The sequence below is a fragment of the Alosa sapidissima genome, chromosome 6 (assembly GCF_018492685.1).
Source record: "Alosa sapidissima isolate fAloSap1 chromosome 6, fAloSap1.pri, whole genome shotgun sequence".
Classification (NCBI taxonomy): domain Eukaryota; kingdom Metazoa; phylum Chordata; class Actinopteri; order Clupeiformes; family Clupeidae; genus Alosa; species Alosa sapidissima.
In genome coordinates, this window is record NC_055962.1 from 36,636,519 (window position 1) to 36,707,728 (window position 71,210).

The 71,210-nt window shown below is 41.2% G+C and overlaps 4 protein-coding genes, 1 long non-coding RNA gene and 1 other non-coding gene across 12 annotated transcripts in view; 1 reads left to right on the forward strand and 5 right to left on the reverse strand.

Moving 5' to 3' along the window:
• Nucleotides 1-7,402: 7,402 nt before the first annotated feature.
• LOC121712389 lies at nucleotides 7,403-7,509 on the reverse strand. The gene has a single exon (XR_006032606.1). It is a non-coding gene; the product is annotated as a U6 spliceosomal RNA (small nuclear RNA).
• A 932-nt stretch (nucleotides 7,510-8,441) lies between these two features.
• Nucleotides 8,442-30,378, reverse strand: LOC121711976. The gene is made up of 6 exons (XR_006032491.1): nucleotides 30,142-30,378; nucleotides 29,640-29,706; nucleotides 27,148-27,236; nucleotides 16,902-17,030; nucleotides 10,903-10,960; nucleotides 8,442-9,311 (listed from the first exon to the last, which is right to left on the reverse strand). It is a non-coding gene; the product is annotated as an uncharacterized LOC121711976 (long non-coding RNA).
• A 2,537-nt stretch (nucleotides 30,379-32,915) lies between these two features.
• LOC121711074 lies at nucleotides 32,916-41,672 on the reverse strand. 4 transcript variants are annotated; one of them, XM_042094369.1, is made up of 8 exons: nucleotides 41,565-41,672; nucleotides 39,506-39,574; nucleotides 38,053-38,513; nucleotides 37,205-37,632; nucleotides 34,606-34,683; nucleotides 34,177-34,251; nucleotides 33,829-33,896; nucleotides 32,916-33,223 (listed from the first exon to the last, which is right to left on the reverse strand). In XM_042094369.1, exons 3-5 carry the CDS (start codon nucleotides 38,466-38,468, stop codon nucleotides 34,610-34,612), a joined length of 918 nt encoding a protein of 305 aa, XP_041950303.1. In that variant the 5' UTR covers nucleotides 38,469-38,513; nucleotides 39,506-39,574; nucleotides 41,565-41,672; the 3' UTR covers nucleotides 32,916-33,223; nucleotides 33,829-33,896; nucleotides 34,177-34,251; nucleotides 34,606-34,609. The 4 variants fall into 4 exon arrangements, with proteins under 4 accessions (XP_041950303.1, XP_041950306.1, XP_041950305.1 ...); XM_042094372.1 differs by lacking the exon at nucleotides 34,177-34,251; XM_042094371.1 differs by lacking the exons at nucleotides 39,506-39,574; nucleotides 41,565-41,672 and adding an exon at nucleotides 39,222-39,293.
• A 10,634-nt stretch (nucleotides 41,673-52,306) lies between these two features.
• Nucleotides 52,307-56,499, reverse strand: armc1l (armadillo repeat containing 1, like). The gene is made up of 7 exons (XM_042094373.1): nucleotides 56,405-56,499; nucleotides 55,521-55,691; nucleotides 55,273-55,364; nucleotides 54,852-55,041; nucleotides 54,407-54,523; nucleotides 53,835-53,909; nucleotides 52,307-53,146 (listed from the first exon to the last, which is right to left on the reverse strand). The coding sequence occupies exons 2-7, from the start codon at nucleotides 55,671-55,673 to the stop codon at nucleotides 52,955-52,957; spliced, it is 819 nt and encodes a 272-aa protein (XP_041950307.1). The 5' UTR covers nucleotides 55,674-55,691; nucleotides 56,405-56,499; the 3' UTR covers nucleotides 52,307-52,954.
• Nucleotides 56,500-56,564: 65 nt separating this feature from the next.
• mtfr2 (mitochondrial fission regulator 2) lies at nucleotides 56,565-65,127 on the forward strand. 2 transcript variants are annotated; one of them, XM_042094368.1, is made up of 9 exons: nucleotides 56,565-56,708; nucleotides 57,132-57,225; nucleotides 57,379-57,483; nucleotides 57,601-57,725; nucleotides 57,945-58,165; nucleotides 58,711-58,990; nucleotides 59,371-59,554; nucleotides 63,112-63,193; nucleotides 63,225-65,127. In XM_042094368.1, exons 2-8 carry the CDS (start codon nucleotides 57,154-57,156, stop codon nucleotides 63,154-63,156), a joined length of 1,032 nt encoding a protein of 343 aa, XP_041950302.1. In that variant the 5' UTR covers nucleotides 56,565-56,708; nucleotides 57,132-57,153; the 3' UTR covers nucleotides 63,157-63,193; nucleotides 63,225-65,127. The 2 variants fall into 2 exon arrangements, with proteins under 2 accessions (XP_041950302.1, XP_041950301.1); XM_042094367.1 differs by having other exon boundaries at nucleotides 63,112-65,127.
• A 109-nt stretch (nucleotides 65,128-65,236) lies between these two features.
• LOC121711072 (cAMP-specific 3',5'-cyclic phosphodiesterase 7B-like) overlaps nucleotides 65,237-71,210 on the reverse strand; it is a 43,223-nt gene continuing 37,249 nt past the window's right edge. For 2 of the 3 annotated variants that reach the window (XM_042094365.1, XM_042094364.1), the window contains 2 exons: nucleotides 69,189-69,269; nucleotides 65,237-68,556 (listed from right to left, as the gene is read on the reverse strand). In XM_042094365.1, the coding sequence (XP_041950299.1) occupies nucleotides 68,363-68,556; nucleotides 69,189-69,269 (275 nt within the window). In that variant the 3' untranslated portion in view covers nucleotides 65,237-68,362. Of the gene's footprint in view, nucleotides 68,557-69,188; nucleotides 69,270-71,118 lie in introns of those variants that run through there. The other variant, XM_042094366.1, reaches the window with a different exon arrangement.

Here is a 71,210-nt window from a genome sequence, read left to right on the forward strand (position 1 = left end):
TGCGCACAATTTATAGGAGTCATCGCAGACACATTGGGGAAAAAAGACGTCTGAGGACATTGGAAACGGTGCACATACGTCTTTCCTGATCGACGGAGACGCCGATATCGCCACAAAGGAATACGTCATTGTTTATGGTCGTATCTTGCCGGGAAGAAGACCGGTACATATTAATTGGACACATCGAGGTGGAGCATGCCCAAGGTAAGCATGTTGCCTGTGTCAATAATAAGTCTCCAGTTGATCTTTTGAAAATAAGAATAAATATGACATAAAAATTAAATATAGATTGCATTACAAACTCTTTATCTGAGAAGTAAATAATATTATCTTTTATTTGTTTTAGGAATTTATGCTGCCAGCATTTGCTGCTCTTGGGGACCAGTGTAGTAACTGGCTGGAGAAAACAATTACTACTCTGGGTGCTGATGGTGCTGCTGTTAATTTGGGCAGCAAAGGTGGAGTGATAGCCCTTCTGCAGCAAGAGGCAGGTGACCACATTGTGCCTTGCCACTCTATGCCTCACAGGTAAGACTAGACGATAAGGTATGATTGACACCCTAAACTCTATGCCTCACAGGTAAGACTAGACGATAAGGTATGATTGACACCCTAAACTCTATGCCTCACAGGTAAGACTAGACGATAAGGTATGATTGACACCCTAAACTCTATACCTCACAGGTAAGACTAGACGATAAGGTATGATTGACACCCTAAACTCTATACCTCACAGGTAAGACTAGACGATAAGGTATGATTGACACCCTAAACTCTATACCTCACAGGTAAGACTAGACGATAAGGTACCTCACAGGTAAGACTAGACGATAAGGTATGATTGACACCCTAAACTCTATACCTCACAGGTAAGACTAGACGATAAGGTATGATTGACACCCTAAACTCTATGCCTCACAGGTAAGACTAGACGATAAGGTATGATTGACACCCTAAACTCTATGCCTCACAGGTAAGACTAGACGATAAGGTATGATTGACACCCTAAACTCTATGCCTCACAGGTGAGACTAGACGATAAGGTATGATTGACACCCTAAACTCTATGCCTCACAGGTGAGACTAGACGATAAGGTATGATTGACACCCTAAACTCTATACCTCACAGGTAAGACTAGACGATAAGGTATGATTGACACCCTAAACTCTATGCCTCACAGGTAAGACTAGACGATAAGGTATGATTGACACCCTAAACTCTATGCCTCACAGGTAAGACTAGACGATAAGGTATGATTGACACCCTAAACTCTATGCCTCACAGGTAAGACTAGACGATAAGGTATGATTGACACCCTAAACTCTATGCCTCACAGGTAAGACTAGACGATAAGGTATGATTGACACCCTAAACTCTATGCCTCACAGGTAAGACTAGACGATAAGGTATGATTGACACCCTAAACTCTATACCTCACAGGTAAGACTAGACGATAAGGTATGATTGACACCCTAAACTCTATACCTCACAGGTAAGACTAGACGATAAGGTATGATTGACACCCTAAAGTCACTGTGAGTGATTTTCTTTCATACAGCATAGGTATATGGAATTAACAATGTTGTCAGTGCAGAGGGACAATCCAATGATGGGGCTAATTGTACAACCTTCTACATTTAATTGGGAAGACGTACCATTTCAGCCCAAAATCGCCAAGCTACAAAGGCCAGTGCAATTCTATCAGAATATTCCTTTCATGAAAGCACTTGTCATTGATTTTTAGGAATTTAGTTCATCGATGTTCTATGTGACTCATTTTTATTGTTGAATGGTACAGGTTAAGAAATCAATGGAAGACGCCACTTTTGTGGCCTTTTGCCATATTATTGCAGATGTGATCAGTGGCATTAGCAGTGGTGGAGGAAGTACTGAAACTCCGTACTTAAGTAAAAGTACAAATAAGCAGAGAAATATTTACTTAGTAAAAGTACCACAATGCCAACCCTACTTAAGTAAAAGTAAAAAGTACCTGATTTTAAATGTACTTTAAGTATTAAAAGTAAAAGTATGTGCATAATGATTTATTATGTTAATATATATAGGCCTATTCTAATAATAATAAAAAAAAATCAGTAGCCTATGAGCTGTGGCATTTTAATAAAGCTAGTTTTAGGTTATACTAGGCTAGATAGTTTTAAGCTGATGTAATTGTGCTTACCATCCGTGGCCCAGTTTACATTCTGACTTAAAATTCTGGGGACTAATTCTGGTTATCTAGTGTGATCTGCTGAGTTAAGTATCATTCAGTAAAACACGAGAGCCTGAAGTTTATCGGGGTAGACAAGGGAAATGTCCGCTGGATCATAATGACAATTCTGCAGGTCCAGATTGAACAGAGAAGTTGTTGAGAAGGTGTCTTTATGATAAGGTTCAGTTTCACTTGCGAGGACACGCATAAACATTGAATGAGCGCTCACTTTACTACCCCCCCCCCCCCCCCAATGTAGGCTATGCCTCTTAATTTGATTACACAATTAAGAAATATTTTAATCTGGAACAATTTTTTACGGACAGCGGTTCTATAGTCTACCATTCATTTGTGCCGCAAATGATCAGACGTGTGACAGACGCATGGGCATAGCCTGTAACTTTGCTGCTCCACGGACTCGCAATCTCATCAGAGAGGAGGCCCTAACGCTGCAGATAATAGACAGAGAAATCATATGCTCAGGCCACAGAACACAGTTGCATGTCCAGTATAGCCATGGGTCTGGTGAATATAGCCTACCGAATGCAGATGGCTACAAGCTTACGCTTTGCCTGGTCCAGACTAGTTTAAAAGATTTAGAAGCGGGGCACCTAGCGCTCTTTCTTTGGTAGCAACCCAGCCCCCTGGTGAAACAAACGTGTTTGTTTCTTTGGTGTTGTAGAAATGTAGCGGAGTAAAAGTACAGATAATTGCTGCAAAGTGTAACGAAGTAAAAGTCAAAAGTATGCACTATAGATTCTACTCAAGTAAGGTACAAATACGTGGAAAAATTTACTTAAGTACAGTAACGAAGTATTTGTACTTCGTTACATTCCACCACTGGGCATTAGTATATTTAGCCTCCTGCTTCAGAGGAATGACATCATCCTACCACAGGTAAGGGAGATGAAGTGGGATGTGTAAATATGAATTGTGTTTGTGGTCATCTTCTGCTGTGTTAATAATAATGCACGGTTATATCTAAACAGGCAGTTTGTGGCCTTGAAATACTGCTGGTGACCACAGCCAAGCCTGGATGAAACGGTAGTCTACAAATTCCAGGTATGGAATGGTTGCCTCCCATTTAAACAGAGAACAGTATTTGTACAAATATTCCTAATAGCTCTATCTATCTCTACGATTTATACCACACACAGACAGTAACACTCAAAGGACAGGCATCAAAGCTGGCAGGAGATTGTGTTGCTGGCTCTAAACTTGACAATAAAATCCACTGCAAAACACCTGAAAGCAAGATTCAGTAGTCACCTGTCTTATAAGCACATGTAGATGAGAAATATAAATATTATTACAAGATTATAAAATAGTGTAATATTATAAATATTTATAAAATGTTACTCATTTACTAAAATGTATTTGTTATCACAATAACGGAGAGTGTTTCTGAGTCTGACACACAAGGCTGTCAAATGTATCAAGACAATCAAGACAATGAGCCATGTCATTTTTAGTATGAAGTTCACTTGCACATTTAATTTAGATTTTAAAATGTCATTTATCTTGATATTTTAAGTTTTACATTTAAAGAAGCCCTATGCAACAATTTTAGCAAAAAATACCTTAATTATGCAGGTTGAGAGTCGTTCTGATGGTTCTACAACACTTTTTGGGTCATTTGGTGGGTGCTTCATCTTCCCCTAGTGCTTCTCCGCGGAAAAACTGAATAACTTCCTGGTCGCTGTCCGAACACATCTGGATGTAACTCAGCGGAAGTATCCAATCGCGCCTCGAAATTGTAGTTAGATTGTAGTTTCTAAAAAGACTGCAAAACGGACTCCGTCTTGGCTTTGTTGCTGCTGAAATTGTGAGTAGCCTACCCTTGGGTAAACTTAGTTTTTGTAATGTGATTTGATAGTCTCTTGAACAATGTGTTTGCTCGACCGTTTTATTGAGAGCCCTGTATGTGTTTAGCTTGGTTGCTTGATGGCTAGCTAGTGGGGTTTAGCGTAGCAGTCACTTGCTACCGAAGCTGCAGGGGGATAACCTGACCCTCGCCAGATGAATTTCGTTCTGCTTAGCTCTGCCTAGCTTCACTCACATCCATCTGGGACCTCTTCCATTGAGAGTGATTTCTGCAACCGACTTTATGGTTCAGCCAATCAGGACGCAGGGCGAGAGTTTCATAGATATGACGTAGTGGAGAAGCGACCGTGAGACTGTTATCAGCATCATGGGTTGGCTTCAATGCGAGTGGTTGAAGTAGCACGTTAGATGACGAACAAGTGGCTTATTCAATCATATGCAAGCATTTTTTGATTAGGCCCAGCCTTCTGAAGCAACACTCCAATGGATCGGTTCCAGATGGATGAGTGGAGCTAGGCGGAGCGAAATTCATCTGGCTAGGGTCAGGTTAGCAGGGGGAGCTATGTCGTGAAAAATGCGAGCCCAAATCAAGCGAAAACCCAGAAACAGCGAAGGAATAACCAGACCTGCATAGGGCTTCTTTAAAGTGAAGTACTTTAAGCACCAGCACGTTTTCAATAAGTTACCTGTGTTCTGAAATTTTGCTTCAAATAAAGAACTATGTTAAACATATTGTTATCCAATCATTTACCAGTCAATATAGACAGGCAGCATTTTTTTTTTTAAGAAATCCTGTAAAACTGCAATTGAATGGGGTCAGAAATTTGGGTGAACCTAACTTTTGTGCTGGTGCACCCAAGAAAAAAGTTGGTCTAGAGCCCTGCTTGTAGTTATGACATTATAATGTTATAACATTATTATTATGTAAGGGATAATGTATAGTACGCCGGTCATTATTGGGAAAATAAGTCCCGACAGGGCGAACCGGACCCCAACGCGCAGCTGTTTGGTGACCTAAAAGGGGAGCTGCGACGGCTGGAGGACAGCAGAGGCCATCTCCGGGGCACGATGGAAGCGATGGGTTGGATGGTGTTAAAAGCACTTGAGAAATCAAAGACCATGATTCTAACAGCACTTTTCCCCTTGTCCAGGTGGGAATGTGTCCTGTGTAGAAGATAAGTGATGGCATCGTCCACACCCACTTTCTCCTGGTATGCAAACTGTAACGGGTCTAGTGCAGGGGTCTGAGCATACCTAAGACCAGTCGCTCCAATGTCTTCATCATGTGATGTTAGAGCGACAGGCCTGTAGTCATTAAGCTCACTAGGGTGTGGCTTCTTAGGGAGGGGGGTGTGATTGTATGCCTTTGTGCTATTAGGATTCTACGCACTGAGGGCCAGATGTACGTACATTTGCGAACGTAGCGTTATCAGCGTCATGGACACACCGCAGATTGTGAACGCTGTCAGACCCAAGTTTCCGTCGTATTTATCAATCGTTCAATCCTTAATGTTTAACTGCGCCTTTCTCCGCCCATAAACGCAATTTACGAACGTCCACAACTGAATGGCAGCGCCTACATACAAGCGCAGTTGAATGAAGTGATGACAACATTAAAAAGAATCAAATGTTTAGCGATCATGTAATAATACCATATATGATAAGATGTAAACAAGCAGAGAGATAATGAAGATCAGTAGTTCTACTCAAACTACTTGTGCATATTTTCCATGAAATAGTCAAAATTATCATTTTTAACATTTGATATGTTGCCTGTGTCCTTTGCAGATTATTACATTCTGGTTTTAAATGTCCCAACTTGTTCTGTTTCGGGGTTGTACATTAAAACCATGAATAAGTTATTTCATCCACAAGTACTTACCTTTGTATTGTGACACCTCGAGGGGGATTCGAACCTACGCTTTTGGCTTCTCTTTCATTACGCATGTGCAGAGCGCGTTTTCTTCAGTATTTTCATCATCCTCATATCAGAGAAGATGACATTCTTGAAATTTCAAGTGTATAAATGTTGACATTGAAGTTGGCATGCTATTTCAACTGTATTCAAGCTTCACCTCATCATGGCAGAAATAGGTTTTGTTCATTTGTGGGCCTAATATTCCATCGTACACCACTGATGTCATGCTAACTGTACATTGCTTTCACTTGAATCACAGTCCATTTTAAAGTCTGGGTAGGTTGAGATTCTTCAGGATAAACTGGTTTAATGTCTTACTTTTTTTTAAAGCCTCAATTAACGTTGTGTCAGTCTGTTTTTTTTAATCAGATAAATATAGTTATTTTCTGACAGGGCAAACAGGCTTGATTACCATGGCAAAAGAGGCCATCTAGTGGTATTTTGATGTACTGCAATGACTACGTGGTCAATTGCGCCCTCTGGTAGTTTGGTGTATTTCTACAGAGAAGAATGATTTCACTGCAGTTTGGTGTATTTCTACAGAGAAGAATGTGATTTTACTGTGGTGTTTTGGTGTACTGCAATGACTAGTAAATGAAATGACGTGGTAAAGTGTGCCCTCTGGCGGCTGTTTGGTGTATTTCTACAGAGAAGAATGTGATTTCTCTGCAATTTGATGTATTCCTACAGAGAAGAATGTGATTTTGCTGCACTACAATGTCTAGTAATGAAATGACGTGGTCAAGTGCGCCCTCTGGCGGTTGTTTGGTGTATTTCTACAGAGAAGAATGATTTTACTGTGGTATTTTGGTGTACTGCATGACTAGTAATGAAATGTCAAGTGCGCCCTCTGGCGGTTGTTTGATGTATTTCTACAGAGAAGAATGTGATTTCTCTGCAATTTGATGTATTCCTACAGAGAAGAATGTGATTTTGCTGCTGTATTTTGGTGTACTACAATGTCTAGTAATGAAATGACGTGGTCAAGTGCGCCCTCTGGCGGTTGTTTGGTGTATTTCTACAGAGAAGAATGATTTTACTGTGGTATTTTGGTGTACTGCATGACTAGTAATGAAATGTCAAGTGCGCCCTCTGGCGGTTGTTTGATGTATTTTTACAGAGAAGAATGTGATTTCACTGCAGTTTGATGTATTTCTACAGAGAAGAATGTGATTTCACTGTGGTATTTTGGTGTAATGAAATGTCAAGTGCGCCCTCTGGCGGTTGTTTGATGTATTTTTACAGAGAAGAATGTGATTTCACTGCAGTTTGATGTATTTCTACAGAGAAGAATGTGATTTCACTGTGGTATTTTGGTGTACTGCAATGACTAGTAATAAAATGATGTGGTCAAGTGTGCCCTCTGGTGGTTGTTTGGTGTATTGGAAAAATGTGATATCACTAAAATTTCGTTTTTTGCTAATTCTATTGTTCATAACAGTTAAAATATCAAAATATGGAACGCTTCACGAATTTGCGTGTCATCCTTGCGCAGGGGCCATGCTAATCTTCTCTGTATCGTTCCAATTTTAGTATATGTGCTGCCGAAGCGAGCACAAACTAAGAACATGTTCGGGATGTTTTTAAACCCGAAATGGCGAACGTCTCGTGCATGACGGTGTTCTTTTACGTTCCGGCGCAAGCACACTAAATGCGCGCATCCACGACCCCAGCAAATGCAACTCTAACCGTGACTATTTCTTGCTAATCTACATGTTTATCTAATCTAATCTAATTTGTTTAAAATGTTTTAGCTAACTCTTATCATTTTTATACACGCTGTAAATATCCACTTGGGACTTCCACCGCATTGCATTGTGGGTAACACCCGAGGTCCATCGTCGGAGTCCAACCATTGGTCCATGTGCAAATACTATTATCCTGTTCTTTCTCTCGTTTTACCTTTCCTATTCATGTCGATCCATTCCATATGTAGAATCCAACGATGTGTAGTCCTCAATGCCGACGTTCCTTACCTTCGGCCAGATATTTTTTGTGAAGGTCGTCGCTCCTCCTTCAGCTCGGCAGGCGACCGCCAGATGGCGTTGTTATTCCAACTTATCCACGGCCGTTTACCTCTTGAACCTCATACGTGGTTGCCAAACTAAACATGCTCAAAACTCTCCACCTTACTGCACAAGTCACTCAACTAATCTCACACAAAACTACTCGCAACTTTACTCATTTCGTTAACTAAGTACATCGTCACTTTATATATTCATTCACACTAACATTGTCACTGCCATTACTCACATTCTCCACAAGATGGCGCATGTGTATACCATGCAAATCATACCTACATAGACCACTTGGCATTTGTAGTCACACAAACTGTACTTACATGCTAGTCTATACATTTTTTTCATACTTAAGTTTATGTCTCTACTAAAATAAATTACATTTAACAAACCATTGTTATAAATGACATCTAATCTAATCATACGACTTACTTCTGAAAAAAGCATTTGTGCACTGGGCATTTTAACTACAGATACACTACATTTAACAATTTTCAGAGTTATTGCCTAAATATATAAGCATGCAGCTACTACTGTTGTGCCACTGAGTGTACAGCTACAAAGGTTTGGCAACACAATTCAAAATAGCATGTTTACAAAATAAGCTAATGTGTATCACAGGAATTTCACTGCCAGTTAACAAAAAATGAAGACACACACCACATTATTTATTAGCACACATGCACAAATATCAGTCATGGTACAAACAAGAATAACAATACATTCATGCAAGAAAAACAAATGTTTCAGTAAATGAATTCTCACAAAAAAATACCAATGTAAAATATACAATAGTGTTCATTGGACAAAATGCAATGACTTAACCAAATACAATTAAATAAAAACTTGTTTGAATTTTCTTAATGTCATTTCTAACTGATGAGGGAGCATAGTGTAATTTGTGATGACAGCTAAATAACCAGGCTGGGGGTGGATCTGCCTAACACATTTACAAACCAACACAGTGCTACAGTATCAAAGACAGGACTGGGGGACTGTGTGTAGCTTCTCGGAGGGACCATGTCTCGTCAACGGCATCGATTCAACTCCATCTGGAAAGTCTGCCTGTCCCAGTGTCTTCACACGGCTTGGAGGTGAATCCATGACGAGGGTCTGCGCCAACGTCTCCTTTTGGCGAGGCGCCGAAGTGTTTCGTCATGACCTCATTCACTCATCTGTGTGAAGAACAAAACACACACACACAAAACATTCCCAGTCTTTGTTGTCTGGCCGTCTTCACAAGGCCTTGAGGGGCAGCCATGACTGAGCAACTTGTCTTGTCTCCCTTTTCTCCTCATGAAATTATGAAGAATGCACTTCATCTTAACCTCCTGCACGCCACTGTGAACACACACACAAAACATTGCCACCATCACATTAACATATCAGAGCCTAATTAAGGTCTCCCAGCCACTGCCATTGATCCAACTCAAAATGTCCCCCTCACGCACACACTTCCACCTTAACAACATATCTGGGCCTATTTCAGGTCTCCCTCCCAGTGATTGACAACAAAACAAAACCACATACACACTAAAAAACATACTTCCACCATAACATTAACATATCTAGGCCTACTATAGTATCATCCAGTCATTGACTCCATGGCTCCATGACATGTCGAACACTGTTAATGCAATTTATGACATTTCACATCATGCAACTCATGACTCCACCAGGACTGACAAACAGAAATTGTAAGCCTCATGCAGGAGCCTAACAATAATAATAATAATAATAATAATAATAATAATAATAATAAAAAACATGTCATCATGTTTAAGTGTTAAGTAGTTAAGATTACACCCATTTCCCAGGAAGTACTTGATCGTTGTGCCTCCTGCTGTGTACTGCAAGCCTACTTACCAACTCTACATGCTCCTGCTGTGTACTGGAGGCCTACATGCTACAGCTTTGGAAACAGCTTACACTTACATGCGGCACAAAGACGAGAAGAACTAAGAGAAAGCTATACGTGTGCCCACCATAGTGATGCGCAATTACATTTTAATTTTACTTAAAGCAACACCAAAGAGTTTTTTTATACCTTAAAATAATGTTTCCAAAATTGTTTCAGTGGTTCATCAACTTGTAACATAACAGCACTTCTGCATTCGCTTCGCAGCCCTCTATCGGCTATAATCGCGCTATGTAAGTTTGTCAGATCGGGTAGCGGATCTGTAGTTCAATGGAATGAGACATAAGAAACTACAAATTTGACTTGCGTTTGATGTCGCAATACATCGTACTATCATAAATCATGCAACATATTCTATCTTTACTGTGGACATTGCCATTTGCAAAGCCGGTGCTGGATAAAAATATAGCGTGCGTGCGACAGAGGGAAAGTTCTTTGGTGTTGCTTTAGCTTAATTATGCATACACAAAAGAACAGTTAACCTTAACACATTCTAACACAGAACTTTAGCTGCTAGCCCAGAACAGTTAACCTTAAAGGCAGGTGTTTTAGCTTAATATGCAAGTTCATTAGCTTAATTTGCCTTCATTTAACAACTTCAGAATCATTGGAATTGTTATATGACTTTTTTCGGGTTGAATGGTGGCCGTCTCGCTTCCCCCTAGCGCCTGTGAGCGGAAAAGCCACCCCTGCAACTGTGCTCTGATCAGTGTCAGGCAGTATAACAAATTGCTTTACTGCATTCAAAAATACACATACACGCCAGGCACAGGCTAGAAAAAGGTAGCGATGGAGTTTCTCAGACATTCGTCATGACAGAGCCAGCGAAAAAGAAGCAAAAACCGAGAAAACAGTAAGGAAATTGCCAATACTGCATAGTTTACCTTTAACACATTCTAACACAGAACTTTAGTGGTAATGGAGTTCTAGCAGCTAGAGTTGAGTGCTGGGTTGCATACCATCACCGGCCTTAGCTAGTGAAACCAGCTTAATTGATTACAGACCATTACTTACTTTCCTTCTCATGTAGCGTTCTCCTGTTGGGACATGCAACATCGGCTTTTGGCAAGCACTACAGGAACATAAATCAACAATGGATTAACACAACCATTGTTGCACAGCACAAACACTACTAATTTGTTCAATTATGTATACAGACATGCATTGAGACCCAAAACAGACCACCTAGATCAGTGGTCCCCAAACTTTTGCCTGGCTCTAAGAGAGGGCCAGAGACTGGGAGTATATTAGTAACCATAAATAGCTTAGTGCTGTGAACAACAGCAGTCTACCTTAGTTGAATATTCCATTACATTTAAATCATAGGCTACTGCAATTTAATATCATTGTTAGCTGTGTTTATATTGCAATCATGCCATATCAGTGTAAAATGTAGCTCAAATGAAATAATACTAATAAAAAATGGCATTCCCAAAAGTATTAGCAGGGAGTCCCAAAAGTGTATTTTATTCAAAATGTGTGAACTCTGAGTCTTTGCATACACAGCTCAAGTTGTGAACAAGCAATATCCTACAAATAATTTGAAGTTCTCAAACTATGAGAGTTCTATGAAGTGCTGGCAAAAACATCTGAAATGACCACTTTCATTCACCTGATGAGAACTTTGAATTTGTATGAACATTTGAACGAGTGAATAAAATATAGAAAAAAATATCCCAGCAAGTTCCAGAAATATGACTTGAATAGAAGTTAGTTAGTTTTTAACAATTAATTGATAAACTTGTAAAATACTTTGAGCACTGATGCAGTCAGCATAGGCCTCTTACATTGTTTGCAGGTAGGTCTACATTTCATTCCGTTTTCGATGGCAAACGCGAAACAGCGCCAAAACAACCACCAGTGGACAAAAAGAGTATTACACATGTACTGTTAAGACTCGCCATAGAGAATGAATGGGGGAAATTACGGAGGTTATAGTTTGACGATGTCTTACTCCCATGCGGGCCAGATGCTATATACCACGGACATGTTTTGGGGGGCCACCCAAAATGAAGTGGCGGGCCGTAGTTTGGGGACCACTGACCTAGATGGACCACATGACTATTCCAGAACTCCACCGTTACCATAGCAGGCTTTGTTTTGGGTAGCAAAACATTGCATCTGCCTGAGAAACAATCAACAATGGATTAACATGCACAACACCAACAGCACTCATCCCCAACATGCACAAAGGTCCTCCATCATGCACATATTTTGTATCTATTGCCAATCTGTTTTTTATATTTGCAAACAATCATACATTGGAATTTTTATTCTTGCACTGGTATTGCATGGTTATCTTTTATGGTAATCCCCATTGCATAAAACTAGCTCCATTAACTAATACATTTCCCATAGCATACCATTGCACTGTCTTTACTGGTACCTACTGCACTGTAACAGCTCTACTGGATAGAATATCACTATACTATTGTATTTTAATTATTGTACTCACTTTTGTTTGAATATGAGTTACTGGGCCTAAATAAGGAGGCAATACATATAAAGAAAGGCATGCTTAAAGTGCTAACACCACAAAAACAACTCACCGTTGATATTTGCTTGAGAGTGATGGCGCAGGATAACCTTCACGAGCTGCGCGTCTCAGGAATTGCTAAGGCTGCAACCACGAGTAAGCTAGAGCTACAGCAAGAGCGATACGCGGTTCAAATTTGATGTGGAGGTATGCGGTAGAACATACGTTGCTACCCCGTAATCTCACTTCACAGTACACCCCCCCTCCCCCCACCCCCCTCCGGTTTGCATCAGGTTCTCAAACAGACACAACCTTCAGTGATCGAAGGCAAGTACTGCGGGATCAGTAATAGAAAGCAGTTGTACGTTAATTTTAAAGGAACCGTATGTAAGAAATGTAATTCAAGTAATCATAAAATGGCCCTGATTTGTCACTAGACATTAGGAAATCACGCTAATTTCAAATACTTATATCACTGACAACCGTAGTCCAGCCAGGATATCGTCATTTAAAAAAGTGAAGTTGCAGCCCTCAACTGATGTTGATGTTTACATATTTGTGTTTTAGCCTGATCTGCCACCCTCCACCTATCTAGTAATCACTAAGTCAGTAGTGTTTCGGCATCTGGGTTGCCAGCTCTGCTCTAGTTACCACATCTGCGGTGTACACTGCTCTACAGTATTTTGAAAGTGATTGTAGTACCAGTTTTGGCCAAAATCCTACATACGGTTCCTTTAAATAAATAAAATGCTCATCAGATAGACTCGTAACCCTTCAATCCTGCTCTTCCTCCTCTCTTCTAATCAGTTCAACTAATTGGGAAAAAGAGGAGCAAAAGGAGACTAGTGGGGATGCGGAGCAGGGGCTTATGGGAAATAGGCCAAGTGGGGTGCCAGTAACAGGACTAAAAACAGTGCGACGCAAAACACAAAGGGGGCGAATTTCACAGCGTATTTTGCCAACAGTGCATGCGCACTGTGGCCAGAGCTAAGTTAGACGAGCAAAGTGGGCAGTCAGGCCGAATTAATAAAAGATAGATAACTATCAGAATTGAACACTGGCTGCATGAGATTGGTTTATTCAATTTCACTTCACCGGAGAGGTCTTGCCCATTTCAGTGTCCCCACCTTGACGTTGCGTCCCGCTACCTACATCACCGCCGAACTCGGGCCCACAGAGGGGTATGGGCATGTAGGTGCAGCGCTAACACCACCATAAGACAATCGGATGGCCCAAGTTCAAATCACTGAACCCACCGCTGTGAGAGTCAGTGTTGCTTTGGATAAAAGACTCAAATGAATACCGGTCACCAGGGCTCAAAATGAACACCAACGAGGAACAACAGATGATAAAAGTTTGAATTGACCTGAGCGTACCGGTGGCAGAGCTAGACATCGTTCATCTGAGGAGCGCAACGGTCGGGAAGTAGCATATGCCTGTATGAGGGCATTCAAGTAGGTGGGAGCAAAACCGTTTTGATCACGTCTGATAGCTGACGTGATGGTTGGGCTGATTAACTGAAGTAGGCTCGTAGGTATAGGGTCCAACAAGCATGTGGTAGGACGGCTACAAGTCAGCAGTCTAAATACATCACTCTCGGAGAGAGGTGCGAATTCAGAAAAAGATGTGCCAGCTTCAGTTCCACTTTGTAAAAAATGAGGCAAGGGTATCGGCAGTAAGGCTGGACGGAGGAGGCGGCAGCTGAGGGTTGAGTGGCGATTTGAAGGTTGAGAAAAGTTGAGTGTTTGTGACACTTTTGATTTCGTCATTGTAGAAGGCCGTCTTAGCAGCAGTGATGCTGGCCGAGAAGGAGGATGAGTGTCTGGTAGTTTGTGAGGTCATCAGTTATTTCTCTCTGCGGCTCTGAGGTTGGTGCACTGCGATCCGAGAGCATCATTTAGCCATTGATGAGTGTTTTGATCGGGCTGGCCTTGTAGTAAGAGGGCACAGTTCGTCCAGACACAAGCTCAGTGTGGAGCAGAGGTAAGACTGAAAGTGCCGAGTGGAGGTAGACCGGAGGCGACCACAGAGAAGTGAGTTGGAGACAGGTGATGTTGAGGTGGAACGTGACCATTGGCTGAGGAGGTTGTTCTGTCAGGCTGACGTTTAAACGGATGAAGAAGTTGTCGGAAAGATGGAGGCGTCACCATGAGGGTGTTTGTGGTGCTCTTTGCCAGCTTTGTGAGTAGGTGGGCTGCGAACCAGTTCGAGGCCAAGAGAGTGGATCAGGGTGATTGAAGCCCCAGGTTCAGTGGACTTTAAGTGGATGTTCATATCGCCAAGGACGAATAGCGCGGACAGTCATGCTCAGGGACTGAGGACAGCAGTGTCCAGCTCATCCAGAAAGCCGCCTAGTTGGCCTGGTGGGTGGTAAATGAACAGCACAGAGTTTCGCCAGGCGGTCACTGATAGCATGGTATTCGAATGAGACATATTATTAAGGTATAGGCCTATGGCTACTTGCCAAAACGAGAAGAGGGAACTTCACAAGTCTTACCTTTATTTGGTTACCCTTGCATGCATCTGCTGGGAAAACAAACATATCGCCACAAAAGTCAGAACTTAAAAACTTTCAGATGCTGCATAGAAACATAGCCTATTTGTTGCTTACTTTCAATGAAAGCGAATGAACTCACAGAATATGAAAGATGTGATTCATAGCTCAAAATCCATTGCCACTGATATTTTTTGCAGCTGTCATTATAGCGAAGATCCTTGATTCAACCCGGTCACATAGGCTACAACAAAATGATCGAACCTCCGAACATTGGGCCCCTTCATTTGAATGGAATTTGCAGCGGAACTTGAAATCTTCTGCAGCGTTCTGGAAAGCTGTATAATAGGCTACTTCCAAAATAGTTATGAAAAGCATCGTTTCAGCCTAGTTCTGTAGGCTACACAATCATGGGGAAGACTACTGACTTGACAGTTGTCCAAAAGACGACCATTGACATCTTGCACAAGGAGGGCAAGACACAAAAGGTCATTGCTAAGGAGGCTGGCTGTTCACAGAGCTCTGTGTCCAAGCACATTAATAGAGAGGTTAAGGGAAGGAAGATGTGGTAGAAAAAAAAAAAAAAAGTGTACAAGCAAGAGAGATAACCGCACCCTGGAGAGGATTGTGAAACAAAACCCATTCAAAAATGTGGGGCAGATTCACAAAGTCGACTGCAGCTGGAGTCGGTGCTTCAAGAACCACCACGCAGACGTATGCAAGACATGGGTTTCAGCTATCGCATTTCTTTGTGATAAGCTACTCTTGAACAAGAAACAGCATTAGAAGTGTCTTGCCTGGGTTAAAGACAAAAAGTACTGGACTGCTGCTGAGCGGTCCAAAGTTATGTTCTCTGATGAAAGTAAGTTTTGCATTTCCTTTGTAAATCAAGGTCCCAGAGTCTGGAGGAAGAGAGGAGAGGCATAGCATCCACATTGCTTCAAGTCCAGTGTGAAGTTTCCACAGTCAGTGATGGTTTGGGGTGCCATGTCATCTGCTGGTGTTTACATCATCTGTAAACTGTTTTCTGAGGTCCAGGGTCAACACAGCCATCTACCAGGAAGTTTTAGAGCACTTCATGCTTCCTGCTGCTGACCAACTTTATGGAGATGCAGATTTCATTTTCCAACAGGACTTGGCACCTGCACACAGTGCCAAAGCTACCAGTACCTGGTTTAAGGAGCATGGTATCCCCGTTCTTAATTGGCCAGCAAACTCGCCTGACCTTAACCTCAAAGAAAATCTATGGGAGTATTGTGAAGAGGAAGATGCAATACGCCAGAACCAACAATGCAGAAGAGCTGAAGGCCATTAGCAACCTGGGCTCTCATAACACCTGAGCAGTGCCAGACTGATCAACTCCATGCCACGTCGCATTGCTGCAATAATTCAGGCAAAAGGAGCCCCAATTAAGCATAGAGTGCTGTACATGCTCATATTTTTCATGTTCATACTTTTCAGTTGGCCAACATTTCTAAAAAAAAACATTTTTTCTATCTTAAGTAATATTCGAATTTTCTGATACTGATTTTGGGATTTTCATTAGTTGTCAGTTATAATAATCAAATGAAATCATAATCAAAATGAAAAGAAATAAACATTTGAAATATATCAGTCTGTGTGTTATGAATTAATATAATATACATATTTCACTTTTTGATATTCTAGCACCTGTATATAATTTTAAACAAAAAAAGGAGATTTAATATAAATACTCTTCAAACTAACCACAACAATCACTTGAAACTAATGGTGTGTTAAGACAACATGGAGCAGAACCCACCTGAAAAAATTGAGGGACCATCTTCCAATTGGATTTTCTTCATGGACCATCTTCTTCGTAAAAGGAAAAGGACAGGCACCTACCTCCGAACACCTACCAGAGGGATGCCATCTGGCTCGAAGCCACGCTCGTCACGTTCACTGTATTGTTCCAAAGGCGGTTCCACTTGCGGAGTTGCCACTGCACACTGAACTGAAGCATGACCTGCTACACCACCATGTTTACTGGTGTATGCATGCTCAACCACTTACTGTGCTTACCTGTACCACTGGCTTGCCTTCAGTCTAAAGCCCAGGCCGGATTTGAGAAGCTGCAAATGACCATGTTGTATTGCCTCCCACAGCCACTCACACCAGAATCCATTTCCTCCGTCATTAGTTCATCAAAACCTACAAGGAAGAGATCAATGATGTGGTCACATGACGAACCTTATGTCTTGGCAACAAGTACATGATCAAATTAAACTAATTCACCTCCACACCAGTCTGAGCGCTGTGCGCGCCCCTGCTGGTTAATGTGCTTTCCTCAATCTGTACCCTCCCCCCACCTTCACCGCTTTGATATGAAAAATGTCGGAGGCAGGTGAGTCCTCCGAATCAAGTCCGAGAATTAGCACTAGACCAAAAGCATCCAAAGTATGGTAGTGTAGTATTTCAGGCCAACTGGTAACAAACTACACTTTACTTTCACTATGCACTATACTTTCTTGCGCTCTTACATGCTTGCACTTAGATCAGTTATAGAACTTTGAATTTCAGTTGGAGGTGCATTGTTAAATAAACCCATTCATTCAGTCACCCTTTTATTTTGTCATTCTGCTTGTCATTTTGGTAGAGTTGCAAGTTTAAGACACAGTTAAGTTTATTCTAAAACAGTCAGACAAGACTTATTTTCATGGATGTCAACACCAAACATGTTGGAATATAATGGAAAATTACACTTTGGACAGTGTAATGAGTTTACTTGAGTTTTCTTTTTTTGCCATCTTGGCTGTAATGGACTCTTCAGTTAAGCCTACAAACGTCTGTTACTAATGACATGGAGCAGCTTTAAAGGGGAACTTGGCAACTATTTCAACGTAATAAACCCGTTTAGAAATCATTTGGATGGTTAAATGACCTGTTCCAGTGAAAATGGTGACTTTCCCCGCTGCGCCTAGCGTCCCCAGACGGAAAACCAACCTTGCAACATTGAGACTATCGTCCCAGAAAGAGAAGTGAGAAACAAGAAACTCGTTTTAAATCGTGTGTCTTACCTTGTAACATCCACATAGTTCTGCCAAACTTATGCTAACCGTTCGCTAGCTTGTAAACAAATCCATGTGCTTTATCGTTACCTTTTCCCACAGTTTGAAATATCATAATGCACAATTTCTCCAGCAGAGGGGGAAATCCTGCCAAGTTTCCCTTTAAACTGGGTTCTTGAAAACTGAAAACGGTTAAGACACTGACAAACAAACAAAACAAAAGACTGATACAAAAGAAAAACAAACACCGGGACAATGCCCACTAGTTTCTATGCCTACCTCAGAGGTCTTTCAGCAGGACCCCACACAACCGAGGAGGAATCTTAACTCCTAACTGCGCTACGCAGACACAATTTAAAACACTGGTCTAAACCATACATAGCAACAAATCAATTAATTTAAATGCACCACATTTTGGTTAACACGACATGGGCAATACACATTACTAACAATCGTTCATGTTCTTTCCATACAATGCCATAATATACCTCACTAAGCAACAAATATATTACCACTCTAAACACCCCTGCGCCAATAAGCGCTCCCACGTCTGGGCGCAAAAGATATGCAGAAAAGTGTCTCTTGCCCAATACCCCAGTTTGCTGCCCTGTACCCAAAAGGCTACTGAAGCACCGAGAACTGGCAAGTACATACACACAATCATACTTCCATTTCCCACAAGCATTTCCATTTCCCAGCTAGTAAGCATTTGTGTCATCATGCACGCTTTTAGAGAACGCTTACATTACCGATAACAGATTACACTTCAACCTCTATACCGCGGCTTTGATTCCCTGTATGCTTTCTATGTAGTTAGTTAAAATAATTTACATCAGGATTTCGAAAACATTCAGTGTCAGAGTTAATAAAATAAAGCCCCGCACAAGTAAGAACACTTCAGTATTCTAACATTAGCTTAGAGATCCGGCTTGATTGCATAACTTACTTAGTTTAGTCTCCCCAATGTACTATGTTGCGATAAGCCTTTAGCAGAGTTAACTTGAATGCACCAGTTTTAACAAATAACTAACGTTTTGTTAAACGTATGCAGAGGAGGGGCAGCGGGCTACAAGAGAGAGCGGGGGGGGGGCAAGGAAAGGCTGCATTTGTAAAAAGTGCAGCTTAATGACAGGATTTTATCTCATTTAAATAGTACAACATAGAACATTATTGTGTGGTAGCCAGTTTTGATTTTGTGGCGCCCCACATTCTGAATTGCATCCACATATTGTCACACACACACACACACAATAAGATCCTCATTTATCACCAACTTCATTTACCACCAGCTGAACGCCATAACATCATGTTAACATGGGATCTGTACAATAAGCAGTAAAATAAACTTTCTTCTCATCTATCAAATAAGCTACAATCAGCAAAAAAGGTAACAATCGATATTATAGCTATGACTCTGTGCTTTCACACACACCATGAGACACTGGGCGAAATAAGCTTAGACAGGAATCAAGGGGATATACTGACCATTTTTTTATCACACACAGCTTGTCAGGAGCATCTTTGATCATGTCCTGAGTTTAAGAATCAGTGAGAATATTGATAACTTATTTTGACTCCTGACTTGCTGATCAGATATCAGGGGTATGTATACCCAAATCACAAGTCACACACACAGTTTCTGGATATCTTGGGGTAGGCCCATCACCTTTGAATAGGCCATCATATTAGATATCCGCCTAGGCCCAGGATCTGCCTAATTAACAGTCACGCATGCCCTACCACTATGTACCATAAAACATCACTGATCGGCTACTTGCCGTTTGATTTCTATGACATTTCTATGAAATTTCAAGACATTCAAAAAAAGACTATTTAAAGACTCCTTTGTTTAGGCCTAGGCTAGCCTACTTATCTTATTATTTTGGTTATTGTCAAATTTCATTGATATAATTTAGATTTTACAGCTATTGTAGGCCTAGCCTACTAGACGTATGTATATGTGTGTGGTCTGTTGGAGGAATAAAGTCCACATTTTAAATTCTCTACTTTCATCTTCCCCAATGCTGTCCGCCAAAACTAATTCGGTTCATCTGGAGTTCCATGTTAAACATCTATAATTTCATAGTTTTAGCATTACAAGCAATGGCTTTCTTGTGGCCCAACAAGGGATCAATCTTACATGTTTTCACCGGTCCAAAACTTGGGTCAATATAACTGATAAACCAATGATGATTTGATGGGGAAAAAAGGCGTCAGATTCACTATGAAATCAATAAAGACATGCTCCGCAAGTTTTCTCAAATATAATCAGTAGAAGTACAAATAACTCTCGCATACTATTTTCAACTGTGGAGAAGTTAACAACCCCCCACCCTCACAATTGACCATTCGCAAAAGCCACGCCCCCTAGTTATTGTTACTACGCCAGTCAAACTCAGACCGGAGTTGTCTAGAAATTCAATGGTACAGTAGCTGTTAAGATTTTGCAAGATTTTTGTATGCAAATTAGCTATACTTAAATACATTATGCCCTGTTTGCCCATGTTAACAAACAATTTCAAAAAACTTAATACATTTTTTGTTTGTCTTGATGCAAGTAATCAACTCAGTAATTTTCATGGTAATATGTGAAGGTTATTCTTTTCCCCCCTATTCGCGTGAGAAAAATACTGTATAGGCACATGAATAGGTTCTTCTGTTTCAAATTTGACATCAGTCTTAGAAAGAGCTCAAATGACTGACCCCATTTTGGCAGAGGGTATACCTATGCTATATACTTTATACCAAGAAACAACCCCCCAACAACATGCCCAGAACCAATTTGAACATCAGAAGTCACCAAAGTTTTCCATCAAACTCTGTCCACTCCAGCACACATGCAATATGAATTCAATGTTACCAAATGTTCTTTCTCTTACATTACATAGATGGTGACACCATAAGGAACAGTAATAAACCATGAACCCAACTTCCCTCCATAAACATAATCATAAACATAAACCATAAACCCAACTCCCCTCCATCCACAACAGATACCATAAATGCTGTACAAACAAAGCCAAATGTCAAGGATGCCACCCACCCAATCCATGGTCTTTTCAGTCTACTCCCATCTGGCAGGCGATACAGGAGTCTGCGCTCCCACATCAGCAGGCTCAGGTACAGCTTATTTCCAGAGGCTGTAACACTTCTGAACAAAACTACACCTCCAGTCTAGCATTTGCACTTTATCTGTTGCTAGCTACCCGTTTACTTTTTACTACTGCACTGTTTACCGGTTTACATTGATTGCATTGCACTGTTTACCCGTTTACATTTACTACACTGTTTCACCTATGCCCTTGCTTAGTAATATAGAATGTCTATTTATACTCTACAAATACATATATATACACTCTACTTATCTCTGTAGACATGTCATCTGGAAAACTTCTATTTATCCAGCTATACACTGTGCAACAACCTCTTAGTTCATATTCTCAGCTGGCATAGCAGCTGCAGGGGACAATTATTTGATGACCGTTGTATGATATTCGCAGGGTCCCTGCAATAGAAATGGTACTGCCAGTAAGCCTATGTGATTCTCTATTCCTGTATTGACAAGTAATAGAAGACAAGTGCATCGAGCTTACAGGGTAAACCAGTCAAATCTCCTACCCGTACCACAAGCACTTCAGATTTCCCCCGTGGATAATATTTCCCCAACACTTACAGCAACACTAGCACTCCTAAACACCAGATCTCTTTCAAATAAATAATTCTTACACAACCTTAATTACTCTTACTTTTAACTGAGACATGGTTAGATCAAGCAAACAGTGCTGCTACTCATTGAATCAGCTCCCCCAAACTTCAGTCTCTTGAGTGCTACCAGAGCGAATAAGAGGTGGGGGGGATGGCCACAATTTTCAAGACGTCTTTTCAGTGCAATCAGTCGTCATTCGGTGACTTCACTTCATTTGAATATCTGTGTGCACGCATTAAGTCTTCTCCTCAGATTTTATTACTGACAATTTACAGGGCTCCAAAACATTCAGCTAAAGTCTTTCTTGAAGAGTTAGGTGAACTGCTATCAGTCATTTGCATAGAGTTTGAATGTCTTATTATATCAGGGGATGTAAACTTGCATGTGGATAATCCTAAAAAACAATTATGCCAAGGAATTAATTGCACTAATCGATACTTTCTCCCTAACAGCATGTACAGGTGCCAACACACACTCTCGGCCATACCCTCGACTTTGTTATCACAAAGGGTCTCGATGTCTCTACAGCTGTTAAAGACCTGGCCTTATCTGATGATTTCCGCGTGTTCTTTGATGTGTCTGTCCCCACACACTCAGAACAGATCTATGATGGTAAAAAGAAGGATCATAAATGATCAGACAAGTGCGCTCTTTGAGCAAGCACTTTCACAGACGTCAAGTCAACTGTCAGACTCGGTAGAAGACTTATTTGATCACTTTAATGCAAAAATGGCAAACATTATGGATGACATTGCTCCATTACATTTCAAGAAAGTTAAGGACAAACAGAAAGCACCATGGAAGCAAAATCCAGCAGTTAAACTCCTAAAAAGAGTGTAGGAAGACCAAAAGAAAACGGCGTAAATACAAATTACAGATCCACTATGAAATCCATAAAGAGATGCTACGCACATATAACTCCGAAATACGCAAAGAAAGACAGCCTTTCTTTTCTAACATCGGTAGAAGTTCAAATAACTCAAATAACACAATAACACTACGTTAACAAATCCCCCCTCACAATTAGCGCCTGAACTTCTCTCAACTAATAAATGCAATGCGTTCATCTTTTTTCAAAGGTAAAATTGACAAAATCAGACTCAACATATCTGCTCAATTACTAATTCAACATCCGGAACTTCCAGCTGCAAATAGAATGGATCTTAACTTAATGTCAGAATTCAGCTTGATAGACCACGACACACTTGAAAAAACGGTACAGAATCTCAGCTCTTCCTCATGTGGCTTAGACATTTTGCAAGACAATTTCTTTAAAACTGTTTTTCACCTTATATCAGCAGATGTCCTTTGCATGGTAAATTCATCACTGCTGTCTGGCATTTTTCCTAAGTCACTTAAAACAGCTGTTGTAAAGCCACCTTCTCCTCTCGGGGAGATGCTAGTCTGGTACAGCATAGTTCATTTTCTATAATAAAAAAAAAAAAAAAAAGTCAAGCCAATCAACAACGAGAGGGGATGACAGTCAAAACTGACTGTGGTAAATGGTGGAAGCAATGCCTGCAAGACTACAAACATCAAAAATTGTAGTTGGAAAAATGCAGAAATGTATTTACAGCAAAAGCAGGCTCGCATACAATGTTTCCTGACTACCTATTCTGTTCATAGTTTTAGTCAGGTAGAACTTTGTGGAATTTGGGCATAAGTGTGACATAAGGTACTAATGCAATTTTGTGTCTTCCTACAACAAGAGAATAATGCAGCGGAACACATCAAGCGTGCACGGCTGCAAGTCCTTCTGTGGAGAGCTGCTGACAAAAAAACACCTCCAGTGTGTACTGATGATGTATCTGTTTGGTTTGGAAAATAGAGGATGGAATTCCTGTGCCTGTTCATGGCAACACTGACATTGCTACCAAAACAGGTCTACAGCTTATTGCTTGTGAATGCAAGGCAGTGCCAGCATGCTCCAGGGCCTCTTGCAGCTGTCAGTCAGATGGACTACCATGCACCACCTACTGCCATTGCAAAGGTGGTGAACAGTGTGCAAATAAAAATTCGAAGATGGCTACACTTTCAGTAAAGGATACTGATGACAGCGAGGGAGAAATGTCTGATTGAATGAATGTTTTTTGGAGGAGACATTTGATGTTTGTGATGTGTACAAGGCCAGCCTGGCAACATGTTCTGTATATAGTTGCTTTCAGAATCTGTGAGAAAGTTCTACTTTTTTCCTTATAACTTTGTCTATTTGATTAATTGTTGAGGGTTGATACAATTTGTTGCTCAGCCTACCATTTCAGCGGTGTGACCTTACCAGGCTTTACAGTTATTATGTTCTCTGGAGGGACTTGAAATCATTTTAGCATGTTTTTATTGACAACATTGATTTCTGTTTGAGAAGAGCTTTCATTTGATACCATACATGATGGGTTTAAACAGTAATGTGGATCTAGTTATTTTTTTATGGTCAAAAAAGAGGGCGTGGCAAATTATGTCATTTAAAAAAAAAAAATGCTCAAGGATGCCATAAACTATCAATTTATGCAAAAAAATTGCATTAGTACCTTATGGCACACCTATCCTGTGGTTCTACCTGACTATTTGCAAAGTTTAGGCGACTCTGATCAATGTAATTGACCAATGATTTCAAAATTGATATTTCTACACCCGTCACCATGTTTACGTTGTAAAGGACTCCCAATCATGAATGAGTTTGGCTTACCAGGCAAGCTATATACCCCTTAAAAGATGAAATAAACAAGTCATGTTTTCATATCATAAGACCCTTACAATGGTGCCACCTTATATTTAAGTCATTTGTTCATATTTGGAGGGATTTCTCTTCTTTAAATTCCGCACATGCACTCATTTTGAGCCCACTGTTATCTTGGAGCACAAGGCCATCATTGGTGGCTTCAAGCGCATTTACAAATAATGATTTTAGACCTGTGGCCATGAGATCGATAATAATGAAAGTTGGAGCGTATAATGGTGGGCATTTTAAAGCATGAAGCAAAACATCTCCAAGATCCTTACCAATTGGCCAATCAGAACAGCAGGGGCACTGATGATGCTCATCTTAGACTATTAGGCTAAAACATACTGAAAACCCCAAGGCTTATGCCAGACTATTGATCATGGATTTTAGTTCAGCTTTTAACATGATTCTCTCCCAGATTATTTTTAAAAAGCTCAAACGAATAGAGGTGAACGCCTTTGTTATTAAGTGGTACTTTGCTTTCCTTACTGGAAGGCAGCAACAGTAGCCTGGCGAGCCAGACCCACATTAAAATGTAGGGTCTGGGCACTCACCGTTCGCAGTGCTCAGTCCGAGGGGCGGGATAATCAGTAGTCTTTCAAATTCCCTCTGCACGCAATAGGACGCAATAGGATATTTGTTTTCAAGTAGCAGGGAATTCAAGCCAAACCGTTGCAACTCTGCCATCAATCATTATGTTAAGCCCACCAAACGACTCTATACACGATTTCAATGCCTGATTAAGTTTCGATTTCTGGAGCTCACAAACCAACGGAGAGTTGCTAGACTAGCCCTGGCAGCAAATGTAATTTGCTGCCGCTAGGGGCGCGTCTAGATTTCTAGGCTACAGCAACAGGTGAGAGTCAATTACACTCTCTCTAGTATAAAGGCTATAAACATAGGAGCCCCACAGAGTTGTGCAAGTTCTGTTCTTTTTACGTTATATACTAAATGTTGTAGAAATAAGCACAGTGAGCATTATGTAATCATGTTCTCTGATTATACAGCTCTATTGAGCCTTCTATGCGCTCAGACAGACATAACCATCATACAGAGGTACATCGCATAGTGGCATGGTGTGAAGGTCACAACCTTATTTTAAATGTGACAAAGACAAAAGAGATGGTCTTTGATCCCAGGGGCATGAGTGATCATAAGCCTGTGTCCATTAACCCTTGTAAGGTGTTTGGGTCTGTGGGACCCATTTTTAATGTTTGCTATAAGAAAAATGATGCCACTTATTATTTCTTCTAACTAAAACTCATTGGCCCATTTTCTGTGAAGAACATAAAAATTAACTTATGTTCAATGACTGCACACGGTACACCCCCCCCCCCCCCCCTTTCACATAACTATTACATATGAGGTGTTCGGATCTACTGGACCCGAGTGTAATAATTGTAGGTACTATGTACCTTAACTTAAAGGTTGTATCAGCGATTGCAGGCCCAAAAAGGGGCCAAACATAAATAATCACATTCATCTAATCTTTCCTAAAGATCCGCAAGCTTTTCCAACACTTTACTGCAGTGGAAAATTACATATTATACGAATACACTCAAAACGATTTTTACTTTCATCACATTAAGATATGGTTTTAACAAACAAAATTGTGTTTCAAAGGCTCGTCCTTTCATGACAGTCAAGACTTTTGTCTCTTTCTTGTCTACAACAGCATGCAGACAGGCCTACATCTGTTATCATGAGCTACCAACCAGTAGGCTAGCAATGCGGAGATGTGACGTTGGGTGACGCGAGTTGTCATTTTGATAAATTTAACTTCTTGGCAAACGGCACAATATGCACATGCATGGCATTTTAATGCTCTTTCCACTTATAGGGCCTATAATTAAATGGCTAGCATTAAACCATAAAACAGAGCTGAAGTTTGAGACACGACCAAGGCCGTAGCCAGGATTCAAATACCGAGGTCAGGGGTCATTGACATCGTAAAAAGATTTTTTGGGCATGCATGTTTAGAGAAACTGATTGCATAATCACTTGTATTAAACTAGGATATTCAGTGAATTTTGGTAGTTTAAAAAAAAAAAAATACACTTTAGGTAAACAAAATGCATTAATTGCGTTATTATTTTTCAAAATTAATCACAACGATTAACATGTTAATTTTGACAGCAGCAGTGATTTTGTCCACAGCCAAATTCCGTCTAAGGACCTAGCTGATCCAAACAGCAGAACGGTCTGCCTACACCCCTGAATGTGCAAAATCCTACCTAGTGGCTACCAGAGTGGTAGAGAAAAAGGTTTTTTTGGAACTTTTGATCGCGTGGCAGCGACATCAAAGTGTGTCACAACTCTCTTCTATGGCTGTGGTCTCTACACTACACAAATTAATCCTACCTAGTGTCTACAACCCTGAGTGTGCAAATCCTACCTAGTGTCTACAACCCTGAGTGTGCAAATCCTGCCTAGTGTCTACAACCCTGAGTGTGCAAATCCTGCATAGAGTCTACTCCACACACACAAATCTCACTTGAAATACAAGTAATACATTGAAATACATTTTCCCCAACAAGAAGGCACCAGTGTGTACCCAGTGTAGGCAACTTCCCATATACACCCTCACAGCAACTAGTGTACAAGCTCACAGCAACTAGCGTACACACTCACAGCAACTAGCGTACACCCTCACAGCAAATGCTTCTTATAGCAACAAATACTCCAAAATGTCTCGAGCCTGAGCAGCAGAAATATTGACTGACTCGTACTAACTTGCTGAAAAAAAAAAAAAACAGTTTACAAAATGAAACTCTTTGAAGTCCAACTTCAATCTCATTAGTTTCTAAAACAAAAATAATAAACACATAGGCCTACCAGTCAGTTGAGTTCTCTGTTCCACTTGCAAGGCAGGTCATGTAGATGATCCCAAGGCTGAGACGTCTGAAGTTTGGACTCCTCACAACCTATTTATGAAGACGGATTGAGTATGGCCTGGCCAGATAGACATTGGCATGATGGACATTAAAAAAGCATACATTTTAAATTGATGACTAACAAATAGGGATGTGACGCTCAAAACTGACGTCTCAAATCTGTGTTGAGCTTTTGAAGCGCTAAGTTGACATCAAAAATGCTGTTTCTGAGGCAAAACCCAGAAATGCAGAGGAATTGTGGAATGTAGTTCACGCGTCCTGGGCTGGAATACCTGTACACAGGTGCCAGTAGTTGGTCGACTCCATGCAACACAGATGTGAAGCAATTCTCAGAAATAACGGTAATGCAACTAGATATTAGTGCAGTGATTTAAAGTAAAGCAAAATCTTGAGACATTTTTCAGTTTATACAGTAAATGTTTTGAGTTTGTAAAGAAAAATGCAAACACTTTCTGTAAAGGTATAAAACAAACTTTATCAATTTTGGTCATGTTTTGATTTGAAATCGAATGTGCAGTGTTCCCAATGCATTGATATTATGGAATTGACAGCTATTTTAATAATTTTGAGCTTTATTCATTTTTTTAAAACACACTGCTATTATTCTCCACAAACAGGGGAACATTATGACAATGCAAAAATGGCATTTTCCCCAGATTACATTGCACGACTGCAACATAAAAAAAAAATTAAAGATTAGCGCAAAGAGCTGAGAGAAAAGAGCATCAAAAATGCTGTTTCTGAGGCAAGTTTCTCTCATTGACACATTTAACCGGAATTTGGATTACACCTGCTTTTAACAGGCGGAAGTTTTTCACTGCTAGACAGACGTGCACTGTTTTCATACATATGGCCAGAGTCATTCTTAGATATAGCGAAGTACCTAATCAATCACTATTGGCACTTCTCCCCTGTGTTTGCGCTATATTCCCTGGGTACGATAACTGGGTAGCATTATTAGTTTGACTAGTTAGACTAGAAGAATAATCTGTCTTCATCTGTTCCATATTTTGTGTTCAGGCATGTATGTCAAGGCATTCTTGAGATATCGCACTCGGAGTGTTCATTGACTTGACCTCCAACATCAACTCACTTCATCTTTGAGTCCATACAAACACTTGTACCAAATTTGAAGCATATACGTCAAACCGTTCTGGAGATATAATGCGCAAAGCATGAGATATGGCTGTGACTTATTTTGACACACAGGAAACACTTAAACAGGATGTGTAGTTTTAGGGAGCATCAGATTGTATGCATTAGAAGCTGAGACAGTTGAATTCACAGGTGACACCTGTGCCAGTGTTCTAATTAGCCCGGGAACTACTCTGGGAGCTTAACAAGCGCAGCTGGCTTTAGGCCATTATGACATCACAGCCATTCAAGTCTATGGGGGAAGAAATTAGCTTTTTACCATTTTTAATCCCCTATTTCTCAAAAAGTATAAACTTTTAAGAAAATCTGAAAAAGTTACTGTTGTCCAACTCCAGACCTACAAAACGGTTATTTCAACATGTCTGTATGTTAAGCGGTTAGAGTCGCATTAATTCTTGAAAAGGTAAAAAGAAAAAAAAAAAATAATAATAATAATAATAATAATAATAATAAGAAGAAGAAGAAGAAGAAGAAGAAGAAGAAGAAGAAGAAGAAGCCAGGAGATTTCAAGAAAGTGGATTCCATCCACTATAATAAGGTGACAGGCTGATTTTTTTTGTACACTACAGCCCTATTTGCCACACAAAGATATCAAGCATGGCCATGACCAAGCTACGGTTCAAAATTAGGCTGTCATCTTTGTCCAACATGCAAACACCTCCAAAGCCATCACAAATAACTGGTTTGCTAATTCACTGTAGTGATGGTATAAAGTTGACATGAGAATACATCGCCAATCATGTGGTATACTGTACATCGTGCCAAACATGTACATTGCGATCTTGCTGGAGCAAGGTCAGTGTCATGAAGCATTACACACGCGCATGGCGGGGTTTAAAACATTACCTGCAAAGTCCAAGTAGCCTGTTTAACATCCAAAGACAGTAATTGTACTTCAAGAGTTAATAACATTACAGTGACCGGTTTGAGACGGAAACCAAAAATAAATAGGCGGTCAATAGCTAACATTATAGCCTGGAAGTGGGCTATGACCACGGTCCGGTAAACAAGTTCCACTCAACCTAAATTATATCCGTTTCAATTCCCCTTTAAAGCCTCACCCTAACTCACCAACTTTTTAAGTTCACGGCATTAACCATTTCCATCATTTAGACTTACAAAACACGCGAAATATCAGCCGAAGGCAACGTGTTGTCGTCTGGTCCCGAACGTGCCAAACCCCTAACTTTGCAAACACGAATGACTTGTAACTTGTAAGTTAATCAAACTTCAGTTAACACTTTAATCTCTCGGTAAACAATAAACAAAATTACTTACAGTACTCCGTATTCGTTTGCAGGTTCCAGGTCGTGTTGAAAACCAGGGAGTTTCGGCTGGTCGTGACCTTGAATATGGAGATTAACGTTAACGTTAGCCCAAATCCTACGCGTCATCCATTTGCTAAACGCTAGCATTTATTGGCTTGAATAACGACAACACAAACATACTCAGTTATCTTTGATTGCATTCGTTTCTTTACCACATTAATAACAAAATAATTAGAGGGAGTAGCCTACTCCTTTCCATACTAAAATGACAAGTGCGTCATGTGGATGATGCTAGCAAAGATTGCTAGCTCTGCTTCAACCCTATCGGATGTTAGGTTAGCACGAGGACTACCTTAAGTTTGAACTCGTGACCTAATGTTATGTTTTTTTAAAAACAAAAAACTTTTCTCGGATGGACGATACAACAATACATTACTACGACTACTGAATACATTTACAGTACGAGTTAGGTTGCAGGTTGTGAGTCAAGAATTTACAGTAAATTAACTTACCTCCGCTCACACGAAGCAGTCGTTATGGTCGAACTGAACTTTTCCGCTAGCAGGTGAAATAAATGTCCACGTTGACGCCAACCACACAAAGGTTGTTGCTGCTAGGTAGTACTGCTTTAAAATTAAATTGGTTCTCAAGTGTAAGACAACTACCCTATTTAATACTGACATATTAAATACAACGCCCTTGCTCCACATGGCTTTCGCCAGACATCCCTCCTTCTGCAGCAGCTCTCACGTCACGCGTGATGGCCACATGGTCCAAAACCATGCATGATAGTAACCTTCCGCGCCCATGTTTTGCACATTGGTTGTTTTGATATCATTAACTTAATGGTTAGTTAAAGTTAAAAATATGTTTTCAAACGCCAATACCTCGCGTATTCTCTGCTTTCACCAAGATGTCGACGACTTCACTAACCATCATGAAATAAATCTTTCAATGTGCCATTACCATAGATTGAAAAAAAATAGCGCCATTACGTTGTGGTTTCAGCGGATGAATTAAAACTTCACAGTTGAGGTAAAGCAGCAGAGCCTACGTCTCAAATTACAAAGTTTACAAGCTAAACTGCATTGTCATAGATGCAAACAGTGAGAGAGCCAGTTAAAGTTGGCATCCTAATCACCGTTGCCTGACATATGCATAGGCCCTATAATAATAATAATAATAATAATAATAATAATCTATAACCTATTGCAGGGATGGGCAACTTTGATGATAGAGGGCCACACATATTTTATCATCACAGGACCAGATGTGACCATGCGCTTCCACTAATGGGATTTTGGATAATTAGAGCTAGTCTACCATTTTATAGAACAAAATATATGAACAATGCCTGTAATGTTTATTAAACCAACCTGCATTTCCATAGTCAATTGCATTGTTATGCTTCTATGCATAATGAACTTTTAACATAAACAACAAAAAACACATTACTGAGACACTTCTTTATTCAGTGCAATGGGCTCTCAAAAACTGAAAAGTGAGAAGGAGATGGTCTGCACACTGTATATGGGCTCCAAGAAATACTTTATTTACTTAAAAAAGGCAACGTTTCGATCTCAAAAGATCTTCATCAGACGAATTAGACATGGAAGAGATGGCCTATATGACCATTGACCATAGGCCTATTAACCAGGCAGGGTGCACCCATAGGTGGCAAACAGCACAAACATGCAAGGCACTAGGCCCAAATCTCTAATTACATTGAAAGCTGTGCATTTTTACAGAAACAACATTACGCAAAATACATGGAATAGCAATACATATAAAAACAGTTAATTGTATACAACTTGCAATTAGCTATGCCATATCAGGAAAACTGGTTTTACTGGTAACATGGTGGAAAAATCACAAGAAAAGTTTAAGATCAACCGGAGGGAGTTTTCTTTTTCTTTATAATATTGTCAGGTTGCCAATCGGCCTGATCCAATCTGTTTGATTGACGTGTTCCTGACAACCTTCAACTGCTATTTCTGCATATGTGAATGGAATTATTTTTACAATACGAATAATCTTCATTTTTAAAAATACCCGACTACATGTGAATATGGCCTGAATGTCCAAGTTTGTGCACCCAATCTGTATTAGCAGAATATCATCACTGATCCTGTTTGTTCTGGGAGTTGTTGGCTTTAATCCGCATGAACCAAAAATAATTTTTTGGCCTTTTCTCGGTCAAGAAGGCACTGACTTCAATGATGACTCCACATTTCTAATATATAAATTACTTCATTTAATTACACATTCATCTTCCCAACGGTGAAATGCTCCTTTAGGAACCAATAGAGCAATGGGGCAGGGGCGGCTCACCAGTTCCATCCACTTGAAACCAATAGGACGTACTGTAACTAGTGTCTTTTAGTTTAAATGGATATTGGTCTCAAGTGGTTATACAACTGGTCTCAATTGTTCAGCAAACCTGATCCATTATGCAAAACCACATTGTTTTAATACATTGATTTTTATTTGTCAAATACATAGAAATAGCCTACTACTGTAAAGCATATAGTGAAATGGTCTTTTGGATTTTCAACTTTTTCTGTGCAGGGGTAAAAGACAGAAAGATCAAGAAATAATAATACAGAAATAGCATGAGGAGTAAAAAGTGCAGTGTTTCCACAGTAGGATGCCATTTTTGATACATACACACAAGTTCTTCAATCATTCTCAGACCATTAGAACATGGCTATTTCAGCTGCTGGAATCAGGCAAGCGATTCAGGAGCATCATGTCTAACACAGAAAGACTCAGGAGGAGTTTTTATCCACAAGCTGTTCCTTCCTGTTCCTGGCCCCTGAATGAAATATGACATGCACCTCCCTCATGAACTGCACAATGCACCTTGCACTTTAAGCCCTGGATCTACTTTTAGTGAGCACAAGTACTTAGTACAAGGTTTTATTATTAGGGGTAGGAGGGGGCGGGGGTATATCTTTTATCTTCAGCTTCTTATTTATTCATATTTTAAACGTAACTTTTTTTTCCCATAACTTATTATTATATTATTGTGATAGCACAGTTGGAGTGGAGTCAGGAGTTTATTTCACTGCTTGTTGTAAGTCTAGGACTATGCATGTGACAAATAAAGAAACTTGAACTTAGATTCAGAATAGAAATCCATATAAAATCTGTTGGAACTAATCATCCACCTCCTCCTCCATCCATCAACCTTTGTTCTCCAAAAGAAATGCCACAGAACAATTAGCACAATTTACTTGTTTTTATTACAATAACAAACATATTTTATATTTTTAACATCACACTCGCTAATGTTCTAAATGTCATAAATAGATACAATTCAATGTAAAATGTTTTTCAACACAACATGCATGGAACACCAGAAACAACAACAACAACAAAAAAAACACCCAGGTGCGTTTCCCAAAACCATAGTTGCTAACTTAGTTAGCAACTTTATTGGTTGCAATGCAATTTCCCATTGCCAACCAACTAAGTTGCTAACAGGTTAGCAACTATAGTTTTGGGAAACGTACCCCAGAATGTGGCCACTATGAACAGAGTGACCAATCAAGTCGCCTGGGGAACGGCCATGAGCCATTGGCCGACCTGCACCTGAAGAGAGGGGGAAAGAGAGGAGAATGAGAACAGGGATGCGCGGACATGGAGCTGAGGAAGGAACACAAGTTGAGTGTGAGTGTGTGTTGCATGTCTAGGTAGCTCTCTGAACAGCACCTGAAAGTATTAGTAGGAGCAGTGTATTGTTGAGTAGCAGTGTATTGTTGTGTAGCAGTGTATTATTAGTAGGAACAGTGTATTGTTGTTGTGGATGTGGTTGCTGATGCCAGCTGAGCTAAACTGCGTCTGAAGACACTAGCCACGTTTACATGGACAGTTTTTTTTGGTCATTCCGATTGAATAGTCAAAAAAATAGTCAGTTGAAATAGTAAAAATTGTCATTTTCAACATTTGATATGTTGTCTATGTCCTTTTGCCGCTAAATATGGGTTTACAAGACTTGTATATTATCACATTCTGTTTTTATTTGCATTTTACACAACATCGCAACGTTTTCTGATTTGGGGTTGTAACCAGCAGAATCCTTCAGCTAGGTAGAGTTGAACTAATTAGTGACGTCAAATGTGTTAAGTGCACGAGTAGAACAAACCTGTGAAATGGTAAGCAAGTATTGTGTGTGTGTGTGTGTTGTTGATGGCAACCTGCCACTGAAGAGTGTGCCTCCCACCGATCTCTCTTGAGGTGTGGATCCATGCTCCGGACATCAGTTCTGTGGAAAACAGGCTTTAATTAAATGTTCTTTACTTGAACTTAAGTTCAGTTAAACTTGAAGGCAAAACTTTTTGATTTGCTAAAGATTTTAATGTGCAAACAGAACTTTTCAACATGCAATTTTTGCCTGCAAGCAAAACTTTTTGACTCAAAATGAAAGAGGGCAGATTCACTAATATATTAGTGAAGTCTACCTTGATTTTTGTTCTCAAAGCTGTATTTTTGCTTGGATATTTATGTTTTGCTTGCATTAAAAAGACACAAAATTTGCTCCATACCTGCCAGCTGACAATTTGACAATCTTCTTATTCATAGCTTTTAACAATCTTCTTTGACAATCTTCTTATTCATAGCTTTGTAAACACCCACTCTGTGCTGAAGTTTTGTCACTGGATGGAACTGTCGTTTTAAATTAAGCAAAATTTATTTTTTTTGTTTTTTGTTTTTTGCCCATTCTTTCATTACTGAGTTGAAAACGAAATGCAGCACAATTTTGATTATCTCAACAAATAATTATAACTATAGGCGGATATTATTATCAGTTAAATAAAAAAATGTCAATTTAATTACACTTTAACAATATGACCCAATTGATATGCAGTAGGCCTTTACATATTGTATAAATATAGCCTTGAACAACAGAACAATTTTAAGATATTTTAACAATATTAAACAGGCATCACAAGAGCTGATGGTATATAGCCTACCAAGTTACAGGGTTGGAGACATGCCATCGGGTGCTGCAGGCTGAGGGCACTTGGGGCAGGAGCCACAACCAGGCCCATCTTAGAAAGGGAGAGGATGGATATTAGAACAAGCTGATTCATATCAGTACTGTACATGAAATAAAATAGGCCTACTAATATTAAACCAGACACATAGGTCCTGGCCTTCCATGTTTCAGTGAAATATATTTCTCCCTCCAGTTCTTTTGTGCCAGTGCTGACTTGCAATAAGGGCTGGATAAACTCCAAGAACACAACACCAGTTGTGTGTGTGTGTGTGTGTGTTTCTGCGATATACCGTAAAACTCCAAATAATAGCCCGGGCTTTTATTTTCCCAAATCGCCAAACTGCACCGGCTAGTACTAGAGACAGGCGTCTATATGAGACAGGCCTTTAATTCCCTTTACACAAAATGTTTCCTCTGCAAAGATGGAAAATATTATCGAATTAATTATTTCAAACACACTGAATGTCTACCTATATGGATACAAGGATACAAGGAAGTTTATTGTCACATGCATATAGTTACTGGAAGTAAGAAATGCAGTGAAATTATGTCTGGTGTCAGCCTATTTGTGCAAAGTGGGGGGGGGGGGGGTAAAAAGTGCAGTAGAAGAGGGGTTTAGTAGATTAAGTGGCAAGGGCTGCATAAGAAAGGTGAGGGAGGATTGGAATTGGGGGGTGGGGGGTGGGGGGGGGCACCAACAAGGAGCACCCAAGAGCAACAGGGGCAAGGAAAAACTCCCTTACCAAGGAAGAAACCTTGGGCAGATCCACGGCTCAAGGGGCTAACCCAACTGCCAGGGGTCTTGGTGTGTGTGTTGGGGGGATGACAGGGGAGATGTGATAGTGTGCTGTGTATGTGGGGAGAGGGCAGTGTGCAATATGTGTGTTGGAGAAGCTTCCTCATGAGACAATGTGCTGTGTATTGGGGGGGGGGGGGGGGGGGGCAACAGTGTGCTGTAAGTATGTTGGGGATGTGTGTTGGAGAAGCTTCCTGATGAAATAATGTGCTGTGTATGTAGGGGAGGGGGGGGGCAGTGTACTGCAAGTATGGTGAAGGGACTTTACTATTGCAAGCAGAGTACTGTATGTATGATGTATGTGAGTGATGAAGATGTGTGTGTGGGCGGGAGGGGAGTGTAGCAGTGACTGTGTGTGTGTGTGTGTAGTGTGCGTGTGGGTAGGTGGGGGCAGTGTGCTGTAAGTATGTAGAGGATGTGTGTTGGAGAAGATCCTGAAGACAATGTGCTGTGTATGTAGGGAGGGGGGGGGGGCAGTGTGCAGCAAGTAGAGGAGGCTTACTGTAGCAAGCAGTGTGCTGTATGTATGTGAGGTGATGACAGTGATGATGTTAATGTGTGTGTTTTTTGTGTGTGTGTTGGGGATGGGGGTGGGGCTATCTGATGACAATTACGGATCATCATTCATTTAGTGTTGAGATGTTGTTCATTGAGTGAGATACAGTAAGATCCAAATAGCGGGGATAGCCAGAACAGATGAAACACGTTTTAATTAAACGTAATTTACAAAGAGATCATATCACACTGAAAGCTCATATTTTGTCACTAGCAAATAGCCTATATCGGTCCTTTGTCAAATACAGTTGCATTATCAGCCCTGACCAAAACCGTTCAGGAATTATTTATGCAAAAGTGGAACGTGCGTAATATGTTTCATTCTCCCTCCTTTTCGGCACGAATGAAACAGCATGAGAGAGCATGAACCATATTGTTTCTCCCGTTTTGTATTTGGCAAATTTGTAAGTCTACATTTCAAATCATAGCCTACTTCCAGGCGCGCGGGAACATATTTTTGACCAGGGGTGCTGAATAACAAAATAATCATGGAAGTCCGACGATTTCTCCCCCAGCATATGATTCGAATTTAGACAGCTAAATACGCCATTTCAGTGCCGTGTATGAGTAGGTCTAAGAGTGAGAAGTTTTATAATGCCCTGGGCAGCCACATTCCACTGCAACTATGCGCAGCACTTGCCACTCCGACTCAATGAAAACTGTGCGCGCACACACCAGTCCTATAGAAGCGCACTTAACTTTACATCATTAACCTATTTCAGTATATAGCCAGAGAATGTCCGTAGACGGGCTCTGATATATCCTTTCTGTAACGGTTTCGTGTCATTGCGAATCTTTAAACAGACGATCTGACGGGTTTTAGAAGATTAAATACAACCAGAAACTAAAAAACAGACCAGGCCTCTACTGAAGACCGGCCTTTAACCCAAACCTGTAGCCACACCAGGCGTTTAAAAGAGACAGGCGTCTCTTAGCGACTCGGCGATTATTTGAAGTTTTACGGTATATAGTTATATAGATAGATAGATATATACTTTATTCATCCAGATAGAACTGTAGACATCCAGTAGTTTATACAGAAGAAAAACACTATAAGAATGAAAAGTACAATTGTGGGATGATGGTCTAAGCACTTGATTTCAAATTCCAGGCAGGAAGCTGACACTGTGAAGCAGTATGCCCAAGTGGAAGTAATGCTAAATTAGATGATATGGTAAATGGTCATTTGGCATGGACAGGGTCAAGAGTGACGTGAGCGTACCTGAGCTCTGCTCTGCACCTACGACCAATTTCCTTTTTAGAAGCCTCTGGGAGAGCCTGTTCAGGGCTCCAGGAAGGTGCTCAAACTCATCCTGAACTCCAATGAAGGTTCTCAGCCATTCCACCGAGGGCAGAGGGATCATCGGCGGCGGAGGCAGTACCGGATGATGCCCACTGGAGCAGAGGCTGGAGGTGGATGTGGATGCAGAGGTGGATGTGGATGTGGAGGTGGAGGCGGATGTGGAGGTGGAGGCGAAGATGGAGGTGGAGGTGGAGGTGGAGGAGAAGCTGCAGGCTGTCAAATAGTGGAGGCACCGGCTCATCCACGCCTGGTGATGCTGCTCTGAGAGATACCTGAGCAGATCCTTGACGGAACGCCCAACCGTTTTCTCCCGGAGCAGCTTCACCACCTTCTTGTCGCAAGCCAGCCTGGAGAAACACACACACGCAGATGCACATACGCACGCACAAACACACACACACACATACCCAAACACACACACACAAACATGTAAGTTCATTATCCCATTATTATTATACTAAATGGTATGAAATACGCAGAAAGCCTGATGGAATTTACCAATTTGCCCTGAACACACACACACACAAACAAACACACACTCAGAGTTTGGAACTGTAGACACTGTGCGCCACAGGGAAGGATTTATCGGATGTACAGATATATATATAAATATATCACACACACACACACCTTCACAATTATAAAAAGCTCCATGACTGGCTTTCAGAAAGTGGGAAATACCTACTTGTAAGTGAGGATGGCTGTCAGAAAGTGGGAAATATCTACTTGTAAGTAAGGATGGCTGTCAGAAAGTGGGAAATACCTACTTGTATGTGAGGATGGCCGGGAACTGCAGCTGCAGGCATCTGTCCAGCTGCCCCAACACCTCCTTGGACCAGGCCGCCACCTTTGTGTGGCAGTTGTTGCATTCTAAGTATTCTGTTGCCACATAATAATACCCGTCTATGTCCAGCACCCGCCGCACTGTCTTGTAGAACCCAGCCCCGGCCAGCTTGCGGCCCAGCCGGGAGCATTCGGGCCGCGGGCAGAGTAGAGCACAGTGCCAGAAGTGGTAGGGGAACCACAGGAACAGTGGACGGGCAAAGTAGAGGGCTGGGGAGGACGGGGGTTGGCGTGGGGCAGCCGGGGGCGCTGGTGGGTACCACCACAACTTGACTGGCGTCACCAGCGCAGTGTGGCCACGACGGCTCTGGAGAAAGGCCTCGCTGACCCACTCCTGCATGTCTGCAGGGAGAGTTGTCCTCCAGCCTCTTGGGAAGATGAAAACCTGCCACATTTCAATTATGCTCATGGTTATGTGTAGTTAGCAGAAGCTTTTATCCACAGCACATTAAAACAATAACCATAAACATTACGTTACATTAGCATTCAAATGAACAGTTCAAGGCCTGCTGCATCATGGGTAATAATCTGAAAGCAATGGTAGGTTATAGCAGGCCAGTGTTTCTGCCTGCTGCATCATGGGTATTAATCTGAAAGCAATGGTAGGTTATAGCAGGCCAGTGTTTCTGCCTGCTGCATCATAGGTATTAACCTGAAAGCAATGGTAGGTTATAGCAGGCCAGTGTTTCTTGTCCACTCTTTTAAGCCCCAGTAGTGCAAGTGCAAGTAGTAAAGCTGAATGAATGAGTGATAAAGTGATGGTTAACTGATACAAAGGGAAACTGACAGGAGAGGCAGCATCAGTAGCAGCAGCAGCAGCAGTAGCAGCAGCAGCATCGGGGGATGGAGGGTCTGAAGAGGAGGGAGGGGAAGGGTCAGAGTCAGGGAGCAAGTCAGCAGGAGGGGGCTGGGGGTCAGCAGGAGGCGGCTGGGGGTCACTGGCCGCAAGAGCTGAAAGAGGTGTAGGAAGCACAGACTTTTATCTCATACTGTTGTGAGATCAGAACACAGGTGAGATGATGAGGGGTGTGATTTCATACACAGACACACAGACACATTTCCCTCACGGGATCAAAAGAGTATACATACTTACATAACTATCAGTGGTTACACAGAGATTCACATAAACAGTCAGTGGTAATGTTAATGGGAAAATGAAACAAACACAGACTCTGCCTAAGAGCACAAATATAACAGACAGGACACCATTTGGTTAATCTCACTCATATAAATTCAGGGTTTAAAAATGAAAATGAAAATGAAGCTGAACGCTGTTTGGGTCTTGGGTTGTGCTGCTGAGTGGATTCTCTCTCTCACACACACTCTCTCTTCCCTCCCTGTGTGTGTGTGTGTGTGTGTGTGTGTGTTGGTGGCTACCTGGCAGTGAAGAGGGTATCTCCCCCTGTCCCTCCAGCTCCTGTTGAGCAGTCTGTTGATCCATTTTGCCTAGATAGATAGATAGATAGATAGATAGATAGATACTTTATTCATCCCCAGGGAAATTTTGACAAGGCAACACACAAGGTAACACACAGGCTGACATCCCCTCTCTAAACCACATTTAGTTTTTCTGGCTTTCTTTGAATGTTTACAAAGTTATGCAACATAGTAGCCTTAACACACACAGATAGGCAATTATGCTATTGAATCCTATTATTTTACTATGACAGGTGCCCTTACAGTGTTGTTTTAATAGATGCTATTGCTATTATAACTCACTTTCGATACAAACAGCTCTTATTAATATCATGCTACCATAACCATTGTGCATCGTACCTTAGATCCTCTGGCCTATATGCCATATCATATTCATTATTCATATGTATGTGCTGGCGGTAGAACACACTTGTCTGAGTTATACCTTTACAGCATAAACCTCTAGATACAGACAATAGGTTTAGGGGGTTGTCTCACTCCCCAAAATGGAGAATGAGACATGAGAATGAGTAGATTAGGGACTTTTAATTTGCTGGATTAAGCCTTTTATACTGAAAACAAAAATAAAAAACAACACATTTGTTTTTCATGAGTAAAATGCCTAAGATTTCTTCATGCACACAAAACGTTTATTTCTCTCAAATTTGGATTAAAAAAACATTCCTGCAGTCAGCATGCCAATTGCATTCTCCTCCAAACTACAATCAGTGGCATAATAAAACTAAACAATTTGGGCTTTTATTGAAATTTGTCTGAGGCGCATCTACGTAACATTCATGCTTTTTAGGGCATCGTTTGATATGCCACATCTGTCAGGTGCTGTATTATCTTGGCAAAAGTGAAGTTTTGAACAAATCTGCGTCCGTCTTTGGATAGGCCCTAGTTCATAGACCTACCCCTCCCCCACCCCCTTTCGTCACCCTCTGGTAGACATGTACATTTTGCATTAGCCTATTTTAATCTTCGCTATTTCTTTTCAAGTTTCTGCAACTTGCACGTGAGATTAATGAGTTGTGTAACAACAATTACTTATGTGACGTTTGCACGCACACCCAAACACATAGACGCAGAAGCAAAAACGTTTCTACTGATCATTATCCTGTTGCGTTGGTCTCAATGCGATTTTACCGCTATGGATAAAGTTCCGATCGCACTTAGGCCTACAGGGGTAGGCCCTATTGTAAAAAGAATTAATCCGAAATGATATCGGAATGAAAAGAATAAGGAGAACAGGTATGGCCAACAACATCTAAGGTTATGTAGGCTACATTAATGTTATTTGTCTAAGACCAATTTTACATCTCTGAATGCAGAAAATGGAGCAAAAAGTAGGCTAATGTTTTACGTTTGCCCTGTATATTTCTTCATGGGTCTCAACACGCTAGCCAATGCAAAAGTTCTGTCCAGGTTATTTTCTGCGCTCTGTCACCCCGCTAGTCACATCCCCCGTCTTTGGATAGTTCATAGACCTACCCCTCCCCCACCCCCTTTCGCCACCACTGGTAGACACACATTTTGCATTAGCCTATTCTACTTCGCTATTTCTTGTCAAGTTTCTTCAACTTGCACATGAGATTAATGAGTTGTGTAACAACAATTACTTATATGACGTTTGCACGCACATCCCCAAACACAGAGACGCAGAAGCAAAAACGTTTCTTAGCCTGTACCTGATCATTATCCTGTTGCGTTGGTCTCAATGCGATTTTACCGCTATGGATAAAGTTCCGATCGCACTTACAGGGGTAGGCCTAGGTCCTATTATAAAAATAATTAATCCGAAATGATATCGGAATGAAAAGAAGGAGAACAGGTATGGCCAACGACATCTATAGGTTATGTATGCTACATTAATGTTATTTGTCTAAGACCAAGTTAGAATTTACAGTCAGTGCAAATTATTGCGCAGCGACTTAGTAAAAGATGGACGTATTTTAATGACAGTGTTAGGCTATGTCTCTACCAGTACCAACTCAGAACAATAATGAAAAATACTCACAATTGGCTGGTTTCGCAACTTTTTTATGGCCAATTCCGACAGTGCACTTTTGCCTTTGACTACTCCGGGACGCCGAAGACGCTGTTTGGACTGCGATGCGCTGATTGGACATTTGAGCACGAACTGTCTGCCACCACCAATAGGAAAGGAGTTGTTCCTCCGCGCTTCTGTGGTAAACAATCTGGTGCATCAACGGGAGAGGACTATATTATATTTAGAGAGAGGCGTAGTTCACCGGAGCAACACAGATGTTAAATCCTTAGGTTTTTTTTTTTTTCTAAAGTGGCAATACAAGGGACCAACGTTTCGACGTGCACCCGCGTCTTCGTCCCGAGTATTGTATCTTTTAAGGATTTAATATATGTGTTGCTCCGGTGAACTACGTCTCCCTGTCCTGCAACACTCTGTCTGCCACCAATATTCGCCTATGTTAAGAAGCCAGTGCGAGGTATCACTGATTATCACATAAGCAGGTTGTGATTTGTTTGGACCTCTTTGGACCTTATGTCATATTTAAAACTTTGTTAAATTAAATAGATATAGGACTTTTCCACTCTTGTCACTCACGCTAATAGATTATGGAACAGTGTTATTCCACAGCACTTAGGCTGGTTGACTTCAGATAGGCTAATGAAAATGTTGGGGGAAAATATACTTTTTATATGCAAATAGTTTCGGTAACTATCTCTGAGTTTTGCATAAAATCGAACCACAAGCCGATTAAGTAGGCTATAATTCCTGCAGCTGTATAGCCTGTTTGTAAAATTTAGTGTGGATTACAAAATAAGATTGTTAGATACTGTTCTTCAAACTGCTCTCGGTCTTAAACAGTCATTTGAGGCGAAACGTGGAATTGCCTGCATCTAGATTTTCTTAACATGTAAAACACATTAATTATTAAATGTTTTAAATGTGCAACTTTGTTGCTTTTTATTTTGCTTTGTCTTCATTCGCGATTTTTTACCTATATTTCACTTGGTAAAAGACTTTGCTTGTTCCCAACTCAATAGGCCTATTACTGTAATATTGTAAATGTGAATGATGAATAGGCTACCGGCAGCTTTTTTCTCTCCACTTCAAGCACTGAAGCCGTCCAAACAAAAGATAATTGAATTGAATTAAATTAAACTTCATTAAGACTTCTCATAATCGTCATTTGTACACCTCCTTCTAGCCTTCTGTAGCCTTTAATTATTTCACATAAAGTAAATGTAGGCTATCCACACTAGATTTACTGCCCTGACACTCTGGAGCATATTTCTGCGTATAAAACACATTGGCCCACGTGATGCACGTTAAGTTGCGTAGCCTATAGGCCATTGAACAGGCCACAATACACGTCTATAATGTTAGCCTACAATAGGCTGCCGATTTGTAGACATTCTTTACCTCACAATCATTTGTTCACTTTGCACTTAATTAGCCTTCTGACAGACTTAAGGTTTGTATGTTTATGGTTTTTGTTAGGACCCCAACAAAGTCAAAGTTTATGTTTATAGGCTATTTGGCAGATACTTTTGTCCAATTTCAGGGACTTAAAACACTACATAAACATAATAGTTTCAAATAAAATCGAAAGCTATAGGCCTAGGCTAATAGTAATAATAACCATTTTAATAATAATATAAAAGATCAACAAAGAAAATAATGAGTTTTTGTATATCAAATGAAAATGTTCTTATAATTATATACAAAAATCATGTTTTCTTTCACAATGATCGATCATTCACCCTAAACTTGAAGTTAGAAAATAATTATACTTCTATTATACTAATAATTAGGCTACTTCTTTATGAGAGAAAACACATAGACCTGTCAGTGAAGATTTAAGCTTGATATTTTCATTATGAATGATATGCTGTTGTTGGAATTGCAAATTGCTACATTATTTAAAACCAGAATTGTGACATAAGACATTTAGACCTCTTTACAGCATTTAATCTAAGTCACAGAGCAAGTAAAATCAGATCAAATATCAAATAAAACCAGGTATTATATGGTGTATCAATATCAAGGAATGTAGGCCTATCAGCTGGTATCAAGACATCAAATAGGCTATTATAGTCTTCATTTTTACAGTGAATAAAATATTAGATATGTTGTTGATGAATCAGTGTGCTTAGGCCTATTGCAAACTGGAAAACGTGCTGTTAAAACAGCATGCCATGGATGCACACATTCTGCCAGGTCATGGAGGAACAGCAACATCGAATCGAACATTCCTCTGCTTTGAAGTGTATCCTCCAGTGTGTTCCCAAATGCTTCATTAAATTTGATGTGTTCCCCCTTAACACACAATAGTTTTAAACATGTCACAATATGCTGGGGTGTTTTTGATTCACAGTTACGCGTCAGAATATTGGTGGCAGACAGAGAGTTCACCTAGCAACACAGATGTTTAATCCTTAGATAAAATATCTGACGAAGACGTGGGTGCACGTCGAAACGGTCCCTTGTATGTTGGGGGAATAAAATCTAAGTAACATCTGTGTTGCTCCGGTGAACTACGGCTCTCTTAGTCCAGTCAATTTATGAAAAAAGGTATAGGACAAATTTCAACAGAAGCAAACTCAACTGATTTTGTATCCTCAATAGGCCTATGTCCTACGGAAAAAAGCCCCGAAGAATCCCATTAGGGGAAAGATTCGAAAAAGACCCAAACTTCACAAGACATTTTCACCTATCCGTTTATATGTTGTGGTATTTATGCACATTAGCGCATGCACCGTTTGCTCACCAAAAATGTCAAACATCTTGTTGCATCATTTTTTGTTTGTCTTTTGCACTACATTTCTCAGAGTGCTACATTATTTAAAACTTTGTGACATTTAGACCTCTTTACAACATTTAACCTAAGACACAGATCAAGTGAAATCAGATCAAATCAAATCAAATCAGGTTTGCCAAGTGAAATATAGGCTAAAATCGCGAATGAAGACAAAGCAAAATAAAAAGCAACAAAGTTGCAAATTTAAAACATTTAATAATTCATGTGTTTTACATGTTAACCTATTAGGCTATTAGGCGTGAGTGACAAGAGTGGAAAATTGCGCTATTTAATTGAACACAGTTTTAAATATGACATAACGGGTCCAAACAAATCAGAACCTGCTTATGTGATAATCCGTGATACCTTCTAGGCCTATAGGCCACTGGCTTCTTAACATAGGCGAATATTGGTGGCAGGCAGAGTGTTGCAGGACAGGGAGACGTAGTTCACCGGAGCAACACATATGTTAAATCCTTAAAAGATACAATATAGACGTTTTTAAAAAAAAAAAAAAAAAACTAAGGATTTAACATCTGTGTTGCTCCGGTGAACTACGCCTCTCTCTAAATATAATTAGTCCTCTCCCGTTGATGCAGCAGATTGTTTACCACAGAAGCGCGGAGGAACAACTCCTTTCTTATTGGTGGTGGCAGACAGTTCGTGCTCAAATGTCCAATCAGCGCATCGCAGTCCAAACAGCGTCTTCGCTAGGGGGGCGTCCCGGAGTAGTCAAAGGCAAAAGTGCACTGTCGGAATTGGCCATAAAAAAGTTGCGAAACCAGCCAATTGTGTATTGGTATAGCTACTGTCTTTAAAGTAGGCCTACTTCCCTCTTTTAAGTCGCTGCGCAATAATTTGCACTGACTGTAAATTCTAACTCTTAGGTCTTAGGCAAATAACATTAATGTAGCATACATAACCTTATAGATGTCGTTGGCCATACCTATTCTTCTTTTCATTCCGATATCATTTCGGATTCATTATTTTTATAATAGGGCCTACCCCCTGTAAGAGCGATCGGAACTTTATCCATAACGGTAAAATCGCATTGAGACCAACGCAACAGGATAATGATCAGGTACAGGCTAAGAAACGTTTTAGCTTCTGCGTCTCTGTGTTTGGGGGTGTGCGTGCAAACGTCACATAAGTAGCCTAATTGTTGTTACACAACTCATTAAACTCATGTGCAAGTTGCAGAACCTTGAAAAGAAATAGCGAAGATTAGAATAAGCTAATGCAAAATGTACATGTCTACTAGTGAGGGTGGCGAAAGGGGGTGGGGTAGGGGTAGGTCTATGAACTAAAGACGGACGCAGATTTTAGCCTAGAAATCTAGACGCGCCCTTAGCGGCAGCAAATTACATATATATAATATAGAATTACATTTGCTGCCAGGGCTAGTCTAGAAACTCTCCATTGGCTTGTGAGCTCCAGAAATCGAGTATAGAGTCGTTTGGTGGGCTTAACATAATGATTGATGGCTCGCCAGGCTACCACTCAGCAGCACAACCCCCAAGCAGCATTTAGTATTGTTAAAATATCTTACATTTTTTCTGTTGTTAAAGGCTATATTTATACAATATGTATGGGCCTATTGCATATCAATTGGGTCATATTGTTTAAGTGTAATTAATTGACATGTGTTTATTTAACTGATAATAATATCCGCCTGTTATAATTATTTGTTGAGATAATCAAAACCGTGCTGCATTTCGTCTTCAACTCAGTAATGGAAGAATGGGCTTGCAAATTGCTTTATTAAAAACGACAGTTCCATCCAGTGACAACACTTCAGAGTGCTGTGAAGGTAATAGGCTAAAGGAGGCCTCTCGAGCATCTTCACACGTGTCTCTATTGCTGCTTGTGTTCAATAGGCTTAGTGCTACCCATCTCCAATCAGCAAAGTCGATTAGCAGCGAAGAGGGTGTGTTTTGCAGAAATGTGCTGGGAAAGCTAATAAAAAAAGCCCGACCCAGTTAAGAAGAAAATTAGCATGTGGGCAAAGACCGAAAACTATGAGTGGGCCTAGGGTTATTTCTAAATTGACATATTTGGGTAAGATTGTACGAGTTATTAAAAAAATTGGAGCGAACTGTGTGGCTTTAAAGGAACTTCCTCGGCAATGCTAATTATTAGCCTATGCGTAGGCTATAATAATTTAAAACAAATTCCAAAAAGGCAAGTGAAGTTTGTTGTGAGACAGGCTAATTGCAGTTCTACTTAGGCACCCAAATGGCCAGCAGCGCCACGGCCCTGTGCCTTGATGTCTCCAGTGAAGCAAGTGAGAAGTAGGCTACATGCATGATTTTGTTTTCGCTCCTATTTTAATGAAATGAAGTAGGCTAAATTAAAATATTTATCTCAGTTGTTTTCACAATGATAGAACCTGTGTTGGTGAACAAGCAGCCACTGCCACTGACTCACAGCTTTATATGCGTGAAAATTCGGTTTAATAACAGGCTATGGGCCTCTGCGTGTTTCCATTCTCTTATGGTATTTAAAAATAGTCGTGGATAGAAATGCAACACAAACGAAATAGAAATGCAGTCTTTTGCGTCGTAGCCTATCATGCCATATTAAAGGTGCAGGCTATCGCACGCTGACACTGATTGTTGTGAGGAAACAGCTTTTATCTGCCAAATGGAGAATCACGGATTTACCCAATTTATGAAGAAATCTAACGCTTAAGATTTTTTGTTTATTTTTTGCTTCAACTCATGGGGGCTAAAATGGGCTAAAACGTGTTGCGTTTACGTTTACATTTTTGGTAAATAAATTAAAAGCTATGAATAAGAAGATTGTCAACTGGTAGGTATGGAGCAAATTTTGTGTCTTTTTAATGCAAGCAAAACATAAAAATCCAAACAGAAACAGCTTTGAGAACAAAAATCAAGATAGACTTTTTCAACTAAATATAGGCCATATATATTAGTAATTTTTAGTCAAAAACTTTTGCTTGCAGGCCAAGTTTAACTGAACTTCATTTCAAGTAAAGAACATTCAAATAAGACCTGGTTTCCAGAGAAATGATGCAGGTCTGTTACTCTGTCCGGAGCATGGATCCACATCTTGAGAGAGATCGGTTGGAGACACACACGCACACGATACTTGCTTACCATTTCACAGGTTTGTTCTACCAGTGCACACATTTGACTTCACTAATTAGTTCAACTGTACCTGCTGAAGGATTCTGCTGGTTACAACCCCAAATCAGAAAAAGTTGGGATGTTGCATTGAAAAGTGCTGCCATCTTTTTCCAGGGTCTCTTATGGGAGTGTCACTACTCTGTTTTCTCTACTGCTCAGGTTCCTCTTCGCCATCATATTGCAATCTACCACTATAACCCCCTGATTGATTATGCATACTGCATATCATACATTTTCATGTTTACCCAAGTCACCCATGTGGTGTCTCTGAGTGTTACATACATACATACATACATACATACAACCCCAAAACAGAAAAAGTTGGGACGTTGTGTAAAATGCAAATAAAAACAGAATGTCTTCATATCAAATGTCATATCAACCTGAGGGTTGCCGGTTCGAGCCCCGAACAGTGGGCCGCGGCTGAAGTGCCCTTGAGCAAGGCACCTAACCCCTCACTGCTCCCCGAGCGCCGCCGTTGAAGCAGGCAGCTCACTGCGCCGGGATTAGTGTGTGCTTCACCTCACTGTGTTCACTGTGTGCTGTTTGTGTTTCACTAATTCACCGATTGGGTTAAATGCAGAGACCAAATTTCCCTCAGGGGATCAAAAAAGTATATATACTTATACATATACTATACTTGTCCTCTGCTACATCCTCCACTGCTAGTTCTGCAGTTCCCTCTACCTTCTCCTACCGAACTCCTACTGCATCCTCCATCCCTAGCTCTGCAGCTCCTCCTAAATTCTATATGACTCCTGCTACACCTTCCACTGCTAGCTCTGCAGCTCCTCCTAACTTCTATATGACTCCTGCTACACCTTCCACTGCTAGCGCTGCAGCTCCTCCTAACTTCTATATGACTCCTGCTACACCTTCCACTTCTAGCTCTGCGGCTCAGCTCCATCCCCAGTCTGGAGCGACCTTTAAGCCTCTGATGGGCCCTTATATGAGAACCACTGGCAGTACCAGTCTTCCCATGGGCCAGACGAGATTGGTTCATGCCCTTGCTACTACCACCACTCATAGGGGACACCCATACCTGACAACAGCCATGTATTCCTCTGTGACCTCTGCAAGTGCCCCCCATCAGTTTGCAGCCCTGCAGGCAAAGAGGCGGTGGCGGCACTTAGAAGCTGCCACCACCACTGCCAGCGCCCCTGCTGCTCTTGTTGAGAAACCCCATCTGATTCTGCCCCCCTTACCCGACTCCTGCTACGTCCTCTATTGTGACTCCTGAGAGTGGACGTCATCTGCTTGCAGCACAGCGGGAAGAGATCATGCAGCTTTCAGCTGGCAGAGACCGAGACCCTTGTGTGGCTCAAGCACAGCCTCATGCAGCTTTACCCGCTAAAGGTACAACAGCCAAAACCAACAATGCTACTTCTAGATTTTACTTTTTATGCCACTTGCAGTACATATTCCTTTTTACTTTGTAAAGCACTTTGGTCAGCCACTGGTTCTTTTAAGACTGTGCTAAATGACTCGACCATTAGTCTTGACTCAAATTGACTTGACTTGACTTGATCACTATGCATTTGCTTGTGTAGCTCTGTTTAACTTGAGTCACTTTTCATAGAGTTAACTCCCCTGCACATACTCCTTGTCCTTCCCCACTTCATATGCACTCCCCGACATGTTTAATTGAAACCTGATCCGATCAGAATTTTAATAGTAATGAAAGAGGTGGTGTATTCCGTTCCTATTTCAATTGAACAGCATGTGTACGGTCAATCAGATTGCCTGCTGTATCTTCTCAAGGAAAAGCAGGCAACAACAGCTATCCCGATCAAAAATTCTAAAGTTGTTGAGAGCACCTAAGAGACTGTTTGTTATTTATAAATGGGGCCACCGGAGGAACTTTTAGTGTTTAAATCAAGTTGTATGACCCTCCTCTGCCTGTCATTTTTTTATCAACGACCCTCTAACAGAATTTTTCAAAAAAAAACATGACCCTCCCCGACCAATTGTCGGTATCTTCCACCCACACTCTTAAGTGCTATGCTATGACAACACATCGACTTGGGATATCGTTTTAAAATCAACCTCTGCTTTCTGATCTTACACATCGCACTTCACCAAGATGGTGGCCATTTCAGTAGATTTACACACTAACATTGTTGTGGAAACATAATAAGCATGGAAACTAAATGCACACTTCCTGCAACTGCATTAGCCTACTTGAAATAAGTTACTCTAGTAAGTAGGCTATTCACATGAAATAAAACAATAAAACATTGAGACCATTCAACAAAGCACACTGGGTAATAACAAATTCAACACATGAACTGGTTGCTATGGACTCGTCTCTAGGCTCCCTCAGTCATTGTAAAGCTGCCGAAGCATTATCCAAAACTCCATTTCTCAGACGAGCGTCAATTTGGGAGCTTGCATGCTGCACTCCTTCCTTTTCAAATGACTTGAAAATGCTGTTTGCACAATTTCACAAATAATCACAGGGACCGAAAAACACCTAACGTGCCAACTTTTTCCGGGTTTATCACGTATTTTAACTTTTCCCCCGCTGTCTTGCCGTTTTAATATTTCCCCATAGAATATTATTAGGCCTACTGTAATACTTTCATAACATTAGTCCTGCCATCTGGCCTGTCTCTGTGTTGTCCTGTTGTTAACCCCTTGCCCCTTCCAGTGAAACATATGTATTGAAATCATCGTTTTGCTTGCTTGAATGCGAACTTAAGAGTGATGTTAAGCTATTTAAGTTAACGACGTGGTTGTGGTGAGAGGAAGATTCATTGGCGCTTGCAGTGTTCGGCCATATGTCTACGTGCGCAGTTTCTTCCAGTAGCAGCAACTAGAATTCATGCATTTCCACGGAATTATTTTTGGAATCTGATCCCTTATCATACCTGTTCATTCTTACTCGTCGCTCGACTTATCGTGACTAAATTCAAGATGGCTGCAAACGCTAAACTTCGTGAAGATACTGTCTGTATAAATCGTCTTGTAAGTAAACTACCAGAGCTTTTTCAAAGTTCTCAATGTCTCGTTTTAAATGTTAGGGCCCTCGGAAGTCTACCAATTTAGTGTGGAGATACATTGAGCCTCGTAAATGGTGTAAAACAGTGATTTATTTGCATGGCTAGCCCGATGCCGAAGCACCACTATTGAAAAAGCTGTTGGTAGCATCGGCTAACTAGCGCCAGATTTTGGAGTGCAGGGGACAAGCCGAGATTGAATTTCCCCTGGGGATCAATAAAGTATCTATCTATCTATCTATCTATCTATCTATCTATCTATGGGCTATGAGACATACGTTCACACTCGGTATCATGTTTCAACACACTTTAGGTCAATATCACACCGGAATTCTCCTTTAACAGGGACGAATGTTGACATTTTGTAAGTCATTTACCAGTTGTAAAGTGTACAAGTGTGCAAGTGGAGTAGTGCAGGCGGCCATTTTGGGTCCAATGTCCAGGATGTTATGTAGCTGAGGGTGGAGGGGGGAGAGGAGGGAGAGAGTTCAGCATCCTTACGGCTTGGTGTATGAAGCTGTTGGTGAGTCTGGTAGTGCGGGAGCGCAGGCTTCTGTACCTCTTCCCAGAGGGCAGTAGATCAAACAGATTGTGAGCGGGGTGACTTGCATCACTCACAATTTTGGTCGCCTTGCGGGTGAGGTGGGTGGTGTAAATGTCCTTCAGGGAGGGGAGTGAAGCACCAATAATCCTTCCAGCTGTGTTCACTATGCGCTGCAGGGCTTTCCTGTTGTATTCAGTGCAGCTTCCGCCCCACACAGCGATACAGCTGGAGAGGATGCTCTCGATGGTGCCTCGGTAGAATGTGGTCATGATGGCTGGTGGACATCTGACGAGTGGGAAACTATAAACCTGTTACTAATGGCCTTGCTCTAGAAAAGCCCCATATATTTATTATACATTTTAATATAATGTTTTTTATAATAACCATTTTGATTTAATTCAAAATAAAATAAAAATTTTCAGGAGACAATTTGTGATCATACTCCTCAAAGGAATAAGCATTCCTGTTGTCACTTTGTTGAAATTTCTGCCGGTATGCCACTGGCTCAGACGGCGGTCCGTGGTGACCCTGCTACTCACTCGTGTCGTGGGCCTGAGCTGTTGATCTCCATGGTGACCCTGCTACTCACTCGTGTCGTGGGCCTGATCTGTTGATCTCCATGGTGACCCTGCTACTCACCCGTGTCGTGGGCCTGACTTGTTGATCTCTGCTGACAGGAGCTCCACACTGCCTCCTATTGTAAAACTGTGGTCAGATAATGAACTGTATCCAACCCTTAAAAAGCCTTTGAGACAGAAATCCCCAGCGGCTGACTGACATAAGTTTAGAACTAACACGATGGGCCCAAAAAAACACAGTGTGCGGGCCAAATTGGGCACCTCTGGTTTAATCCTCAAACCTACAGACTAGAAATACAGCTTGTAGCTCCCTGTGAGGAAAAGCATTTCCACATAAAATGAGTCTGAATGAAAGCAAATAACTTTAGATCCAGTTTTATTGGCCCATACATTTGCTGGACATAAAATAGCAGGCTAATGTTTCAGTCAATCACTGTACCAAGTGTAGCACTTGGATCATTTTTACACAAATTATTTCCCCTATGTTTTCAACCACAGTGTACGTGTCATTCTAGTCCAAGAAAACCCATTTGTACTTGTATGCAGAGCCAAGAAAACGTCCAGCACAAACATATTGTTCCTGAACACACTAAACTGAACAAGTTATTTTTACAGAGTAAAATGCACTTCCGTTTTTGTGAATATATATATATATATATATATATATATATATTATATATACACACACACACACACACACACACACACACACACACGTCAACTGGGGAAAAAAAAAAAAACAGTTACAACAGGGAAACAGGACAGAAAATAGTAGACAGACAGACATACTGAACAAATATGAACATGGAAAACAAACAAAGAGCTTTGCAGAAGTACCCCGTGAGAAGCAACCACATTTCCATGTTACTCAGTGGATGAATCAGCATCAACAAATCCTCTATGGATCGGTCTATCTACCACACATGTATTAATCATCTAGCTAGCAATAGTTCATGAGGGTGCATGGCCAATTTGAGGATGAATAACTATTCAGCTCTGGTAATGATCTGGAGCCCTCTGCCAAAGACACAGTGGGCATCAACCCTGTAGGAGAAAGCAAGAGTTACACCAGTGTTGAATGAGGCACTGGCTTAGCCCACTGGCTAACCCCATCTCCATAATGACCCAGGGTCTCGGCAGAGCATGTAGCAGGGAGGCGTCGACCCAGAAGGAGGACGCAAATCTGGAAGTGTTGAAAGCAGCACTGACTGGGATGCAATCTCCCCATCACCTTCTCACACCGAGCGTAGGAGCAGTGTGCAGGTTGATGTGGAAACAGAAGCGTTCGTGTTCATCCGGTTGTTAGCATTCCCCTGAGAGGCAGTGGTTGGCGTGAACAGTCCCCTGTGACCTTTACCAGTAGAAGGAGCGGGTGAGGAAGCTGGCCGCCGTGTTGAGCCAGCTCCCGCTGCCGTCCTCCTTGGCGCCGGTCCGAGAGACAGCGCGGTCCAGCTCCTTCTCCGGGCTCTCGTCCTCGGGGAGGTAGTCGGGCACCTGGGAGTTCTCCTGGATGGCGGTGCTGGACATGCTGAGGGGGATCAGGACCTGAGGAAAGGGGCAAAGGCTCAGGGAAAGGGGCAAAAGCCTCCCAGGGGATACAGGAAAATACTGGATGATAATTTTCAAGACACAAATAATCTCCTCAATTGGCAGAAGTTCTCTCCAACTAGTCTTGTTTTCAACGGTTTGGAAAATCAAATCAAACTATAACACACTGGAGAACAGAAGGGAGCGGTGATGAAACACAATTGCCCTCGTCAGATATTTAACATTAAACAGAAAGATTAACAAATAAACAGGAGATTACTTGTATGAATCGTACACCAATTCTAAACAGTGACTGTGGTACCTGTGGCCTGTACTTCAAAGTGAGGTAACTGGGTTACATTGGTCATTAACTGAGCCCGCATTGGCAAACATGTCCCTTTATGTGAACATACCTAAATTGGAGTTTGTGCATCACAGGATTGACTTACCAACATCTAAACCACCAACGTAGTACCGTTTAACACCACTTTAGGCGATCAGTTGTCAACCCCAACTTCCCTAGACAATCCCGTGTTAAATCGGAGTAGTTTAAACTTCCCTAGACAATCCCGTGTTAAATCGGAGTAGGTTAAAATCTCCGTTGTATATGTGGCCTTTGGAGCATTTGCAGTGATAAACAATGACGTACAATACAATAATATAACAATTAAAGATTAAAGATCAACAATGATATTCATCCACTCACCTCCTCCCCAGTATCATTCTTCACTACCTGCTGGGCCTGCAGGATTTTAGTTGATGCAATAGCAGTGGCCAGATTCTGGACAGAGAGACCGGAGAGTTAGCTAAGAACAGCTAGGGAGGTGGAGTTTAGCCGTCAGCGCTATGAAACTAGGGACAACATCCTGTGTTCCTCTGCCATTACTGATCAAACCTTCTGTTTACATCTGTTCTGTTCAAATTCTGTTTACTGACTGCAGTGGGGTATTCCAAGTTGGTGGTTTAGTGATAAACCTAGGTAAGTTAATTCATTGTAAGTTGTAAACCTTGTAAATTAAGAACTTATTGGCTTTACTTAGTTAGGAGAATGAAGCCATAGGGCTCTTCTATTAGGAGGGTGGCCACTTCCTCTGGGTTAACTTACCCAAATCAGTCACTTAACCACCTACTTGAAACACACCTCAGGTCTACACAGTTGACGATATGATGAGTTACTGACAGGTGCACACAGCGTGACATGAAAAGCACTGTGAAAGTGGGATATGGTTACAGGATGTGTGACCCAATATTTGAGTATGTTTGTACTGGACTGTATACCTCAGTGGGCAAGTCGGAGCGAATGCGTATGGTGCACCTCTTCATGGCCATCTGGAATGTGAAACTGATGACCCCTTTGACCTTCAGTAAAGCCTCCTCACACATCCCACGCTGGTCCTACAGAACACACACACACAGTTAGTTAGTACAATTTGGTCAAAAGATAAATCATTAAGTCATGAAGTGAAAAAAACTGTTACACATTTTCATACACTACACTAATCGGTTTATCAATATTTATCATGGAATCAAGTACAAAACAATAATTTCACAGAATCACCATGTAGATACCACTAGATTAACTTCCTCAATGATATTTACTCAACACACTCACACTTCATCTGAGTAATTAAAAGCTCAGTACAAGACAAAAGGCAAAAAATAAAACTAGACCCAGAGAAAGCTAAAGGTCATTAAAACAGCCTGCAAATAAAATGGAACTCACCGACCCATCTAGGCCCTCGATTTGTAAGGTGACTGTTTTTGCCTTCTTATTGGAGGTGTTGATGAAGAACTGGGATTTGTTTCTCCTTTGCTGTTGTGCTGGAGTTCTGAATGTTTGTGTGTTGACTGGCCCGGTCAGAACGTCGTACACATCTTTGGCCAGGACAGTTATGTCATCCGTCAAACCCTCTCTGGTTATAAAAAAAAAAAAAAAAAAAAAAAACATTTTGACACATTTGAATCAGTCACATTTACACCTACCTATAAGACTTGAGACAGAAAGAGAGATAGCCTTCCTTTATTCGTTTTCTACTTGATAATGTTGTAATGCATAAACACAACTGTAAATTGTAAAATGTCAGATAATGGAATAAAGCATTTGGGTTACGATGGTGCATTGTTTTTACTGACAGGCGACTTACTTCTCCATCAGGTTTTCCAGGCTCACCATCATGCCCAGTTCATTCTTCATGGTGCTTATATTTTGTGTCAATTCTGCCAGATACCGCAGGGTCTACCAATGGACAAAACCCATTACTACAATCCATGGAACGACAGTCCTAAATAAGCAACACTGCTATCATACAGGATTTATTTTACACGCTAACACATATTTACAAGGTTGGCTTTCACATTCTGATGGGACGATGGGGAGAATGAAGAAGCTTACTTGAAGAGTGGCGAGGAGGACATTAGAGTCTTTGTGGTCTAAAAAAAGGACGAGACCAGGAAGACAACCCTGATCCTGAACTATAGCTTCACGGTTCTGAGGCTCGGAAGCTAGATCCCGCAGTTGGGTCACCACTGCCAAGGCATCCATCATTCTGCCACCCGATAAAACCTGTTGAGACGAGGAGTCGACAGCCGTCAACGTTACATTACAGAAAAATTATTAATAAATAAGAATAATTGGGGCTAAAGGGTAAACAGTTTAATACTACAACGCGACGTCGGGGTACAATGCTTTTAACAGTTTAACACTACATTGCACCATATGGTTGCAACATAGAAGACAAGGGGCACATTGTCTAACGTTAGTTTGTAACAAATTGACGTCAACATGTACACATAACGTTAACAATGAAAGGTTTTGCTGCTAACCTAGAAATACATATAAACCCATTAACCAACTTGCAGTCATTTAGCCAGCCAAATAGTATACTTATCGTTATCAAACAAGTTAAGAAAGCTCGTGTTCCGTTATTATGATAAACGAGTGATATAATAACGGTGACGTTATTTCTGAAACAAACTCTGTTTAGTTGCTAGCACTAATCCTTAACTTGGTGGACAAATTAGTTTATTGGCCAGCCCCAGACCTGGTGCGTTTTGGAGAGCAAAACTACTCAATACAACTACGCCTAGCTAGATTCTAGCTATCGAGCTATGCTAACTTCCGATTACCTCGGTATTTTGTACACGACATAAAAGAGAAACCCAACGGTCACAAAGCTCAATTTAACTGGATAAAACAACTTTTGGTGTTAAAAGTTTCCAAGGGGCCGACAGAAGATTTATTATCAACAGATTAAGGAATAATTTAATTAAACTTACCACAGAGCAAACGAACTGAATACACGTTCAAATACAAAATTCGTGCTAAAAATCTTCTAGCCCTATCATTGGTCGGAAGGCTAAATTCATGTCACACCATTCCAAGGCCCCATTGGCTTTCTGCATTCGTGCTTTTGTAACATCCAATCACAACCTCGTTTGTTGTCACCGCTTTATTTGAGTTCACCTGCCTTGGAAGCGTGACTAGAGTACATCGGCTTGTGTTGTATATCGAGTGTTAAAGTGATATTATAACTTTAAAAAAGTAAGAATACATTTGGGTCTGGATTAATGTTGCACATAGGTGAGTTTCTTACATACTGCTTTCGAATACGTCAACAGCGAGCTTTAAGTGTTATTTAAGTTCCCTATCCAACGATAACCGTTTGTAAGAGCTGCGGTGTTTTGATGATGGTGCTTTTTACACGAGACTGCAGTGTGCAGTGATAGCTTTAAAAAACACATCCATGTATAGCTTCTAACGTTATATGGTACTCATTTATATTGAGGGAACACTTGGGCATTGCACAATGATCAAATCGCGATCAAAAAAACATATGGTTTAATTTTGTGTTCCGTTAACGCACGATCAAATAATGCAGCTAATTTGATTCGACCCATCACGTTGTTGTTGGCACGTAGGCACTGTAGTCAGTACGATATGTAACCGGTCCTATTTGGAGCCGGTAAGTCATAATGCAGCTTTCCGTTGTTCCCCACTTCTCAGAGCCAACAAGACAAGCTGCGTGATGTCGCTTTTAGAAGACATCGTGGATATACTGCGATGTGTCCTTGAGTATTTTGGAGTTCCTGCTGACATGGTGAGTAATGAAAGGAAAGAAATGAGATATAAGAAAAGATGTTCTATGTGCAATACGTACTATTTACAAAGCGTTTTGGATACAGTCGTAGCATTTCTGTTTACTAGGGTGTTCATAAAAATAAAAATGTCAGTAACGTGACTTGTGTTTCAGCTGGTCCCGGTGTGGGACAATCAACTCTGCGGACAGTATCGAAGCATCGTTCGGATGATAGGCTCTAATCTGCCCCTGACTCCTTATCCCCGACTCCACTTCCAGGCATGTCGTGCACCCCCTTATGCTGGCAAAATAGACCATATGCGAAAGCAGAACTTCACTTTTTGATTGTTACGTTTCTCTTTTTGTCCCCTTTCTTAAAAAATTAAATACAAACAGATTCCGTTGCAAGTCCACAAGAGACATGGCCATCTTGACATCAGTATGGACAGTCCAGCAATCCCATCTTTTGCAGATGTACTCTGGATAGCAGAAGATGTGGAAGACCACTTCGCCAAATTCAGGTTGGCTCTCCTTTTTACGAGTTTGCTGCAGAGTGATGGTAGAATACAGTTAATAACTTACCATATCTGTCATTAGACTATTTAAGGACCTGGTTACTGAAGAACTATGATTGTCATACTAAGCAGTGGTAGCACTTTGTGGTATACATTTATGTATAATAATGATATGATTGTGTGGAATTTAATGCAAATGGCTTGCTTTTTTACTTTGTTCTGTAGAAATGCTATTCCATTGAAAAGATGTCCGGTGCCTCAAGTGTTTGTGACGCCACCAGTGGAGATGGTTGCAGGTCCCATGTCCTTGCCATCCTCGGCCCAGCTAGGTGGCAGGATTTTGGGGCAAAGGACCAACCCGGAGGCCCTGAAGAAAATCTCAGCCCTGGAGGAAGAGCTGCTCAAACTCCGGGCTCAGATTGCAATGATTGTCACAGCTCCATCAGGTACTCCTATAAGCCAGACGTTCACTACAGGTCAAAAGCTTGGGGTCATTTCCATAATACATAAATAATTGCAAAAGGGTTCTTGACTGTTGTAGAAAGAAATGGCTGATCTTTAATGCAATATTTACATTGCCCATTATCAGCACCCATTCATCCAGTGTTCCAAAGGCCCATTCTGTTTACTAATCTGATATCATTTTAAAAGGCTAACTGAGAAAACATTGGAAAACCCTTTTACAATTATGTAAGCACATAATGTAATCTGAAATCTCTTACCCAGATTAAAAAAAACAAAAAACAATGCAACTGATCTCAGCTGGTATTCTGTCTATAATGGAGTGGAAGGTACATTTCTAAGTGACCCCAAACTTTTGACCGGTAGTGTATTGACATTAGGCTTTGTAGATAGTGCAAAGTTACTCTTGCAGGAAAAAAGTGGTTATGAATTTGGAATTTATTTGATGACTGAATCTAGAATTGTTGGAATTAAAATTCCTGTATGTGGTTCTTCTCCCCTCCCTCCTCTGTCTTTTGTCCAAATAAAGCCTCAGTCTCCCCGTGCCGATCCCAGCTCCCAGCTCCTGTTCAGACCTCAACTCCTCGAGCTGCCCCTCCTCCTCCCCCTCCTCCACCTCCCCCTCCTCCTCCACCTGTCTCTGACTCTCCAAAACCATCCGCCCTGGAGACCATAAAACAACGGAGGACGGCAAGCAAAGGCCTGCCCAGGAAGAGTGAGCTGTCTTTGGGCTCGGCCTCCACCAGTCTCCCCTCCATGTTGGATGTGTTGAAGGACCTGACCCAGGTCAAACTCCGCACGGTGGAGAGGTGTGCACTCAGGCTGGGGTGATGGTGTAGAATAGCGCTGGGTAGTAGAGAGGTCACGCATGCCTATCTTTAAACTTTTAGAGACTATATGTCTTAAATTCATGGCCATGAGTTTTGCTGCACTGGCCATACAAGTGTTAACCCTAAATATTCTGGAAATTCACAGTGTGTATTTCTACAATGTAACTACCACTACCACGACTTCTACTACTACTCCTACTGCTATTACTAAATATGATAATGGGATAATGGGTTGTTCATATTTACTCATATATCTTAATATTGCACCGTTAACCCATTGCATCCACAGTAAGTAACATGTATGGGGTTGATATGAATATGAATGGTGTGTGTGTGTGTGTGTGATTCCTCCTGGTCAGGTCGCCAGGCGGGACCCCCGTAAGGAAGAGGAGGAGCAAGGGCACTGTGTGTGCGTCCGACCCCGCAGCTTTAATCGCAGAAGCTCTGAGGAAGAAGTTTGCCTATCGTCAGAGAGACGACTCCTTCGATAAGGAGAACCGATCGGCTGAGCTGTCGCCCTTCGGAAGCCCCGAGGCGCCATTTGTGAGTGGCACAGCACATCGCATGCTTCCTATTGACTCGTAGGCAGGGACACTTTCAACAGTAATTCGGTGTGTGTGTGTGTGTGTGTGTGTAGGTTAGTGAGGAGAAGATATTGTTTCCTATTGACTCGTAGGCAGGGACACTTTCAACAGTAATTCGGTGTGTGTGTGTGTGTGTGTGTAGGTTAGTGAGGAGAAGATATTGTTTCCTATTGACTCGTAGGCAGGGACACTTTCAACAGTAATTCGGTGTGTGTGTGTGTGTGTGTGTGTGTGTGTAGGTTAGTGAGGAGAAGATATTGTTTCCTATTGACTCGTAGGCAGGGACACTTTCAACAGTAATTCGGTGTGTGTGTGTGTGTGTGTGTGTGTGTGTGTAGGTTAGTGAGGAGAAGATATTGCTTCCTATTGACTCGTAGGCAGGGACACTTTCAACGGTAATTTGGTGCGCTTAGGGAGCAGAGAAAAGAGGGTGGTTTGTAGAGACCAGTAATGTTTTAATATCTTTAGGTTTGAGGCATTTTTAATTTTGGTGAGAAAATAAATACTCACTGCTCCTTTATGACCAGAGGGGTATTTCACAAAGGCAGAATTAAGACATCCAAGATAAGTGAGAAAGCGAGGTTTGACATAGCTTTGTCTGGTCATCCTAGCTCAACTCGTTTCACTAATGCCAATCCAGGATGAGTAGGAGCGACTATGTCAAGCCAGGTGTAAGTAATTCAGGATGTGTGCGCGTTCTCGTTTCTGCTCCAAAATGCCCACGGTTGGAATAAAAAAGACGCGGAAAATAGCGTCATTCACACAAAGTGAACCACCGCTTTTGATATAGACTAACAATGGAGTAAAGTTATCCTTTTTGGAATGGGGAATCATGACTATTTCTGTAAAACAGCAGGAGTAGGCGTGGTAGACCAACTGAATGCAAATTTACGTATGCACCCACGTGTGAGTGCTCTCGGCACGCAACGTCATTAAGAAAGCGCTTGCCACTGCAAAGATGCACATAGTATGATATACCTTAATATTATAGGTGAAAATATCTTCGAGAACTTGCCCCTCCACTTCCAATCAACTACAGTAGGCTATTCATCAAACGTCTATCAATAAAATAAGCAAACAATGAGTACCTAGGCCTATGTTAATAATTATAAGGCTATCTATTAAAATAATAACCATATGGTAGTAGGCAGACAATCTGTTTTGTTTTACGAGCAAATACATTTAGCAAATAGTTTATAAATGGAATAAAGCTCCTTAAAAATTAGCACGGAGGTCTGATGTGAATGACAGCTAGCTGAACCAATAAGACGACATAATTACCATTAGAATTAACTTAGCTTGGCTGTTAGCCTGGTCGGAACCAGGCTAGGTGCAGAGAATAAATCCCCATGGTAACTTATGTGCCATCCCTTTTGTGAAACCAAGTCAAGGCTAAATTCATCCAGGATAACCTAAAAATCCAAGCTTAATCCCTTATCTAGGTTTTGTGAAATACCCCTCTGCTTTATGAAAATACTGATTTTTTTTCTTCTCATTTTGAAACCCTGCAAAAAAGGGAAAGTTTTAAAGAATAGGTGCAGTGGCAAAAACACGTATTTCTAAGTTAGATACTTAGCGCTTGAATCACGTTGCATACAGTGTACTGGTACAGAGAGGATGCGCGGAACAGCCTCATCTTTAATAATTGATTTGTGGACATCACTATACAAATAACCTCTGTGCTCTATAATAATTGATTTGTGGACATCACTATACAAATAACCTTTGTGCTCTGCAAGACAAGCTTTTATTTAAAGGGCAAGATATGACTCTGATTTGGACCCTAGAAGTTATCAACAGCCAGCTTTATGTGACTGCCACTCTCTTTGGCAACTTTGCAAGATTCTATACAAGGACCCCCCCCCCCCCCCATATTAGTGGCTGCATGTGAATAATTTAGAGATGTGTATGTTATTGTGAAATGTGTGTGGAATGCATCAGGATTTGTGTGTGCTATAGAGTGGTTATGTAAGATGAAGTTCCTCACGTACGCTGTGATGTCATCGCCCCAGCTGGGTGGTCTGTTTTGTTCTGTCCCATAGGCTTTACAGAGGAGTTCTGTCCTAGTTAAAATTCTTGCACTCTGATTGGTTGCAGAGCAACAGACTTCTCTTTTTTTGTTTCCCCTTAGAAAAGGGAATATTTATTCATTTGTTTTAGTTTAGTCTGTAGATATATATATCAATGCTACTCCTTAGCCAAATCTAGTGACAGGACATTGAAAATCCGCTTCCACCCACTGCAGGATATTATCATGTAAATGAAAATAGGGTGGGAACATTTTTTCAATTAATCTTCTTCTTTACTCACCCTTTCATGATGATGGTAAACTATCGGAACCAGTGAGCGGAGCTGAGCGGTGCAAATATCCAGCTCTCGCACAGGTGGCTGTTCACTCGGCCGCTCCTCGCACAGGTGGCTGTTCACTCAGCCGCTCCTCATTCAGGTGGCTATTCGCTCAGCCGCTCCTCCGCTCAAATTCATGTCAGGCCGCTCCGCTCAATTTCGCTCCCTGCTCTACTTAAAATTCCTCCCGCTCCAGTGAAATCGCTACACGCTCGCTCCAATTTAAAAGAGGGAGAAATGATCTACAAGCCGAATTGTCACCTTAGAAAACTTAAATCCCAAAGAACTAAGAGCAACGGCAATTTCACTCATTTATTTTAAAAGATAATGCAACACCGACAACAACAAACAAGCTTGACAACGTCAATCCAAGCTTAAAACTAAAGGGATCAGTGTGATTAATTGCCTAAAGAATTCAGGCTTAGCATCCCAGTTTTACTTCAGCCTTACTTGATATGAAGCATATTCAAATTGCTGATGTTTTATTTTGCTCTCTGTAGCACACTCATGTTTCTGCGAAATGTGTCTTCTTAAATTCCAAAATGAATCTTAACTCACTGGAACAGTGTCACCTCATGGTTGTTCTTGCTCTACATTGTTAGTATCTAGTTGTTTTCTAGTAATAGTAGGCTACATTTGTAGGCCCTATGACTTTCAGTTTCCTTTCTAAAATATTTAGCGAACTCCATCCCCCATCAACAAACTTACTATGGCCAATATCTTTGAAATGTAATGGTCTTGGTTTCATTAGGAAGACATGAATTCTGGGTGGATTTGTGCATGCCTCAGACTCGTGGTGTGAGCGGTATCGGAGCGTAATTGGAGCGGAAAAGAGCAGCCGCTCCGGCCTCTAAATTAAAAAGCGCTCTGCGCTCCAACAAAATTCTATCTACCCTGCTCCTCGCTCGCTCACGCGCCGCTTACTAACTCTGTAAACTAAATATCTTTCATGTGTGGACAAACCAAGCCATTTGTGGACATAACCTTTGGAAACAAAGACCAAAAATAATTCATTGATTAATCGACTATTAAAATAATTAGTTGTAGCCGTAAATAAAAATCTATCCTGGTTAAGGCAATTAGCCAACAAGAGCAGTCACAGATTTTATGTAAATGATGTTGTCACTGATTTCATGGTTGTGTTGTTGACTTGTTTTTCTCATTCTCCAGATGCAGAAGCACACAAGGCGGAGCCAAGGACGAATTCACCTCTAAACTTCTTAACTTCCCACAGTCGCCAGCAACCAATCACATCAGACATTGGTGTGTTTGCAGCCAATCACATCAGACATTGGTGTGTTTCATCTGACTACTGCATACTTCAGACGCTGCTTTCACAGGGCTTTGTTTATGTTACTCACCCGCTCTCTCTAGATGGTGTTAACAAGGCTGTCTTCTTGTTTTTTCACTGGCCTCCATGTCCTAAGCAATGGTACTTTTTGGTGGCTTTGATACTTGTTTACTTCAGGTGAGGGATAAAGTTCAATAATGCAGTCATTTCAGTGATGTCCGCTCATGCTGTACGTGTTGTTTTGTTTTTATTTGCTTTTTGCTGTTTTGTAAAGCCCTGCAATAGCGGATTCTGTGATTGTTAATTTATGCAGTGACCATTTTTGTCTGCTTGGGTGAGAGCTTTGTAAATATGTCTGACCATAACTTATAAATTGTATATGACCTCATGTTATAGGTTGTGCAGAAAATAATGCATAAAATGTAACCACACAAGGATACAAGTAGCCTGTAGAAAATCCACCAGGGGCACTCTTTAAGAGATACAACAATGCAGCTTCTATATGGGCAACATATTAACACTGACTACCTATCGACACGATCGACCTCACGGTCTTAATGACTGGTGTGAGCTCTGGACGCACACAAGGTTGTTTTAGCGTCTTTGTTCAAAGTCAAGCAATACTCACCACCAGTGAGCCTCTCTTGCTGCATATTTTGAATCCATTGAAAACCTATTTAAAACCCACAGGTGATGGACTGCAACTGTAGCCCTAATCTATGCAACGGCTTCATCTCTGTGGGTTATGGTTTTATTTTGTTTGTCTCACTTTGCTTTTCTTGGCCTCTCATGCACTCTTCCTGGATGTGTGTGGCATGTGGCAGTCAGGTTTGTGCCCATGACGGTTTGGCACACAGCCCTCAGCATCAGCTCCACTCTCCCGTGGTCTCAAATAACAGGCAGCTAAACTGATCTCCAACCAGCAAGAGCACCTTCTCTTTACGCTGTTTTCTTCTTCAAGGCAAAGACCTGCTAAATGGTGCAACAGTTTTGTATTTTTTTTTTTTTTTTTTGTGGTGTTTTGCCTTTTGCCTTCCGAGATGCCGCAGTCATGGTGGTTGATGTCCACACTCCTTTATGTCATGTTATCAGAAAGTGTGGTGAAGGTTCAGAACTGTAGTGGTGGTCTATGACCTGCTGCCTGCCTCTGGAGTGGACTAGTTTAAACTCCTGGCTCATAGGTTTTACGGGGACTAGTTTAAACTCCTGGCTCATAGGTTTTATGTGGACTTGTTTAAACTCCTGGCTCATGGGTTTTATGCTGATGGGTTTTATGGGGGAGAATCCTGTCTGAGATTGTGTGCTAGTGCTAGCGCCGATGTCATCAGACCTGAGATGCGCTTCAGATGTGTGTGACATCTCTGAGGCCTGCACACTCCGTGTGTGTGTGTGTGTGTGTTTTTCTGTGTGAGGGAGAGCAAGGGAGAGAGACTCAAGCAGATGCTTTGTTGACACACAGCTTGGCATGCTCTGAGGATTCCCACACCATGCTGGGCTGTGAAAGTGTGTGTGCTTGTGTGAATTCTGGCAGACCTTTCCTTTTTCCTTTTTTTTTTTTGCACATTCAGCTGTACCAGACCGACTCCAATCTGCCTCAGTATCCAGCCGTTACAGGCCTGTACGTGTTTATTTAACAGGTTTATATCCTCAGTATTCAGCCAGGCCTGTACGTGTTTAGGTTTATATCCTGTCTACTAACAAGGTCTATATCCTGTCCTTCAAGGTCAGTCTCTTATGGGAGAAGACAGAATGTTTTGGTATTTGAGCATAATGTTTTGAATGTTCATTTAGATTCTGACTCAAAGGTGTGAGGCTTGTAGTGTGTCTCTTCAAGCTGAAAGCTGTCTGGTGTCTGTCTTTCTATCAAAATAAAATGATTGTTGCTATGGAAACTACTATGTGTTCTCAGACTATTTAAAAAAAAAAAAACATTTGGTTGTGCTATACACATTTCCTTTTTTTGCATCTGGGATTGATCTGAAGAATTCAATGAACTGGTGCTGGTAAAATTTAATAACATTTTTATTCATCACAGTGTATGATGGTCAGTTGGATAGTAGTCATGGGTTTACTGTAACTTGAAAAGAAAAAAAGGCAACATCACTGACATTTGGATACAAAGGGCCAGATTAACTGAAGCTTAGGGTCAGTTTATGCAAATTTATGTTTAAAAGTCTTATTTGACAAGAAAAACACTCAAGTTATGGGGTATAATAAACCCTCTTTGAAAATAGGGTAGATTTAAAGAAAGGAAAAACATTCATGGTTTTTCACCCTGTCATTCAAAGTCTGGATCATGGACCTCCACAATGATCCAGTCTCCTCTAGTTCAGTGCCCTACAGACACAAATCTGTCTGGAAGATGGCACTCTGCCGGGTCGTGATCACTATGACAACTGTTACCATGTAATCCTTAAGGACGTCAACAAAGGAAGTTATGCAGGGGCTAAAGAGCTAAAACTGAAACTTCCAGAGAGACCTAAACCTCATGAGTTGATCTGAAGGGGGCAAAATGCCCTGATTTATTAAATAATTTGAGATTATCTCTGTTTGACACTTCGATGACACTGGAACCGCACTAACAGTGCTGATTTTCACTCTTGTTGACAAAGATTAACACCTGGATAATGTCAGTGTACAGTGTTGGCCTGCTTAAAAAATGGTCAGTGATAAAAAATAGCGTATATAGGTGTTGAAGACACATTACATATAGTGCCTGTACAGAACCATTAAGTAAAGAAAATTACATGAACTTTGTGGTGGCAGTAGAAAGTCAGGCAGTGCCTGTTAACATAATCAGACTAAAAGAGAAAAAGAAGAACCATGGAATCATTTACACCACTTGACAAAAAAAGATGTTTGCTGATGTTAAGGCTAGTTTACAGTTTGTAACTGTAATCACCTGTCAAAAAAACAATGCAGTGTATAATATAAAGACAGATTTGTATTTAAAATGGAGTTGTCATTCTGTCTGGTTCTGTCTCTTGACTTGAAAGATGGTAGCAATACATAAGAAACACAAGAACCAGGGGCATAAATGTACAGTGGCTTGCAGATGTTTTCAACCTCCCTCAAGCTCATCACCATTTCCTGGTTTAAACGTATGCTGTAGGCCTACAGTAAATTTCCTGTGTGTTAGCTGCATTGTGTATAAACTCTGGCTGATACTACACTGATTATAAACAAAGGTTTTAAATACAGTTGCTTACTCCATTCCAAAGAGAATACATGTCCATGTGGTTCTGCTGACTGACGTTGACTAACTGACGTTGACTAACTGATGCTGGCGCTGCTATTGGTTGTGTTGAACAGCGCTGCTAACTGTGCTCCTCTGTCTGTCATCATCTTAAGCTCCGCCCCTAGACCAGCATTTTTGAATGCACAGAGTGCAAGTTGATTAAAAAAATAATAAATTAATCAAAACCAAAAATATTCAACCTCTTTATATTAATATTTGATAGGCTACAGCACCCATGTTATGCCATAAGAGGCTTGAAGGTGTATGCCTGAACACAGCCACGGGAGCCAGGCCGATGCAAGCTGGTTTGTATGCCAGCTTCAGTGGATATCTGTGCAACACAGAGTGTAGGTGTTTCTTTTAGATTACGTCAAAACAGTCGTTTCTTTACATCCTGTTGATATTCCTATTTATGTTTTAAACTAAAAATGCACTGGTAATCTTGACACAGCACCTTTAACGGTTTTGATGTGAGACAGAACCATCATTGTATATTATTCTGCAATATGTCCCAAATTTGGGATTTCATTGAGTCATTGCAGAATATTCACTTAATCCTGTTTATTGTTTTTCAAGACATTGTGCATGGTGGCTTCAAACTATTTTGTTGCATGTGTAATGACAATAAAGATATTCCATTTTATGCTATGTGTAGAATTAGTTACCATTCAATTTTCCTTCAAATTAAAAAAGTTTCCCAGTTGCCGCAGATACGAAATATCCCCATGGAGACATTTTACTACTGCCATATCTTAGAACAGGGATGGTATTTTACAACAGGGATGGTATTTTTTGACGCATTGCTAATGTTTGACTATACACCTCATGTGGCACATTGATAAAGATTGGCCAAAAGTACAAGGGTTTGAATACTTATGAAAGGATATCTGGGTAGGATATCTGAGTTATTTTTATTTAACTATTTTATAAGGATAACAGACAAATAATTTATATTGCCTTTGTAAATATACGACTGCATAAAAGCTTGCAGTAATACACCGATTGTGAAAGTAAGTGTAAGGATCTTTTATAAGCGTGAAAATGGTGAGGACTCTCAGAGGGCTAAATATTTCTCCAAGCCACTGCATGTACACAATATACAGTAACACAATGCTAATCCTGGCACATGTATGTTTCATTTCATAAAATCCTTTCTCTCTCTCTCTCTCTTTCTCTCTGTCTCTCTCTCTTTCTCTCGCTCTGTCTTGTGTCTTCTCCAAAGCTTCCTTTAAAAAGGCTGTACAATGGAAAGAGTTTGAAAGTTAAAATCAATTATCATTTAATGTCAGTGCAAGCTGTACAAAAAGGTAAAATATGTAGGAATGTCATTTATTTTTGTTTATAAGATCCTCTAGAAAGGTTATATTCATCTGTACACTTTGTATTTCTTCAGTTACTTCCTGTGTTGGGGTAGCTTTCATCTTGTGCAGTCCAGCTGACTGTTTTTTGGCTTCTTCACTTCTGATTCCCTTTAAAAAAGTCCTTTTAGTTGCATCCAGTGATGCAGTGTTGCATCGTGGGTAAACACGTGTTTGAATGGCTCTTCATGTCCCCTACCCCCTGAAAGAATCCATTAAAAACTATAGAAGTGTTTTTCTTTTTGTTAAGAAATAAAAAAGGAAAATCCTCAAACATCCATTAGTCAGAGGTGAAGTTGAGGTTTCCGGTTTATTTGGCTTCATCGCTCTGCTTCAAACTCAATCTACGATCAGGCTTGGTCCTCCATCCACCAGGGGGCACTATACCCTGCTCGTATGACTCCTCTGAACACCCCTCAAAGCCTTCAGCTGGCAGGAAGCTACAGGGCAGAAACAGTGAGGAGCAGAAGAAGGAGGTTTTGGAAAAAGGTGCCCCCCCCCCCCTTTTTAAATAAGGCCGTCTGGAGTGGAGGTTCACGGCGTCCCAGAATCCTCTGGTCCCTCGGCCTCCTCCTGGAGTGGGGAGCCTGGTTGCGGCTCCTGCCTGAGTTGGCGCCAGCGTGCCTTGTTCTTCCGCAGGTGTCCCATCATGCTCTCTGCCAAATCGCTGGCATCTGTGAAGCGCATCCACTCCTCGAAAAGCGGCTCCACAATATAGGAGATGAACCCTGAGCAGGAGGAGAGGTCAGGGGTCAGAGGTCAGAGCATGGTGTGAAAAAACGAAGGGTGTGGGGTGTGTGTGGTGTGTGTAAAGTAAGAGGCTATGCCGTTTTTTTAAGTTTAAAACATCTGAAAATGACCTAGAAATTGTAACAGATTTTGTCCAGATATCCACTAAGGTTTACATGCTAACCAGCTAGCCCTCGGCTGCCTCTCAAGGGTGTGAGTGTCAGTGAAAGAGTGTACCAGTGCTTTCAGCAAGACAACTCAAGTCCAACAGAATGAAACATTCTGCTATATTACACAGAAGTGATTTTTAAAGAGTTTGCTGATCTAGGAAATATTGTTGTTGAGATACCAGAAAAATAACAAACATAAAAACATAAAAATCTTCTTACTTAATGATATGCATAGTTCACATATTCAGATTAGTATTTGAGTTCTTCTTTTGTTAATCATGAACTGGTTGCGAGGGACACTGGTGGAAATCCCGCTTCCACAAGCTTAGTGACACATCTGACCTTAACATACTGTATGATACACATTCAGTATGCAAGTGTACCGTGGCCACTTCCAGTGCAGAGTTAACACCGTTTTGTAAATCAAAGAACAGTTTGAGTTCCGATCTCGAGGGACTTACCGATCTGAATAGCAGGAACTGAGTCAGACTGTTGATTGCAGAGAGGACTGATCTCAAGGTCAAACTTGCGCTCAAGGTCACCTGTGAAGAGAAACGAGGGGGAAGTGGAGCACCATTAGTGAAGTCCAGCGGACAGCACGGAATGCTCGCGGGATAGGATGCTTAAGCATCTAACACGCTCTGACCTTTAAAGAGGGCCAGCTTATTATCTACCCCTTAAAAACAGGAAATGGACTAAGAGCACCCTGGTAGCTAAGTGACTATCCTATATCCTATTTTTTTTTACTCACAGGATATGCAATACCATGTCCAGACACTAGGGGGAGAGGCAGGCCAAGGGACAGAGTGTGACTCCACAGCTCTAGTAAATCATTGTTTTTAGAATAGCATTCAGTGAGCTTGTCATCATCACAAAATGAACCCCTCTAGAATGAAACATGACCCCTGTTTGCGTGGTCCTTTTAAGTGATCACATTGTGGGTTACTTATAATGACGTTATCACTCACTTGGCAATGGGTGCCAAAACAATGTTAGATGTACTGAGGTAGTTTTTCATGAAGGAAATTTGAATTCCTTGAAAATGTTGAGACTATTTTATGTGATTCCAAGTGGCACTGTGTGGTTAAAATGACTACATTAATAAACCAAGTGGCACTGTGTGGTTAAAATGACATAATACATACATCAGACATTCAGAGTGTAATATTCTCCTGAACGGCAGACTGAATGTATCTGTGTGCGTGTGTGTGTGCGTATGAGTTTGTGTCTCCGGAATTGTCCTCCCTGGGGTCAGCAAGCCTGCTCTTATGTCATGAAGGGCACGCAGCCCACTGGTGGTTTGGGGTTAAACCCAGCGTGCTGATTGGCTGAGGACAGGAGGGCGAGGGTTAATAGTTGACCGATGTTCTGTCCAATTTTGTCATTGTGTTGAGGCAGCCTGCTCGTCTCCTCAGCTTCCTGACACAGAGAGGGGCATGGCACACTCTTTCTCTCTCTCAAACACACACACAAACACACACACACACACACACACACAACTGGGCACAATGAAGATCTGTCTAATCTGGGCCCACCCAATTTTCTTCAAGTCTCACACAACTTCTACTAACACAACTAACACAAACTTGTGTGTGTGTATCTCCATCCCGATGTGTACCAGCCAGCAGAGAATTCAGAAGGTCTAAGCACAAGTATTTACCCAGCATACGGAGTCCATTCTCTATCTATGTGGCCCTTCAGAGTACATTTACACATGTGAGGAGGACCTTCAACTGTGTGCAACACTGTTGCTTTCAAGCCCCTTGCATTGTGTGTGTGTGTGTGTGTGTGTGTGTGTGTGTGTGCATTGTGTGACTGTGAGTGCGTGTGTGTGTGTGTGTGTGTGTGTGTGTGTGCATTGTGTGAGTGTGAGTGTGTGTGTGTGCGTGTGTGTGTGTGTGTGTGTGTGTGTGTGTTTGTGTGTGTGTGTGTGTGTGCATTGTGTGAGTGTGAGTGTGTGGTCACATCTGATGATGATCTGATGATGTTGATCAGCATGTATGTGCGATCAGGAGTGTGTGTGTGTGTGTGTGTGTGTGTGTGTGTGATGGGCTGTGGTACGTGAGTGGGCCAGGCGTCAGCAGGAAATGCTCCTTTCCTGTTTGTCGGCTCATTTCCTGTGTCGCCACCTCCAGCGCCATCAGAGCAGGGAGGAAATGACGAGAGGAGGTGGCATCCTACACACACACACACAAACACAGGGACGCACAGACATAGAACACACACTCACACACACTTACACAATCACATATAGATGCACCTGGACTGACATAGGCACATCCACATCCACATGCACATGCACACACACACACACACACACACACATATTAATATGCATACATGCACATACACCATACATAAACATACATACACACATGGGCACACAGACAGACACATGTGCACTCACACACACACACACACACACACACACACACACACACACACACACAGCTCTTCTCACTCAGTGGTGGGGCAGACACGGT

What these genes read in the sequence shown, in the direction of transcription:
- LOC121711074 (XM_042094372.1), bottom strand. Translation starts at nt 38,468, where the DNA reads ATGCAGGAGTGGGTCAGCGAGGCCTTTCTCCAGAGCCGTCGTGGCCAC. An exon ending in CCGGCCATCCTCACATACAA is followed by an intron (nt 37,633 to 38,052) that starts GTAGGTATTTCC and finishes GTGTTTCTCCAG; the next exon opens with GCTGGCTTGCGACAAGAAGG. An exon ending in AGGTGCAGAGCAGAGCTCAG is followed by an intron (nt 34,684 to 37,204) that starts GTACGCTCACGT and finishes TCCCTTTCTAAG; the next exon opens with ATGGGCCTGGTTGTGGCTCC.
- mtfr2 (XM_042094367.1), top strand. Translation starts at nt 57,154, where the DNA reads ATGTCGCTTTTAGAAGACATCGTGGATATACTGCGATGTGTCCTTGAG. An exon ending in ATCCCCGACTCCACTTCCAG is followed by an intron (nt 57,484 to 57,600) that starts GCATGTCGTGCA and finishes AAATACAAACAG; the next exon opens with ATTCCGTTGCAAGTCCACAA. An exon ending in GAAGCCCCGAGGCGCCATTT is followed by an intron (nt 59,555 to 63,111) that starts GTGAGTGGCACA and finishes CTCATTCTCCAG; the next exon opens with ATGCAGAAGCACACAAGGCG.
- armc1l (XM_042094373.1), bottom strand. Translation starts at nt 55,673, where the DNA reads ATGATGGATGCCTTGGCAGTGGTGACCCAACTGCGGGATCTAGCTTCC. An exon ending in CTGGAAAACCTGATGGAGAA is followed by an intron (nt 55,042 to 55,272) that starts GTAAGTCGCCTG and finishes TTTTATAACCAG; the next exon opens with AGAGGGTTTGACGGATGACA. An exon ending in TCGAGGGCCTAGATGGGTCG is followed by an intron (nt 54,524 to 54,851) that starts GTGAGTTCCATT and finishes TGTGTTCTGTAG; the next exon opens with GACCAGCGTGGGATGTGTGA.